The sequence below is a fragment of the Triticum urartu genome, chromosome 6A, assembly GCF_056163025.1.
Source record: "Triticum urartu cultivar PI428250 chromosome 6A, HENAU_Tu73, whole genome shotgun sequence".
Lineage (NCBI taxonomy): Eukaryota > Viridiplantae > Streptophyta > Magnoliopsida > Poales > Poaceae > Triticum > Triticum urartu.
Genome location: NC_141878.1, coordinates 242266982 through 242339070, shown reverse-complemented (window position 1 = coordinate 242339070; position 72089 = coordinate 242266982). Strand labels below are relative to the sequence as shown.

The following is a 72089-nucleotide window of genomic DNA, read 5'->3' as shown; positions in this document are numbered from 1 at the left end:
AGCAATCTCTACATCACCAATTCTCTACAATATGGTGGTTGAAGACAAGGAAGCATTAAACCCTTCAACATATCCTTTGACCATTTCTATATATCAAATTTCATTTGGTATCAAATTCATGACTGCCATTTTGGATACACAAGCGCTCTTCCTTGCTAGACTAACCCATGTAGGTAGATGAACTCAAACTACAAGTGGTGCTCCCAATTATTGATGAGCTACGTCAACCTTGAGCATCCCACACAAGTTCAACTACATGATCAATTTCAACACCACCACCCAAGGTATGTTATTCCATCTTAGAGAAGCTTTACCCCAAGTCATGGGTCAAAGCAACTCAACAAGATGTGAATACATCAAATGCTTAAACTAAAAATGGTAACCCCATTTTGAGCTTAAACAATGAGTATTACCTATGATCAAGTGTTATCACTTAACTCCTAAGTCAATATACTCTAACATAGGTGACTTTGTCGCCGACCAATTCTAGATGAAGTTCACTAGTGTTTCTCTGTGTTCTTGCACTTGTCTCTTGCATATTCATTTCCCTTCTTTTATAAAAAAACTTCATCTAGATTTCATCTCTTTTCCTTGTTCTGCATCTAATTCCTTGCAAATCTTTGTGAGATCTTATTTTCCTAGTGATCTGAGGTGACAAATGTTCTCTTTGTGTTGAACTCAGTCACACCAGTCTGTCGCTTTCGGTCAAACCGAACCATTTCGCTGCCACCGAAGAATACAACCCGCTGTTACTGATTTCATTGCAGAGAAGACAATTTGCCACTTGCATCCTGCATTTCTACTCCAGATCCACTCAATGATTCTTGTCCTCTACCAGCATCACACTCTATATGCTGCTTTACTCTGTGACTCAAGGACCAAACCTATTTTGACTCACAATCCAGAAGATCCCTTCTTGGAAATTGATGTCAAAGGGGGAGGGAGAGATCACATCAAAGCTTAATCACTTCAGAAGGGGAGAGTACTTCAAAGGGGGAGAATGCTTAATCGCATCAAAGGGAGAGAGAGAGAGACTCCAGAGACCCCAGATGCTTGGTGTTCAAGAGGAGAGAAGTCACATGTCTTTAGAGGGGAAATACATGTTAGTTTATTGTGTTTTTGTGCTCTGATTTGTTCTGCTCTGATTCTCTTTTCCCTATTTTCTCCCATTATCCTATATTCAGGGGGAGAAAGACCTCTAGGGAAGGAAATCTTTCAATTCATTGCATATCTTTACCTTTGGGGACATGTCTATATCCAATAGGAGTACCTAGTACTCATTCTCTACATGTCATCCCAATCTTGGTACTCTTGTGGTTTGCTGTTCTTGCTATGTTTAGTAGATGTATCTGTGTTATCTAACCTTGTTTACTCAGGTTCATCTCTTCCTAAGCCAGCTTAAGACCACAAGGTAAGTATATGCATCACATTCATGTGCATGACAATCTCTTACTGATGTACATATTGTTTGCAAGAAGGAATCATGAACATGAAGCTACAATTACTATATTCACATCATTTTCTCTGATGCATATAGCCAAGATACATGTAACTCATTGCTTGCTCTATTATGATTATGCATTCACATGCTCTTATACTCTATATTTACATGATTGCATACATGTAGGGGGAGCCTATGCATGTAACACGTTTTTCCAAAGCTTTACTTGCTATCCTCTATATCTTTACCTAAAGCTTTGATGTATGTTGTCATCAATTACCAAAAAGGGGGAGATTGAAAGAACAAGTGCTCCTTGGGTGGTTTCGGTAATCAATGTCAACATATCTCTTGTTGGACTAATACTTTTATCTAGTATATTTCAGATGAGTTCAACAATAGAGTGGCTTGGACAAGAGGATGTTGAGGGAGTCCTGTATTAGGGGGTCCTCAGACAGCCAGACTATATACCTTGGCCGGACTGTTGGACTATGAAGATACAAGATTGAAGACTGCATCCCGTGTCCAGATGGAACTCTCCTTTGCGTGGAAGGCAAGCTTGCCGATTCGGATATGTAGATCTCCTCCCTTGTAACCGACTCTGTGTAACCCTAGCTCCCTCCGGTGTCTATATAAACCGGAGGGTTTAGTCCGTAGGACAACAACAATCATACCATAGGCTAGCTTCTAGGGTTTAGCCTCTCCGATCTCGTGGTAGATCAACTCTTGTAATACTCATATCATCAAGATCAATCAAGCAGGAAGTATGGTATTACCTCCATCGAGATGGCCCGAACCTGGGTAAACATTGTGTCCCCCGTCTCCTGTTACCATCCGCCTTAGACGCATAGTTGGGACCCCCTACCCGAGATCCGCCGGTTTTGACACCGACATTGGTGCTTTCATTGAGAGTTCCGTTGTGCCGTCACGGTAAGGCCTGATGGATCGCCTTGTTGTCAGGGACAACGTTACCTCTGGGGGAGACCTGGCTGTAGGCCAAACTCTCCGATTAGGCGGCTTTGTCGTCACCGCCCCATCGGCCATTGCGCCGATGATGACTTCTCGGGTCATCAAAAACAACCTCCATGTTGGCTTGGGATTCACCGAGCAGATGGATCCAATGGAGCTCTCTTCTTTGAACGAGCTCTTGGATCGCATCGCCACCTTGGGAGTCGCTATGGACTATGATCGGATCGGGCTTAAACCCGACCAAAGGGAGATTAACTCTCCGCCGGTTACCCAACAGGTAGCGGTGGTGGAGGAGCGATGCAGCGATTCTTCCTCTGTTTTTAGGACAATGTATGTCCGGATTCCCGAGCTCTCCAAGCCGGATACCCGTTTACGGGGGGCATGGCCCAAGCTTCGAACCTGGAATCGAACAGCGGGCTAGTACCGTTGGGCAACGTCCCAAAGCCTGAACTACCAAGCTCGGAAACTCCTTTGGGTCTCAGACCGGGTCAGGGTTTTGACTTAAATCTACCCACCCACCCTCACATAAGTGATCTTTCCCATATTAGACAAGAGCCCCAAGAGACACTACATCACTATTGGGCCAGATTCCTCCTTGCAATAAGCAAGGTGAAGGACTGTCGGGAGGAAGACGCAATTTCATTCTTTTGCAAAAATTGCACGGACAAGGGAATCCTCAACGCCATAAGTCGCCGTGATATAACACAGTTCGCTGACTTGGCGTCCATAGTACGGAAGTACTGTCCGATGGAAAGCACCTGGAAAACCCAAAAACAATTTTGGGATCTTCCGGCTCTAACTAAACCCTCTGTCCGAACTAAAAGGGTGTACTCTCGTAAGTCACCCAATCCAATTACAAAGAAGCCAAAACCCACTACAGGGCGCGGAACCGTATTGGAGGGATGGCTCAATGGGCCATGCAAAATTCACAGTACATCGGATACCATGCCAACACACAGCCTTAGAGCATGTTGGATACTCCGGCAGGTGGCCAGGAGCGGCGAGGACATCCTCATCATTAATACCGCAGAGCACCCTCCCGCGGAAAATAACAATACAGTACTAACAGTCTTCGAGACTTTCGCCTCAAACAATAGGCGCAAGCGGGCACTTCGCAGCCTCGCCGAAGTTTGCCACGTTGCAACAATAAATCCATGGAATGACACGGCCATAACCTTCAATGCCGATGACGAACCTCAATTCCGCACAGCCCGAGCTCCAGCCGCTTTGGTCCTTAGTCCAATTGTGGACGGCTTCCAGCTTACTAAAGTACTCATGGACGGTGGCAGTGGATTAAACCTCATCTATGAGGAGACTCTTCGAAAAATGGAAATAGACAAGAGCCGCATTGAGCAAAGTAGCACGACTGAGGGAGTCCTGGATTAGGGGTGTTCGGGTAGCCGGACTATACCTTCAGCCGGACTCCTGGACTATGAAGATACAAGATTGAAGACTTCGTCCCGTGTACGGATGGGACTTTCCTTGGCGTGGAAGGCAAGTTTGGCGATGTGGATATTCAAGATCTCCTACCATTGTAACCGACTCTATGTAACCCTAACCCTATCCGGTGTTTATATAAACCGGAGGGTTGTAGTCCGTAGGCAATCAACTCCATATACAACAATCATACCATAGGCTAGCTTCTAGGGTTTAGCCTCCTTGATCTCGTGGTAGATCTACTCTTGTACTACCCATATCATCAATATTAATCAAGCAGTAGTAGGGTATTACCTCCATCGAGAGGGCCCGAACCTGGGTAAAAACATCGTGTTCCCTGCCTCCTGTTACCATCCGGCCTAGACGCACAGTTCGGGACCCACTACCCGAGATCCACCGGTTTTGACACCGACAACGACCTTCGGAGGAATCATCCCTAGTCGGGAGGCACGATGTGCGGGAAAAATCACACTAGATGTGGTATTAAGGACGCCGGAGAATTACAGGTTCGAAGAAATCACATTCCAAGTGGCCCGTTTAGTAGCGGATACCATGCCCTTTTAGGGCGAGATGCATTCACGATCTTCCAAGCTATACCCCATTACGGGTACATGAAGCTCAAGATGCCCGGGCCCAACGGAATCATCACTCTAGCTAGTGATCCGGACATAGCACTCCGCGCCGAAAACAAAACCGCCGCACTGGCTCTCAAAGCATTATCCGAAGCCCTCACGGCTGAAGAACTAACTACCCTGCACTCTAAAGTAGACATGGACGACATGATACTCGACAAAAGACCCAAGTCCACCTCTTTTAAACCAGCGGACGAAATACTCAAATTCCAGGTCCACCCAACGGATCCTTCAAAAACAGCATCCATTGGGGCATAGCTGAACCCCACAACAGATGCCGCACTGCGGGAGTTCTTACACGAGAATTGGGACATCTTCGCCTGGCATCCTTCAGATATGCCAGGCATCCCATGCAGGCTGGCCGAGCATAGCCTAAACATTCTAAAGGGATACAAGCCGGTCAAGCAAACTCTTTGGCGTTTCTTCGAACCCAAGCGACATGCCATGGGAGAAGAACTATCCAAGTTACTCGAGGCCGGATTCATTAGAGAAATAAAACATCCAGACTGGCTAGCAAATCTGGTGATGGTACCAAAGAAGGACAAATCCTGGTGCCTATGTGTCGATTTTAATGACCTTAACAAGGCTTGCCCCAAGGATCCCTTCCCCCTCCCCGCCATCGATCAAATTATCGATGCTACCGCGGGACACGACTCGTTGTGTTTCCTCGACGCATACTCCGAATACCATCAAATCAAGATGGCGGAGCCTGATCAAGCCGCAACGGCATTCATTACTCCATACGGCCCCTTCTGTTTCAACACCATGCCTTTCGGGCTCAAAAACGCCGGTGCGACCTATCAACGCATGATTCAGACATGCCTAGAAGCACAAATCGGCAAAACAGTCGAGGCATACGTAGACGATGTGGTAATTAAAACCAGACACGTAGAATCTTTGATAGACGAGTTGAGGCTCACGTTCGACAATCTCCGAGCATATAACATTAAGCTCAATCCGGAAAAATGCGTTTTCGGCGTACCCGCCGGAAATATCTTGGGCTTCATCGTCTCCAACAGAGGAATTGAAGCGAATCCGGCTAAAATCCAAGCTCTGTCACAGTTGGCTATCCCAACAAACCTCGAGCAAATCCAGAAATTAACTGGATGCGTGGCTGCCTTAAGCCGCTTTATCTCCCGATTGGGAGAAAAGGCATTACCTCTTTATCGCCTTCTTCGGCACACCGAACACTTCAAGTGGACGGACGCGGCTACGGCCGGATTGGAAGAAATAAAAGCTGCCTTGGCCAGCAACCCAATCTTGGCCACGCCAAATATTGGCAAACCAATGTTGTTATATATAGCGGCAACGCACCAGGTTGTAAGCGCAGTACTCGTCGTCGAACGAGAAACGGACGGACATAAGTTCCCGCTTCAAAAGCCGATATACTACGTATCTACTGTCCTCACTCCATGCAAATCCCGGTACCCACATTATCAAAAGATAGCATACGTGGTCTTCATGGCATCCCGAAAACTATGACACTACTTTCAAGAGTGTTCAATTACGGTGGCCTCTGAGGTTCCACTCAACGACATTATAAACAACCGCGATGCCACGGGCCGGATTGCTAAATGGGCTATTGAGCTCCTCCCGTTCGACATATCATACAAACCACGGCGAGCCATTAAGTCACAAGTACTGGCTGATTTCGTCGCCGAATGGACGGAAGCCAAATTCCCTAAAGAATACGACGCATACTCCAATTGGATCATGCAGTTCGACGGCTCTAAAATGCTGGCGGGTCTGGGGGCAGGCGTCGTCCTAACATCCCCAACCGGAGATACAATCCAATACGTACTCCAAATATTATACACAGACTCCAACAACGCAGCCGAATATGAGGCCATGTTGCATGGTCTCCGGATGGTAGTCTCCATGGGCATTCAACGCCTAGAGGTGCGTGGGGATTCGAACCTCGCAATATCTCAGATAAATGGAGATTTTGATGCCAAGGACCCAAAAATGGCGTCTTATCGCAATGCCATCCTCAAAATGTCAGCTCGATTTGAGGGGCTCGAATTCCACCATGTGGTCCGAGAAAACAGTCAAGCGGCGGATATCCTCGCCCAAATTGGCGCTAAGCGCGACCCTATCCCACCTAATATCTTCCTGGAAAGGCTATTTAAGCCATCCATGGTGTGGGAAGGGGAGACCGGCAACAACAGTCCGAATCCGACCACAACACCAGCCCCCGAACACCTTGACGTAATCGGAGGCCCCGCCACTGAGATAACACCTTCGGCCCACGTGATTATGGCTGTCATCGCCCCGTGGATAGAACCCTTCTTGGCTTACCTAAATAGGCAAGAACTCCTTGAGGACCAAAACGAGGCACGTTGCATTGTGCGGCAGTCTAAAGCCTACAAGGTCCATGAGGGAGAGCTTTATAAGAAAAGCGCTACCGGAGTACTGCAAAGGTGCATCTCCGAGGAGGAAGAACGGAAACTTTTGGTAGAAATTCATGCTGGACTCGGCGACCATCACGCTGCAGCTCGGGCCCTTGTAAGTTAGGCCTTCCGTACAGGTTTCTACTGGCCGACAGCTCGAGCAGACGCACAGGACCTCGTTCAACATTGCATCGGTTTCCAGCTCTTTGCAAACCAAAGCCATACGCCACCTACCGCTCTCCAAACAATCCCCATTACATGGCCCTTTGCGGTCTGGGGGTAGATACGTCTCCAACGTATCTATAATTTTTGATTGATCCATGCTATATTATCTACTGTTTTGGATGTTTAAGGGCTTTATTATACACTTTTATATCATTTTTGGGACTAACCTATTAACCCAGAGCCCAGTGCCAGTTTCTGTTTTTACCTTGTTTAAGAATATCGCAGAAAAGGAAAACCAAATGGAGTCCAATTGACCTGAAACTTGACGTAACTTTTTTTTGGATCAGAAGAAGCCCGGGAGACTTGGAGTCTACGTCAAGGAAGCTTCGAGGAGGCCACGAGGTAGAGGGGCGTGCCCACCCCCCCTTGGCGCGCCCTCCACCCTCGTGGCCCCCCTGACGTACTTCTTCCGCCTATATATCTCCATATACCCTAAAAACATCCGGGAGCACAATAGATCAGGAGTTCCGCCGCCAGAAGCCTCCGTAGTCACCGAAAGCCAATCTAGACCCGTTCTGGCACCCTGGCGGAGGGGGAATCCCTCTCTGGTGGCCATCTTCATCATCCCGGTGCTCTCCATGACGAGGAGGGAGTAGTTCTCCCTCGGGGCTGAGGGTATGTACCAGTAACTATGTGTTTGATCTCTCTCTCTCTCTTGTGTTCTTGAGGTGATACGATATTGATGTATCGCGAGCTTTGCTATTATAGTTGGATCTTATGATGTTTTCTCCCCCCTCTACTCTCTTGTAATGGATTGAGTTTCCCCTTTGAAGTTATCTTATCGGATTGAGTCTTTAAAGATTTGAGAACACTTGATGTATGTCTTGTCGTGCGTATCTGTGGTGACAATGGGATACCACGTGATTCACTTGATGTATGTTTTGGTGATCAACTTGCGGGTTCCGCCCATGAACCTATGCACAGGGGTTGGCACACGTTTTCGTCGTGATTCTCCGGTAGGAACTTTGGGGCACTCTTTGAGGTTCTATGTGTTGGTTGAATAGATGAATCTGAGATTGTGTGATGCATATCGTATAATCATACCCACGGATACTTGAGGTGACATTGGAGTATCTAGGTGACATTAGGGTTTTGGTTGATTTGTGTCTTAAGGTGTTATTCTAGTACGAACTCTAGGGCTGTTTGTGACACTTATAGGAATAGCCCATCGGATTGATTGGAAAGAATAACTTTGAGGTGGTCTCGTACCCTACCATAATCTCTTCATTTGCTCTCCGCTATTAGTGACTTTGGAGTGACTCTTTGTTGCATGTTGAGGGATAGTTATGTGATCCAATTATTTTATTATTGTTGAGGGAACTTGCAGTAGCGAAAGTATGAACCCTAGGCCTTGTTTCAACACATTGCAATACCGTTCACGCTCACTTTTATCATTAGTTACCTTGCTGTTTTTATATTTTCAGATTACAAAAACCTTTATCTACTATCCATATACCACTTGTATCACCATCTCTTCACTGAACTAGTGCACCTGTACAATTTACCATTGTATTGGGTGTGTTGGGGACACAAGAGACTCTTTGTTATTTGGTTGCAGGGTTGCTTGAGAGAGACCATCTTCATCCTACGCCTCCTACGGATTGATAAACCTTAGGTCATCCACTTGAGGGAAATTTGCTACTATCCTACAAACCTCTGCACTTGGAGGCCCAACAACGTCTACAAGAAGAAGGTTGTGTAGTAGATCAAGCTCTTTTCTGGCACCGTTGCGGGGGAGGTGAGTGCTTGAAGGTATATCTTCAGATCTTGCAATCGAGTCTTTTAGTTTCTTGTTTTATCACTAATTTAGTTTATAAAAGAAAACTACAAAAAATGGAATTGAGTTTGTCTCATACGCTTCATCTTTTTAATATCTTTCGTGAGTATGATGGGAAGGAAAATTGTGCCAAAGTGTTAGAAGAAGAATGCATTAAAATGTTTGGCACTAAATCTTTGAATGATGAGCATGATTGCAATGTTGTTAGTATGAATTTCTTGAACATCCATGATGCTAATGATATGCAAAGCCACAAGCTTGGGGGAGCTATGTTTGATGAAGATGATATTTTTTGTCCCCCAAGTTTTGATGAGCAAATTTATTATGATGAAAGCATGCCTCCTATTTATGATGATTATATTGATGAAAGTGGATTTGGAGAGGTCATGACTTTATTTTGTGATGAATCCACTATTCCGGAAGAGGTTCCAATTGATTATGAGAACAAAGTTGCTATCTATGATGATTATTGCGATGACTTGTATGCTATCCATGAAACTTGTCATCATGATTTTAGTTTTAAATTGGATTATGCCTCACATGATAATTATTTTGTTGAGTTTGCTCCCACTATTATTCATGAGAAGGATTTTGCTTGTGTGGAGAGTAGTAAATTTTCTATGCTTGTAGATCATGAAAAGAATGCTTTAGGTGCTGGTTATATTGTTTAATTCATTCATTATGCTACTGAAAATTATTATGAGGGAGGATTATATGCTTGTAGGAATTGCAATAATATCAAGTTTCCTCTCTATGTGCTTAAAATTTTGAACTTATGCTTGCTTTACCTTCCTATGCAAGTTGATTCTTGTTCCCATAAATTGTTTGCTCACAAATCCCTATGCATAGGAAGTGGGTTACACTTAAATGTGCTAGTCATATTCTTCAAGATGCTCTCTTTATGTTACAATTCTTATCTTTTATGTGAGCATCATTGAAATCATCATGCCTAGCTAGGGGCGTTAAACGATAGCGCTTGTTGGGAGGCAACCCAACTTTATTTTTGTTCCTTGCTTTTTGCTCCTGTTTAGTAATAAATAATTTATATAGCCTCTGTTATGATTGAGTTTTTATGTTTTAATTAATGTTTGTGCCAAGTAGAACCGTTGGGAAGACTTGGGGAAAGTCTTGTTGATCCCGCTGTAAAAAACAGAAACTTTAGTGCTCACGAGAATTGCTGCCATTTTTTATTGGAGAGTTATATTTAGTTAATTATTTTTTTCAGATCATTAATAGGTAAATTCCTCACGTCCAGAAATTTATTTTAGAATTTTTGGGGTTCCATATCTTGAGTTAGCCACAGATTACTACAGACTGTTCTGTTTATGGCAGATTCTGTTTTTCGTGTGTTGTTTGCTTATTTTGATGAATCTATGGCTAGTAAAATAGTTTATAAACCATAGAGAAGTTGGAATACAGTAGGTTTAACACCAATATAAATAAAGAATGAGTTCATTACAGTACCTTGAAGTGGTGATTTATTTTCTTATACTAACGGAGCTTACGAGTTTTCTTCTTTAAGTTTTGTGTTGTGAAGTTTTCAAGTTTTGGGTAAAGATTTGATGGACTATGGAATAAGGAGTGGCAAGAGCCTAAGCTTGGGGATTCCCAAGGCACCAAGGACAACCAAAAGCCTAAGCTTGGGGATGCCCCGGAAGGCATCCCCTCTTTCGTCCTCGTTCATCGGTAATTTTACTTGGAGCTATATTTTTATTCGCCACATGATATGTGTTTTGCTTGGAGCGTCATGTCATTTTATTTAGCTTTGCTTGCTGTTTGAATAAAATACCAAGATCTGAAATTATTAAATGTTAGAGAGTCTTCACATAGTTGTATAATTATTCAACTACTCATTGATCTTCACTTATATCTTTCGGAGTAGTTTGTTGTTTGCTCTAGTACTTCACTTATATCTTTTAGAGCATGGTGGTAGTTTTATTTTGAATAAATAGATGAACTCTCATGCTTCACTTATATTAGTTTGAGAGTCTTTAGAATAGCATGGTAATTTGCTTAAAATCCTAATATGCTAGGTATCCAAGAATAGTAAAAACTTTCATATAGAGTATTGAATACTGAGAGAAGTTTAATGCTTGATGATTGTTTTGAGATATGGAGGTAATAATATCAAAGTCGTGCTAGTTGAGTAGTTGTGAATTTGAGAAATTCTTGTGTTGAAGTTTGCAAGTCCCGTAGCATGCACGTATGGTAAACATTATGTAACAAATTTGAAACATGAGGTGTTATTTGATTGTCTTCCTTATGAGTGGCGGTCGGGGACGAGCGATGGTCTTTTCCTACCAATCTATCCCCTAGGAGCACGCGCGTAGTGCTAAGGTTTTTGATGACTTGTAGATTTTTGCAATAAGTATGTGAGTTCTTTATGACTAATGTTGAGTCCATGGATTATACGCACTCTCACCCTTCCATCCTTGCTAGCCTCTTCGGTACCATGCATTGCCTTTCTCACATTGAGAGTTGGTGCAAACTTCACCGGTGCATCCAAACCCCGTGATATGATACGCTCTATCACACATAAACCTCCTTATATCTTCCTCAAAACAGCCACCATACCTACCTATTATGGCATTTCCATAGCTATTCCGAGATATATTGCCATGCAACTTTCCACCGTTCCGTTTATCATGACACATTCATTATTGACATATTGCATAGCATGATCATGTAGTTGACATAGTATTTGTGGCAAAGCCACCGTTCATAATTCTTTCATACATATCACTCTTGATTCATTGCATATCTCAGTACACCGCCGGAGGCATTCATATAGAGTCATCTTTTGTTCTAGTATCGAGTTATAATCATTGAGTTGTAAATAAATAGAAGTGCGATGATCATCATTTTCTAGAGCATTGTCCCAAGTGAGAAAAAAAAGAGAAAGGCCATAAAAAAGAGAATGCCTAAAAAAGAGAAAGGCCATAAAGAAGAGAAGGCCCAAAAAAATAAAATGAGAGAAAAAGAGAGAAGGGACAATGTTACTATCCTTTGCCACACTTGTGCTTCAAAGTAGCACCATAATCTTCATGATAGAGAGTCTTTTGTTTTGTCACTTTCATATACTAGTGCGAATTTTCACTATAGAACTTGGCTTGTATATTCCAACAATGGGCCTCCTCAAGTGACCTAGGTCTTCTTGAGCAAGCAAGTTGGATGCACACCCACTTAGTTTCTTTTGTTGAGCTTTCATACATTTATAGCTCTAGTGCATCCATTGCATGGCAATCCCTACTCCTTGCATTGACATCAATTGATGGGCATCTCCCTAGCCCATTGATTAGCCGCGTCGATGTTAGACTTTCTCCCTTTTGTCTTCTCCACATAACCCCCTCATTATATTCTATTCCACCCATAGTGCTATGTCCATGGCTCGCGCTCATGTATTGCGTGAAAGTTTATAGGTTCGGGTTTACTAAGGTATGAAACAATTGCTTGGCTTGTCATCGGGGTTGTGCATGATGAGAGCATTCTTGTGGACGAAAATGGAGCATGACTAAACTAAATGATTTTGTAGGGATGAACTTTCTTTGGCCATGTTATTTTGAGAAGACATGATTGCTTAGTTAGTATGCTTGAAGTATTATTATTTTTATGTCAATATGAACTTTTATCTTGAATCTTTCAGATCTGAATATTCATACCACAATTAAGAAGAATTACATTGAAATTATGCCAAGTAGCACTCCGCATCAAAAATTTTGTTTTTATCATTTACCTACTCGAGGACGAGCAAGAATTAAGCTTGGGGATGCTGATACGTCTCCAACGTATCTATAATTTTTGATTGCTCCATGCTATATTATCTACTGTTTTGGATGTTTAAGGGCTTTATTATACACTTTTATATCATTTTTGGGACTAACCTATTAACCCAGAGCCCAGTGCCAGTTTCTGTTTTTACCTTGTTTCAGAATATCGCAGAAAAGGAAAACCAAACGGAGTCCAATTGACCTGAAACTTCACGGAACTTTTTTTTGGATCAGAAGAAGCCCGGGAGACTTGGAGTCGACGTCAAGGAAGCTTCGAGGAGGCCACGAGGTAGAGGGGCGCGCCCACCCCCCCTTGGCGCGCCCTCCACCCTCGTGGCCCCCTTGACGTACTTCTTCCGCCTATATATCTCCATATACCCTAAAAACATCCGGGAGCACAATAGATCGGGAGTTCCGCCGCCAGAAGCCTCCGTAGCCACTGAAAGCCAATCTAGACCCGTTCCGGCACACTGCCAGAGGGGGAATCCCTCTCCGGTGGCCATCTTCATCATCCCAGTGCTCTCCATGACGAGGAGGGAGTAGTTCTCCCTCGGGGCTGAGTGTATGTACCAGTAGCTATGTGTATGATCTCTCTCTCTCTCGTGTTCTTGAGGTGATACGATCTTGATGTATCGCGAGCTTTGCTATTATAGTTGGATCTTATGATGTTTTCTCCCCCCCCCCCTCTACTCTCTTGTAATGGATTGAGTTTCCCCTTTGAAGTTATATTATTGGATTGAGTCTTTAAATATTTGAGAACACTTGATGTATGTCTTGCCGTGCGTATCTGTGGTGACAATGGGATACCACGTGATTCACTTGATGTATGTTTTGGTGATCAACTTGCGGGTTCCGCCCATGAACCTATGCATAGGGGTTGGCACACGTTTTCGTCGTGATTCTCCGGTAGGAACTTTGGGGCACTCTTTGAGGTTCTATGTGTTGGTTGAATAGATGAATCTGAGATTGTGTGATGCATATCGTATAATCATACTCACGGATACCTGAGGTGACATTGGAGTATCTAGGTGACATTAGGGTTTTGGTTGATTTGTGTCTTAAGGTGTTATTCTAGTACGAACTCTAGGGTTGTTTGTGACACTTATAGGAATAGCCCATCGGATTGATTGGAAAGAATAACTTTGAGGTGGTCTCGTACCCTACCATAATCTCTTCGTTTGCTCTCCACTATTAGTGACTTTGGAGTGACTCTTTGTTGCATGTTGAGGGATAGTTATGTGATCCAATTATGTTATTATTGTTGAGGGAACTTGCAGTAGCGAAAGTATGAACCCTAGGGCTTGTTTCAACACATTGCAATACCATTCACGCTCACTTTTATCATTGGTTACCTTGCTGTTTTTATATTTTCAGATTACAAAAACCTTTATCTACTATCCATATACCACTTGTATCACCATCTCTTCACCGAACTAGTGCACCTATACAATTTACCATTGTATTGGGTGTGTTGGGGACACAAGAGACTCTTTTGTTATTTGGTTGTAGGGTTGCTTGAGAGAGACCATCTTCATCCTACGCCTCCTACGGATTGATAAAACTTAGGTCATCTACTTGAGGGAAATTTGCTACTGTCCTACAAACCTCTGCACTTGGAGGACCAACAACGTCTACAAGAAGAAGGTTGTGTAGTAGACATCAGGGGCTTGATATGGTCGGACCCCTTAAAGGAGGAAGCCATAAGAAAAAGTACCTATTGGTCATGGTGGATAAATTCACCAAATGGATAGAGGCCAAAACAGTTAAAACGGCCGAATCCGCACTAGTGATAGATTTCATATCCGGGGTTGTACACCGCTATGGTGTTCCCACAGTATCATCACCGATAACGGCTCAAACTTTATAGCCGATGAGGTAAAAACTTGGTGCAGCAAAATGGGCATTAAGCTCGATTATGCATCCGTCTATCACCCTCAAACTAACGGTCAAGTCGAACGAGCAAATGGTCTTATAATGAGCGGCATTAAACCCAGACTAGTGTGGTCCTTGAAGGAATCAAATACGCACTGGGTCGAGTAGCTCGAATCCGTACTATGGGGCTGCGGACCACGCCAAATCGCACTACCGGATACACACCTTTCTTTATGGTGTACGGCGCAGAGGCGGTACTGCCCTGTGACATCATTCATGACTCACCTCACGTGCGCATGTACAAAGAGAAAGAAGCCGAGCTAGATTGGCGGGACAGTTTGGATGCCCTGGAGGAGGAGCGTGATGTGGAAAAAGCCCGATCTGCATTCTATCAACAACAGGCTCGACGATATCAAAGCAGAGAAGTACGGGCCAAAACTTATAATGTCGGCGAACTCGTTCTACGCCTACCAGAGAAGAAAAAGGACAAGCTCAAACCCAAATGGGAAGGTCCCTTTGTTATTGACAAAGTTTTGACCGGTGGAGCGTACCGTCTGCGGGATGCATCGGACAATCGACTCGAGCCAAACCCATGGAACGCGGCCAGGCTCCGAAGGTTCTACACCTAGCGCCGGACTCTGTGTTCGTCTCCTTACCTCCTTCAATTTTTTATATATTCGTTACCTATATTTTTCTGTCTTTTTTCCTTTCCTTCGCGGCCTTCAAAGGTTAATATGTGTCTTGACTGCATAATTTGTACGCGCTGAGCGCGCTCATTATACCTGGGGGCTTCTTATACAAAAGCTTAATATAATCATGATTTGTGCTCTATGCCTGTCGCACATGTGTTATTTTTACACATGCACCTTTTCTTTGGCATTATATGCATCGATATGACTTAAGTTTTGGCCAAGCTAAGTTGCCTAGCTCTTGTGTTTATGCCCTACGTTCCCGTTAATTCGGCTAGGGCATAAGGGGAGCACCTCTGTGATTGTTACTGCCGGGTCAACCGGACGTGTACCTCAGACTGGGTGAAGCCGAAAGCTAGCGTTCTTAAGGGAATATTCGGTCGGCGAACAAAGGATGACTTTTTTACTTATTAGAATACATACCCCCAGATGTTTATATCCCGCATCTCTTGTCACAGTTTGGACATGCACATTAATGCATGCGTACCCAGGGAAAGGAACCCTTAACAAAACTATTCTCCCTGGAAGATGTTTCTTACTATCCATGTAATATAACATAACTAGTTGGTTACTTGTCTGTTCAAGCACTTATGACCCCTATGCCTGGTTTCCGCACGTACCCTGGTTTTTACATAACTGAGCGGGTATTTGGATACACTCCGGACTGTCGGGTCCGGAGGTCGAAGCGAAAAGGTCCGCCATGACAAGTGATTTACAATCGGGCTAGGGACAATATATGTCACTCGAAGTACACAGTCACTTAGACTGACTAAATTCTTCCTCTATACCATCCAACAGGTTGTCTAGCCTACAATCCTGTTGGGAATACTTTGCGGCTAATTTCACCTGGTCATACACCAAGCTAACAGGGATCTCTTTCCCGTCAGGCCCTACAGGTCCGACCCCGGCCATATGGTTCGGGTCAGCCTTGGTATATCGAGTCTTCACCATGGCCCAGGCTTCCCTTGCACCTTGTCAGCAGGCAGATATCTTCCATAACCGGAAGTATCTCTACAAGCTCTCCCATGCCTCTTAGCAGGGAGGCGGACGGCCACAAGGCCTGGGCAAGGTCCTGCATCACCCGCTGAACTTATTTGTGCAGTTGTGAGAGCTCTGGCAGAAGATCTCCCGCAGACCCGGGCATCTCCTCTCCGGGACGGCCCGTCAGCATACCTACAGATATAGCTCTGTTAGATGGTTTCTTCGCCGAACTCTATAGGAGTTTGCTCAAGCACTTACTGAAAATGCCGCGTCGAAGCCTTTTATTCTCCTTTACAGAGTCAGCCAGCTGGGCCCGAACATCTTTCAGTTCAACATCCACCCGGGTATTGGCATCTTGGAGATCGTTTTTCTCCTGCCTTACTTGTGTAAGCACGCGCTCGCCAGCCTTCAGCTGTCGTTGAGCATGCTGCTCCTCCGGATTCACTTCGAGATCATCTGCAGAATCTATTGATTAGATTAGCATGCAAGCCAAATATTAATTGGTACATTTCGTTCTTTTTGATAGGAACAAGTGTTACCAGATGGGGCCTTCTGGGACTCCTCCATTTTGGCAACTGCGGCCCGTAGCTGGGCTTTGCACTCCTCCAGCTCTTGAGACAACTGGATATTCTTCTCAGTAAGAACCTATGCAAATAATGATCCTTAAATCAGTTGTGCCAACTGTTTCAAGTCTCAGGGGCTACTGGTATATATATATATATATATAATTATCAGATTTTCTTACCTGTATATCCTTTACATACTGTTTCGTGGCTCTGGCAAGACCATTTTGAGCAGCACGGATGTACGCGTCCCCTGAGTTGAAGGCATCAAACGCCTCTTCAGAAAAACCGGGGTCGCAGAGTATGGCCCGACGACGCCTGGCTTCATGGCACTCTCCACTTCAGAATTTGTGGCAGACAGCCTATCCGCATCCTCAGTAGGAGGAATATCCGGCGTTGTCCCCACGTTAGCATCTGCCTCCAAGTCTGGCTCGGGAGCCCGGCTGGTGGAGGCATGTCCGGCAGGCCCTCCGGATACGGTCCGGCGAGCGTTTTTCCTGGTTTTAACCACGGACGTTATTATACTTTAAAGACAATAACCACGGAGCAGGGTTCTTTTTCATACCTCTGCGACGACATCTCAGTCCTGACCGCCTTCCTTTTAAGCCTACCCGGTTTCGGTGCCCCTTATTGGTGAGTCACTGCGGGTTCGGCATGGCATCCCGAGGGCCTTCCCTGCAAAACACCATACGTGTGCGGTGGGTGAAGTGCGAAAAAGGGGATCCTTCTTGGAAGTTGGGACTCCGGTTTTACTTACATGCGATGCAGGGAGCAGTCCAGGGTAATCGGTGGTGATGGCCACCAAGGCACCGTCGCGGCTTAACTGATAAAACGTCTTGTTGATGAGCTCCACGAATATGTCCGGATCTTCTTCGAGTCCCCTTCCCTTCCCTCTTGGCACATGTACCCTCTTGGCACATGTACCGGACTAGATGCACAGACGTATGTGCCAAGAGGGAACGTTCATGTGGCCCGACGAGGACGTCGGTTCCTCTGAGTGGGGGTGTATGTGATAGCCCGACTTATTAGTATTGATCTGTGGGGGTGTGTGATAGCCTGACTCCCGGCGCACACGAGTGAGGACAAAGTGCGCATAAAAGACTAGTATTGATCTATGGGGCCAGTCTAGATCCCTACAGGAGTAACGACCACCGGCGGGTGTGTCTGGGACGTTACAAGTTGGTATCAGAGCCGACCCTCGTGGTTACATGGATGTTTGCGGACAGGTGTGCGGTCATGTTGTTCATGACATTTGTGACCCGTCGTGGCACACGACATGGCACATGTACCAGACTAGATGCACAGACGTATGTGCCAAGAGGGAATGTTCATGTGGCCCGACGAGGACGTCGGTTCCTCTGAGTGGGGTGTATGTGATAGCCTGACTTATTAGGGATGATAGACTACTCATATCAATAAGGATTTTCTTCTTTTTCGGGAGCCCATTCAGAAAAAACTCCAAAGTTAAGAGTGCTCAGCTTGGAGTAATTTCAGGATGGGTGACCGACCGGGAAGTTGCTCCCGGATGTGTAGGAGTGAGGACAAAGTGCATAGAAAAGACTAGTATTGATCTACGGGGCCAGTCTAGATCTCACCAGGAGTAACGACCACCGGCGGGTGTGTCCGGGGCGTTACATTTAACCCCTGGCTGAACAATCTAGGAGCAACATCGTATCTCCGATCTGGACAATCACCCGTCGACAGCACACAACGCGACAAGCTAGGGTTAAAATCAGGGACGCGTGATGATGAACTATGGGGGGGAGGGGGAGGGGAGAGTTGGGAGAGAGGCGGGAGGAGGACAACTCAAATCTTACGATGTTGAAAACCAGATCGGGCGGCTATGAGGATCACCAATCAGGCGCCCATGCCGGTTGACCGACGCCAAGCACTGGCCTAAACATTATGCCTCTAAATCTTTTTTATCGGGGTAACGTACAACATTCAACTAGGTGTAAAAATGGTAGTTCTATATCTAGGTAATATGAGAAAATCGGATATTTGCCACTTTCAATACCGGGCTTCGCAAAACTGCCACTCTCAACATTGGCTTTGTAAAAATGCCACCTAGTTCCTGTACACTTTGATTACCATGCCATTTTTCCCTTTTCAATTACTTTTCTTTTTCTTTTCAATTTTCTGGCACCTGAAAGGACCAAAGTACCCCTGATGCTATCTTCACGTACTTTGGCATCAGATCAGCACTTGAAGCGGACGAGTGCGTGCTGCCCGCCGTGAATACCGTGTTTGCCGCATCCCTGGTCGCCAGGACTTCTTGGGTCAATCGCTGGACGCTGCCCCCATCTCCTGGACGTCGCAACGCTGCTGATTGCCTCAACGCCGTGTGCCGCCAATCTCCTCGGCGTCGCGTGCCGCCGATCTCCACGGCGTCGCGTGCTGCCCGTCACCCAGTACCGCAGTGGCGACATGGAACCCAATCTTTCTGTATGGTATTATGTTTTACCTTTCCCTTGGTTTGTTCATTTGATTCTAGTTCAACAAAGCTCCTCATGTGACGTATGGAATCTGTGGGCAACAGTGTCATCATCCCTCATCTATTACCTGTTGATAACCATTGATGTATAAATCAGAATGATGATATACCATCTTATTGAGAAGAATTTACAACAGAAGTAGCGCTCATAATGTAAGCATTAATTAAACATAGTTATTTTTTTCATTGTTATCCTGGTGGCAGTGATAGGTGCTGGGGAACGTAGCAGAATTTTCAAATTTTCTACGCATCACCAAGATCAATCTATGGAGTCATCTAGCAACGAGGGAGAGAGGAGTGCATCTACATACCCTTGTAGATCACGAGCGGAAGCGTTCAGAGAACGGGGATGATGGAGTCGTACTCGCCGTGATCCAAATCACCGATGACCAAGTGCCGAACGGACGGCACCTCCGCGTTCAACACACGTACGGAGCGGATGACGTCTCCTCCTCCTTGATCCAGCAAGGGGGAAGGAGAGGTTGATGAAGATCCAGCAGCACGACGGCGTGGTGGTGGATGCAGCAGTGATCGCAGCAGGGCTTCGCCGAGCTTCTGCGAGAGGAAGAGGTGTAGCAGGGGAGAGGGAGGCGCCAAGGCTTGGGGTGCTGCTGCCCTCCCTCCCCCCTCCTTTATATAGGCCCCCTGGGGGGCGCCGGCCCTGGAGATGGGATCTCCCAAGGGGGCGGCAGCCAAGGGGGGTGGAGTGCCCCCCAAGGCAAGTGGAGGCGCCCCCACCCTAGGGTTTCCAACCCTAGGCGCAGGGGGGGCCCAAGGGGGGGCGCACCAGCCCACTATGGGCTGGTTCCCCTCCCCACTTCAGCCCATGGGGTCCTCCGGGATGGGTGGCCCCACCCGGTGGACCCCCGGGACCCATCCGGTGGTCCCGGTACAATACCGGTGACCCCGAATCTTTCCCGATGGCCGAAACTACACTTCCTATATATAATTCTTCACCTCCGGACCATTCCGGAACTCCTCGTGACGTCCAGGATCTCATCCGGGACTCCGGACAACTTTCGGATTACTGCATACTCATATCTCCACAACCCTAGCGTCACCGAACCTTAAGTGTGTAGACCCTACGGGTTCGGGAGACAAGCAGACATGACCGAGATGACTCTCCAGTCAATAACCAACAGCGGGATCTGGATACCCTTGTTGTCTCCCACATGCTCCTCGATGATCTCATCGGATGAACCACGATGTCGAGGACTTAATCAATCTCGTATTCAATTCCCTTTGTCAATCGGTACGTTACTTGCCCGAGACTCGATCGTCGGTATCCCAATACCTTGTTCAGTCTCGTTACCGGCAAGTCACTTTACTCATACCGTAATTCATGATCCCGTGATCAACCACTTGATTACATTGAGCTCATTATGATGATGCATTACCGAGTGGGCCCAGAGATACATCTCCGTCATACGGAGTGACAAATCCCAGTCTCGATTCGTGCCAACCCAACAGACACTTTCAGAGATACCTGTAATGTACCTTTATAGTCACCCAGTTACGTTGTGACGTTTGGCACACCCAAGGCACTCATACGGTATCCGGGAGTTGCACAATCTCATGGTCTAAGGAAATGATACTTGACATTCAGAAAAGCTACAGCCAACGAACTATGCGATCTTTGTGCTATGCTTAGGTTTGGGTCTTGTCCATCACATCATTCTCCTAATGATGTGATCCCGTTATCAATGACATCCCCATGTCCATAGCCAGGAAACCATGACTATCTGTTGATCAACGAGCTAGTCAACTAGAGGCTCACTAGGGACATATTGTGGTCTATGTATTCACACATGTATTATGATTTCCAGATAATACAATTATAGCATGAATAATAGACAATTATCATGAACAAGGAAATATAATAATCATTTTATTATTGCCTCTAGGGCATATTTCCAACAGTCTCCCACTTGCACTAGAGTCAATCATCTAGTTACATTGTGATGAATCGAACACCCATGGAATTCTGGTGTTGATCATGTTTTGCTCTAGGGAGAGGTTTAGTCAACAGATCGGCTACATTCAGGTCCGTATGTACTTTACAAATTTCTATGTCTCCATTTTGAACACTTTCACGAATGGTGTTGAAGCGACGCTTGATATGCCTGGTCTTCCTGTGAAACCTGGGCTCCTTGGCAAGGGCAATTGCTCCAGTGTTGTCACAGAAGAGAGTCATCGGCCCTGACGCATTGGGTATGACTCCTAGGTCGGTGATGAACTCCTTCACCCAGATTGCTTCTTGTGCTGCCTCCGAGGCTTCCATGTACTCCGCTTCACATGTAGATCCTGCCACCACGCTTTGCTTGCAACTGCACCAGCTTACTGCCCCACCATTCAAAATATACATGTATCCGGTTTGTGACTTAGAGTCATCCAGATCTGTGTCGAAGCTAGCATCGACGTAACCCTTTACGACGAGCTCTTCGTCACCTCCATAAACGAGAAACATTTCCTTAGTCCTTTTCAGGTACTTCAGGATATTCTTGACCGCTGTCCAGTGTTCCATGCCGGGATTACTTTGGTACCTTCCTACCAAACTTACGACAAGGTTTACATCAGGTCTGGTACACAGCATAGCATACATGATAGACCCTATGGCTGAGGCATAGGGGACGATACTCATCTTTTCTCTATCTTCTGTCGCGGTCGGGCTTTGAGCCGTGCTCAATCTCGTACCTTGCAATACAGGCAAGAACCCCTTCTTTGACTGATCCATTTTGAACTTCTTCAATATCTTGTCAAGGTACGTACTCTGTGAAAGACCAATGAGGCATCTCGATCTATCTCTATAGATCTTGATGCCTAATATATAAGCAGCTTCTCCAAGGTCCTTCATTGAAAAACACTTGTTCAAGTAGGCCTTTATGCTTTCCAAGAATTCTATATCATTTCCCATCAACAGTATGTCATCCACATACAATATGAGAAATGCTACAGAGCTCCCACTCACTTTCTTGTAAATGCAGGCTTCTCCATAAGTCTGCATAAACCCAAATGCTTTGATCATCTCATCAAAGCGAATGTTCCAACTCCGAGATGCTTGAACCAGCCCATAAATCGAGCGTTGGAGCTTGCACACCTTGTCAGCATTCCTAGGATCGACAAAACCTTCCGGCTGCATCATATACAATTCTTCCTTAAGGAAACCATTAAGGAATGCCGTTTTGACGTCCATTTGCCATATTTCATAATCATAGAATGCGGAAATTGCTAACATGATTCGGACGGAATTCAGCTTCGCTACAGGTGAGAAAGTCTCATCGTAGTCAACCCCTTGAACTTGTCGATAACCCTTAGCGACAAGCCGAGCTTTATAGATGGTCACATTACCATCCGCGTCTGTCTTCTTCTTAAAGATCCATTTATTTTCTATGGCTCGCCGATCATTGGGCAAGTCAGTCAAAGTCCATACTTCGTTTTCATACATGGATCCTATCTCGGATTTCATGGCTTCCAGCCATTTGTCGGAATCCGGGCCCGCCATCGCTTCTTCATAGTTCGAAGGTTCACCGTTGTCTAACAACATGATTTCCAAGACAGGGTTGCCGTACCACTCTGGTGCGGAACGTGTCCTTGTGGACCTACGAAGTTCAGTAGCAACTTGATCTGACGTTTCATGATCATCATCATTAACTTCCTCTCTAGTCAGTGCAGGCACCTCAGGAACATTTTCCTGTGTTGCGCCACTTTCCGGTTCAAGAGGTAATACTTCATCAAGTTCTACTTTCCTCCCACTTACTTCTTTCGAGAGAAACTCTTTCTCTAGAAAGGATCCATTCTTGGCAACAAAGATCTTGCCTTCGGATCTGAGGTAGAAGGTATACCCAATAGTTTCTTTAGGGTATCCTATGAAGACGCATTTTTCCGACTTGGATTCGAGCTTTTCAGGTTGAAGTTTCTTGACATAAGCAACGCATCCCCAAACTTTTAGAAACGACAGCTTAGGTTTCTTCCCAAACCATAATTCATACGGTGTCGTCTCAACGGATTTCGACGGAGCCCTATTTAAAGTGAATGCGGCAGTCTCTAAAGCATAGCCCCAAAATGACAGCGGTAAATCGGTAAGAGACATCATAGATCACACCATATCCAATAGAGTGCGATTACGACGTTCGGACACACCATTACGCTGAGGTGTTCCAGGCGGCGTGAGTTGTGAAACTATTCCACATTTTCTTAAGTGTGTGCCAAATTCGTGACTCAAGTATTCTCCCCCACGATCTGATCGCAAGAACTTGATTTTCCTGTCATGTTGATTCTCAACCTCACTCTGAAATTCCTTGAACTTTTCAAAGGTCTCAGACTTGTGTTTCATTAAGTAGACATACCCATATCTACTCAAGTCATCAGTGAGGGTGAGAACATAATGATAACCACCGCGAGCCTCAACACTCATTGGACCGCACACATATGTATGTATGATTTCCAATAAGTTGGTTGCTCGCTCCATTGTTCCTGAGAACGGAGTCTTGGTCATCTTACCCATGAGGCATGGTTCGCACGTGTCAAATGATTCGTAATCAAGAGACTCTAAAAGTCCATCTGCATGGAGCTTCTTCATGCGTTTGACACCTATGTGACCAAGGCGGCAGTGCCACAAGTATGTGGGACTATCATTATAAACCTTACATCTTTTGGTATTCACACTATGAATATGTGTAGCATTACGCTCGAGATTCATTAAGAATAAACCATTCACAATCAGAGCATGACCATAAAACATATCTCTCATATAAATAGAACAACCATTATTCTCGGATTTAAATGAGTAGCCATCTCATATTAAACGAGATCCTGATACAATGCTCATGCTCAAAGCTGGCACTAAATAACAATTATTGAGGTTTAAAACTAATCCCGTAGGTAAATGTAGAGGTAGCGTGCCGATGGCGATCACATCGACCTTGGAACCATTCCCGACGCGCATCGTCACCTCGTCCTTCGCCAGTCTCTGCTTATTCCGCAGCTCCTGCTTTGAGTTACAAATGTGAGCAACCACACCGGTATCAAATACCCAGGAGCTACTACGAGTATTGGTAAGGTACACATCAATTACATGTATATCACATATACCTTTCGTGTTGCCGGCCTTCTTGTCCGCTAAGTATTTGGGGCAGTTCCGCTTCCAGTGACCACTTCCCTTGCAATAAAAGCACTCAGTCTCGGGCTTGGGTCCATTCTTTGGCTTCTTCCCAGCAGCTTGCTTACCGGGCGCGGCAACTCCCTTGCCGCCCTTCTTGAAGTTCTTCTTACCCTTGCCTTTCTTGAACTTAGTGGTTTTATTCACCATCAACACTTGATGTTCCTTTTTGATTTCTACCTCCGCTGATTTCAACATTGAATATACCTCAGGAATGGTCTTTTCCATCCCCTGCATTGAAGTTCATCACAAAGCTCTTATAGCTCGGTGGAAGCGACTGGAGGATTCTGTCAATGACCGCGTCATCTGGGAGATTAACTCCCAGCTGAGTCAAGCGGTTATGTAACCCAGACATTGTGAGTATGTGCTCACTGACAGAACTATTTTCCTCCATTTTACAGCTGAAGAACTTGTCGGGTACTTCATATCTCTCGACCCGGGCATGAGCTTGAAAAACCATTTTCAGCTCTTCGAACATCTCATATGCTCCATGTTTCTCAAAACGCTTTTGGAGCCCCGGTTCTAAGCTGTAAAGCATGCCGCACTGAACGAGGGAGTAATCATCAGCACGCTGCTGCCAAGCGTTCATAACGTCTTGGTTCTCTGGGATGGGTGCATCACCTAGCGGTGCTTCTAGGACATAATCTTTCTTGGCAGCTATGAGGATGATCCTCAGGTTCTGGACCTAGTCCTTATAGTTGCTGCCATCATCTTTCAGCTTGGTTTTCTCTAGGAACACATTGAAGTTGAGGACAACGTGGGCCATTTGATCTACAAGACATATTGTAAAGATTTTAGACTAAGTTCATGATAATTGAGTTCATCTAATCAAATTATTCAATGAACTCCCACTCAGATAGACATCCCTCTAGTCATCTAAGTATAACATGATCCGAGTTAACTAGGCCGTGTCCGATCATCACGTGAGACGGACTAGTCAACCTCGGTGAACATCTTCATGTTGATCGTATCTTCTATACGACTCATGCTCGACCTTTCGGTCTTCTGTGTTCCGAGGCCATGTCTGTACATGCTAGGCTCGTCAAGTCAACCTAAGTGTATCGTGTGTGTAAATCTGGCTTACACCCGTTGTATTCGAATGTTAGAATCTATCACACCCGATCATCACGTGGTGCTTCGAAACAACGAACCTTCACAACAGTGCACAGTTAGGGGGAACACTTTCTTGAAATTATTTCGAGGGACCACCTTATTTAAGCTACCGTCTTTCTAAGCAAATAAGATGTAGAACATGATAAACATCACATGCAATCAAACAGTGAAATGATATGGCCAATATCATTTGCTCCTTTGATCTCCATCTTCGGGGCTCCATGATCATCGTTGTCACCGGCATGACACCATGATCTCCATCATCATGATCTCCATCATTGTGTCTTCTTGAAGTTGTCTCGTCATCTATTACTTCTACTACTATGGCTAACGCTTTAGCAATAAAGTAAAGTAATTATATGATGTTTATGTTGACATGCAGGTCATAAATAAATAAAGACAACTCCTATGGCTCCTGCCGGTTGTCATACTCATCAACATGCAAGTCGTGATTCCTATTACAAGAACATGATCAATCTCATACATCACATATATCATTCATCATTCATCACAACCTTTGGCCATATCACATCACAAAACACTTGCTGCAAAAACAAGTTAGACGTCCTCTAATTGTTGTTGCAAGTTTTTACGTGGCTGCTATAGGTTTCTAGAAAGAATGTTTCTTACCTACGCCAAAACCACAACGTGAATTCCCAATTTCTATTTACCCTTCATAAGGACCCTGTTCATCAAATTTGATCCGACTAAAGTGGGAGAGACAGACACCCGCCAGCCACCTTATGCAACTAGTGCATGTTAGTCGGTGGAACCGGTCTCACGTAAGCGTACGTGTAAGGTTGGTCCGGGCCGCTTCATCCCACGATGTCGCTGAATCAAGATAAGACTAGTAACGGCAAGAAAATTGACAATATCGACGCCCACAACTACTTTGTGTTCTACTCGTGCATAGTAACTACGCATAGACCTAGCTCTGATACCACTGCTGGGGAACGTAGCAGAATTTTAAAATTTTCTACGCATCACCAAGATCAATCTATGGAGTCATCTAGCAACGAGGGAGAGAGGAGTGCATCTACATACCCTTGTAGATCACGAGCGGAAGCGTTCAGAGAACGGGGATGATGGAGTCGTACTCGCTGTGATCCAAATCACCGATGACCAAGTGCCGAACGGACGGCACCTCCGCGTTCAACACATGTATGGAGCGGATGACGTCTCCTCCTTCTTGATCTAGCAAGGGGGAAGGAGAGGTTGATGAAGATCCAGCAGCACGACGGCATGGTGGTGGATGCAGCAGTGATCGCAGCAGGGCTTCGCCGAGCTTCTGCGAGAGGGAGAGGTGTAGCAGGGGAGAGGGAGGCGCCAAGGCTGGGGGTGCTGCTGCCCTCCCTCCCCCCTCCTTTATATAGGCCCCCTGGGGGGGCCGGCCCTGGAGATGGGATCTCCCAAGGGGGCGGCGGCCAAGGGGGTGGAGTGCCCCCCAAGGCAAGTGGAGGCGCCCCCACCCTAGGGTTTCCAACCCTAGGCGCAGGGGGGCCCAAGGGGGGGGCGCACCAGCCCACTATGGGCTGGTTCCCCTCCCCACTTCAGCCCATGGGGCCCTCCGGGATGGGTGGCCCCACCCGGTGGACCCCCGGGACCCATCCGGTGGTCCCGGTACAATACCGGTGACCCCGAATCTTTCCCGATGGCCGAAACTACACTTCCTATATATAATTCTTCACCTCCGGACCATTCCGGAACTCCTCGTGACATCCAGGATCTCATCCGGGACTCCGAACAACTTTCGGATTACTGCATACTCATATCTCTACAACCCTAGCGTCACCGAACGTTAAGTGTGCAGACCCTACGGGTTCGGGAGACAAGCAGACATGTCCGAGACGACTCTCCGGTCAATAACCAAGAGCGGGATCTGGATACCCATGTTGGCTCCCACATTCTCCTCGATGATCTCATCGGATGAACCACGATGTCGAGGACTTAATCAATCCCGTATTCAACTCCCTTTGTCAATCGGTACGTTACTTGCCCGAGACTCAATCGTCGGTATCCCAATACCTTGTTCAGTCTCGTTACCGGCAAGTCACTTTACTCGTACCGTAATGCATGATCCCGTGATCAACCACTTGATTACATTGAGCTCATTATGATGACGCATTACCGAGTGGGCCCAGAGATACCTCTCCGTCATACGGAGTGACAAATCCCAGTCTCGATTCGTGCCAACCCAACAAACACTTTCGGAGATACCTGTAATGTACCTTTATAGTCACCCAGTTACGTTGTGACGTTTGGCACACCCAAGGCACTCATACGGTACCCGGGAGTTGCACAATCTCATGGTCTAAGGAAATGATACTTGACATTCAGAAAAGCTACAGCCAACGAACTACACGATCTTTGTGCTATGCTTAGGTTTGGGTCTTGTCCATCACGTCATTCTTCTAATGATGTGATCCCGTTATCAATGACATCCCCATGTCCATAGCTAGGAAACCATGACTATCTGTTGATCAACGAGCTAGTCAACTAGAGGCTCACTAGGGACACATTGTGGTCTATGTATTCACACATGTATTACGATTTTCGGATAATACAATTGTAGCATGAATAATAGACAATTATCATGAACAAGGAAATATAATAATCATTTTATTATTGCCTCTAGGGCATATTTCCAACAATAGGCTGTCAATTTACAACAGAAGCAATGTTCATAATGTAAACTTAATTACGAAGGGAAGTACTAAATTATGTTGAGGAACTAGAGGATGATTACACATATTCTTTGCATTGAATGTCATAATTTAAGTTGAGCTAGATACATGCATTGTAGAAATCTGATCACTAACTCAGTCTTGTGTTCATGTTTTCCTAATTGTCTGGAGTAGGCATGATTGAGAGGTCGCGCTTGGTAGCAATACTAGTACTGATAATCCATATTAATTGGTTGAGGCTTCTTCAAATGTAAAACCAACACCACCTATCATAGAAGTTGACTGGGATAACTTACAAATAGTAGAGACACATGATGATGAAGGTATAATTGAACTAGTGAGTGAGGATCAGCTATGTGAGATTTTGGGCTTGATGGATGACGTGGAAGAGAAAAAAAAACAAAGACCGAACCAAAGCGTCGTAGAATGGTTGAGCAGGGGATCGATAATGAAGGTGCTGCCATTCCTGTTAGTGATGCCATACCAAATGAAGTAGTGATTACATATGATAAGGACCAGCCAAAGATGGACCTTGGCACTATGTATCCATCAATGAAGGAATTTAGGTTAGCAGTAAGACAATTTGCCATCAATGAAGAGTTTGATCTAGGCACAGAGAAGTCAGATAAGAAGAGATTTAGAGGGTTCTGCAAGTCAAGTGAAGATTGCCCTTGGAGAATTGTTGGCAACCTACAGGATGATAAATGTACTATAAAGGTGAAATATGGATAATAACTATCTAACCTCCATTTATTAATTACAAATTACGTATGTGTGTATGGCTGTCCTATTTTACTATCTAACATCCATTCCTTCTAAAACTGTATATGTGCAGGTCACGGTCTTAGTTGATCAACATGATTGTATTTCAAGCAGCAGAGTGAAGACCATAACACCATCTCAGAACTGGGTTGCTAGTAAGGCTGTGAGTATCCTTAGAGATTCACCCAGTATGGGTGCTAAAGAATTACAGAAAAAGTTGCATGAAGAACACTCTGTCACAATTTCATATGACATGGTTTGGAGGGGGGAAAGAAAAAACTCTCGCTGAGGTTTATGGTAAATGGGAAGAGAGTTTTGAGATGTTATACAGATGGAAGGCTGAGGTACTCAAGAGGTCACCTGGAAGTGTTGTGGAGATTGAAGTACTAGAAATAGATGGTAATGTGTACTTTCATCGGGTTTTTTGTGCACTTAAACCATGCATTGATGGTTTTCTGGAAGGATGTAGGCCACATCTAAGTATAGATTCTACTGCATTGAATGGAAGGTGGAATGGCCATTTAGCCTCGGCTACAGCAGTTGATGGTCACAATTGGATGTATCCACTTGCTTTTGGGTTCATAGCATCTGAGACGGAAAACAATTGGACTTGGTTTATGAATCAACCTAAGAAGGCAATATGAGATCCTCCACTTCTTGCAGTGTGCACAGATGCTTGCAAAGGATTAGAGAATGCGGTGAAGAATGTGTTTCCCAATGCTGAACAAAGGGAGTGTTTTTACCATCTTATGAAGAATTTTGTAAAAAGGTTCCATGGGTTTGGAAGGATGTATCCTGCAGCAAGGGCTTATAGGGAAGATGTGTTCATAGACCATATGGCAAAAATTATTAAAGAATCAAGTGAGGTATGGAACTGGTTAAGTCAGTACCATACTCTCAAGTGGATGAGGTGTGTCTTCAATCCAGATATTAAGTGCGACTACATCACTGATAATGTAGCAAAGGTTTTTAACAATTGGATCCGAGACATTAAGGACTTACCTGTTGTTGAACTAGCTGACAAGGTTAGAGAGATGATCATGCTTTTGTGGAGGAAGAGGAGAAGGATCGGAGAAAGACTACCATCTGGACGGATACTACCAGCAATTATGGCACAGCTGAGAGCAAATACTAGAGGTTTGGGGCACTTGAAAGTAGTGGAATCTGCTAATTGGAGTGCAGAGGTGTGGGACAATAGCAAGAATTGTGAAAGACATATTGTGAAGCTAAATCAAAAGACGTGTACTTGCCTTGAATGGCAGCACACTGGTAAGCCATGTCAGCATGTCTTGGCCTTTGTGACCTCACATAAGAGTGTTGGAAATATGCCCTAGAGGCAATAATAAATTGATTATTATTATATTTCCTTGTTCATGATAATCGTTTATTATCCATGCTAGAATTGTATTGATAGGAAACTCAGATACATGTGTGGATACATAGACGACACCATGTCCCTAGTAAGCCTGTAGTTAACTAGCTCGTTGATCAATGGATGGTTACGGTTTCCTGACCATGGACATTGGATGTCGTTGATAACGGGATCACATCATTAGGAGAATGATGTGATGGACAAGACCCAATCCTAAGCATAGCACAAGATCGTGTAGTTCGTATGCTAAAGCTTTTCTAATGTCAAGTATCATTTCCTTAGACCATGAGATTGTGCAACTCCCGGATACCGTAGGAGTGCTTTGGGTGTACCAAACGTCACAACGTAACTGGGTGACTATAAAGGTGCACTACGGGTATCTCCGAAAGTGTCTGTTGGGTTGGCACGAATCGAGACTGAGATTTGTCACTCCGTGTGATGGAGAGGTATCTCTGGGCCCACTCGGTAGGACATCATCATAATGTGCGCAATGTGATCAAGGAGTTGACCACAGGATGATGTGTTACGGAACGAGTAAAGAGACTTGCCGGTAACGAGATTAAACAAGGTATCGAGATACCGACGATCGAATCTCGGGCAAGTATCGTACCGCTAGACAAAGGGAATTGTATACGGGATTGATTAAGTCCTTGACATCGTGGTTCATCCGATGAGATCATCGTGGAACATGTGGGAGCCAACATGGGTATCCAGATCCCACTGTTGGTTATTGACCGGAGAGTCATCTCGGTCATGTGTGCATGTCTCCCGAACCCGTAGGGTCTACACACTTAAGGTTCGGTGACTCTAGGGTTATAGAGATATTAGTATGCGGTAACCCGAAAGTTGTTTGGAGTCCCAGATGAGATCCCGGACGTCACGAGGAGTTCCGGAATGGTCCGGAGGTAAAGAATTATATATAGGAAGTGCTATTTCGGCCATCGGGACAAGTTTCGGGGTCACCGGTATTGTACCGGGACCACCGGAAGGGTCCCGGGGGTCCACCGGGTGGGGCCACCTGCCCTGGGGGGCCACATGGGCTGAAGGGGGTGTGCCTTGGCCTATATGGGCCAAGGGCACCAGCCCCAAGAGGCCCATGCGCCAAGAGATAAGGGAAAGGAAGAGTCCTAAAGGGGGAAGGCACCTCCGAGGTGCCTTGGGGAGGAGGGACTCCTCCCTTGGCCGCACCCTTCCTTAGAGGAAGGGCCAAAGGCTGCGCCCCCCTCTCCCTTGGCCCTATATATAGTGGGGGAAAGGGAGGGCAAGAAAACCTAAGGCCTGGCACCTCCCTCTCCCTCCCGTGACACATCTACCTCCTCCCGCAGCGCTTAGCGAAGCCCTGTTGGAATCCCGCTACTTCCACCACCACGCCGTTGTGCTGCTGGATCTCCATTAACCTCTCCTCCCCCCTTGCTGGATCAAGAAGGAGGAGACGTCGCTGCTCCGTACGTGTGTTGAACGCGGAGGTGCCATCCGTTCGGCGCTAGGATCATCGGTGATTTGGATCACGACGAGTACGACTCCATCAACCCCGTTCTCTTGAACGCTTCCGCACGCGATCTACAAGGGTATGTAGATCCACTCCTCCCTCGTTGCTAGATAACTCCATAGATTGATCTTGGTGACACGTAGGAAAATTTTGAATTATTGCTACGTTCCCCAACAGTGGCATCATGAGCTAGGTCTATGCGTAGTTTCTATGCACGAGTAGAACACAAAGTAGTTGTGGGCGTTGATTTTGTTCGATATGCTTGCCGTTACTAGTCTTATCTTGATTCGGTGGCATCGTGGGATGAAGCGGCCCGGACCGACCTTACACGTACTCTTACGTGAGACTGGTTCCACCGACTGACATGCACTAGTTGCATAAAGGTGGCTAGCGGGTGTCTGTCTCTCCCACTTTAGTCGGATCGGATTCGATGAAAAGGGTCCTTATGAAGGGTAAATAGGAATTGGCATATCACGTTGTGGTTTTTGCGTAGGTAAGAAACGTTCTTGCTAGAAACCCATAGCAGCCACGTAAAACATGCAAACAACAATTAGAGGACGTCTAACTTGTTTTTGCAGGGTATGCTATGTGATGTGATATGGCCAAAAGGATGTGATGAATGATATATGTGATGTATGAGATTGATCATGTTCTTGTAATAGGAATCACGACTTGCATGTCGATGTGTATGACAACCGGCAGGAGCCATAGGAGTTGTCTTAATTTATTTATGACCTGCGTGTCAACATAAACGTCATGTAATTACTTTACTTTATTGCTAACCGTTAGCTGTAGTAGTAGAAGTAATAGTTGACGAGACAACTTCAAGAAGACACGATGATGGAGATCATGATGATGGAGATCATGGTGTCATGCCGGTGACAAGATGATCATGGAGCCCCAAGATGGAGATCAAAGGAGCTATATGATATTGGCCATATCATGTCACTATTATTTGATTGCATGTGATGTTTATCATGTTTTTGCATCTTGTTTACTTAGAACGACGGTAGTAAATAAGATGATCCCTCATTAAAATTTCAAGAAAGTGTTCCCCCTAACTGTGCACCGTTGCGAAAGTTCGTCGTTTCGAAGCACCACGTGATGATCGGGTGTGATAGATTCTTACGTTCACATACAACGGGTGTAAGCCAGATTTACACACGCGAAACACTTAGGTTGACTTGACGAGCCTAGCATGTGCAGACATGGCCTCGGAACACAAGAGACCGAAAGGTCGAGCATGAGTCGTATGGTAGATACGATCAACATGAAGATGTTCACCGATGATGACTAGTCCGTCTCACGTGATGATCGGACACGGCCTAGTCGACTCGGATCATGTAATCACTTAGATGACTAGAGGGATGTCTATCTGAGTGGGAGTTCATAAGATGAACTTAATTATCCTGAACATAGTCAAAAGATCTTCGCAAATTATGTCATAGCTCGCGCTTCAGTTCTACTGTTTAGATATGTTCCTAGAGAAAATTTAGTTGAAAGATGATAGTAGCAATTATGCGGACTAGATACGTAAACTGAGGATTGTCCTCATTGCTTCATAGAAGGCTTATGTCCTTAATGCACCGCTCAGTGTGCTGAACCTCGAACGTCGTCTGTGGATGTTGCGAACATCTGACATACATGTTTTGATGACTACATGATAGTTCAGTGCGTAATGCTAAATGGTTTAGAATTGAGGCACCAAAGACATTTTGAAACGTCATGAAACATATGAGATGTTTCGAGGGCTGAAATTGGAATTTCAGGCTCGTGCTCACGTCAAGAGGTATAAGACCTCTGACGATTTTCTTAGCCTGCAGACTAAGGGAGAAAAGCTCAATTGTTGAGCTTGTGCTCAGATTGTCTGAGTACAACAATCGCTTGAATCAAGTGGGAGTTGATCTTCCAAATGAAATAGTGATAGTTCTCCGAAGTCATTACCACCAAGCTGCTAGAGCTTCGTGATGAACTATAATATATCAGGGACATATATGATGATCCTTGAGATATTCGCGATGTTTGACACCGCGAAAGTAGAAATCAAGAAGGAGCATCAATTGTTGATGGTTGGTGAAACCACTAGTTTCAAGAAGGGCAAGGGAACAAAGGGATACTTCATGAAACGGCAATTCAGCTGCTGCTCTAGAAACCCAAGGTTGAACCCAAACCCGAGACTGAGTGCTTCTGTAATAAGGGGAACAGCCACTGGAGCAGAATTACCCTAGATACTTGGTAGATGAGAAGGCTGGCAAGGTCGAAAGAAGTATATTGGATATACATTGTGTTAATGTGTACTTTACTAGTACTCCTAGTAGCACCAGGGTATTAGATACCGGTTCGGTTGCTAAGTGTTAGTAACTCGAAATAAAAGCTACGGAATAAACGGAGACTAGCTAAAGGTGAGCTGACGATATGTGTTGGAAGTGTTTCCAATGTTGATATGATCAAGCATCGCACGCTCCCTCTACCATCGAGATTGGTGTTTGCGTTGAGCATAGACATGATTGGATTATGTCTATCGCAATACGGTTATTCATTTAAAGAGAATAATGGTTACTCTGTTTATTTGAATAATATCTTCAATGGTCTTGCACCTAAAATGAATGGTTCATTGAATCTCGATCATAGTGATACACATGTTCATGCCAAAAGATATAAGATAGTAACGATAGTACCACCTACTTGTGGCACTGCCACTTAAGTCATATCGGTATAAAACGCATGAAGAAGCTCCATCTTGATGGATCTTTGGGCTCACTCATTTTTGAAAGGTTTGAGACATGCGAATCATGTCTATTGGTGTATATGCATGAAGAAACTCTATACAGATGGATCGTTTGGACTCACTTGATTTTGAATCACTTGAGACATGCAAATCATACCACATGGGCAAGATGACTGAAAGCCTCGTTTTCAGTAAAATGGAACTAGAAAGCAACTTGTTGGAAGTAATACATTTTGATGTGTGCAGTCCAATGAGTGATGAGGCATGTAGTGGATATCGTCATGTTCTTACTTCACAGATGATTTGAGTAGATGTTGAGTATATTTACTTGATGAATCACGAGTCTGAATTATTGAAAGGTTCAAGTAATTTCAGGGTGAAGTTGAAAGATCGTCGTGACAAGAGGATAAAATATCTATGATATGATCATAGAGATGAATATCTGAATTACGAGTTTGGCACAGAATTAAGACATTGTGGAAATTGTTTCACAACTAATACAGCCTGGAACACCATAGTGTGATGGTGTGTCGAACATCATAACTGCACCCTATTGGATATGATGCATACCATGATGTCTCTTATCGAATTACCACGATAGTTTATGGGTTAGGCATTGGAGACAACCACATTCACTTTAAATAGGGCACCACGTAATTCCGATGAGATGACACCGTATGAACTATGGTTTAGAGAAACCTAAGCTGTCATTTCTTAAAAGTTTGGGGCTGCGACGCTTATGTGAAAAAGTTTTAGGTTGATAAGCTCGAACCCAAAGTGGATAAATGCATCTTCATAGGACACCCAAAACAGTTGGGTATACCTCCTATCTCAGATCTGAAAGCAATAAGGGATTGTTTCTAGAATCGGGTCCTTTCTCGAGGAAAAGTTTCTCTCTAAAGAATTGAGTGGGAGGGTGGTGGAGACTTGATGAGGTTATTGAACCGTCTCTTCAACTAGTGTGTGGCAGGGCACAGGAAGTTGTTCCTGTGGCACCTACACCAATTGAAGTGGAAGCTTATGATAGTGATCATGAAACTTCAGATCAAGTCACTACCAAACCTCGTGGGATGACAAGGATGCGTACTACTTCAGAGTGGTACGTAATCCTGTCTTGGAAGTCATGTTGCTAGACAACAATGAACCTACGAGCTATGGAGAAGCGATGGTGGGCCCAGATTCCGATAAATGGCTCAAGGCCATAAAATCCGAGAGAGGATCCATGTATGAAAACAAAGTGTAGACTTTGGCAGAACGGCTCGATGGTCGTAAGGCTATTGAGTGCAGATGGATTTTAAAAGGAAGACGGACAATGATGGTAAATGTCACCATTAAGAAAGCTCGACTTGTCGTTAAGATGTTTTCTGACAAGTTCAAGGAGTTGACTACGATAAGACTTTCTCACTCGTAGCGATGCTAAGAGTCTGTTGGAATTATATTAGCGATTATTGCATTATTTATGAAATCTTGCAGATAGGATGTCAAACATTGTTTCCTCGACGTTTTTCTTGAGGAAAGGTTGTATGTGATACAACCGGAAGGTTTTGTCAATCCTGAAAGATGCTAATAAGTATGCAAAGCTCCAGCAATCCTTCTGAGGACTGGAGTAAGCATCTCGGAGTTGGAATGTATGCTTTGATGATGATCAAAGATTTTGGGTTTATACAAAGTTTATGAGAAACTTGTATTTCCAAAGAAGTGAGTGGGAGCACTATAGAATTTCTGATGAATATATGTTGTTGACATATTGTTGATCAGAAATGACGTAGAATTTCTGGAAAGCATATAGGGTTATTTGGAAAGTGTTTTTCAATGGAAAGCCTGGATTAAGCTACTTGAACATTGAGCATCAAGATCTATAAGGATAGATCAAAACGCTTAATGGTACTTTCAAATGAGCACATACCTTGACATGATCTTGAAGGTGTTCAAGATGGATCAGTCAAAGAAGGAGTTCTTGCCTGAGTTGTAAGGTATGAAGTTAAGACTTAAAGCTCGACCACGACAGAATAGAGAGAAAGGACGAAGGTCGTCCCCTATGCTTTTGTAATAGGCTCTACAGTATGCTATGCTGTGTACCGCACCTGAAGTGTGCCTTTCCATGAGTCAGTCAAGGGGTACAAGAGTGATCCAAAAATGGATCACAGGACAGCGGTCAAAGTTATCCTTAGTAACTAGTGGACTAAGGAATTTTCTCGATTATGGAGGTGGTAAAAGAGTTCGTCGTAAAGGGTTACGTCGATGCAAGCTTAACACCTATCCGGATAGCTCTGAGTAGAGATACCGGATACGTATAATGGAGCAACAATTTAGAATAGCTCCAAGTAGAACAGTTATTTGAAATGGCTCCAAATGTAGCGTAGTAGTTGCATCTACAAGATGACATCGAAATTTGCGAAGTACATACGGATCTGAAAGATTCAGACCCGTTGACTATAACATCTCTCACAAGCATAACATGATCAAACCCAGAACTCATTGAGTCTTAATCACATGATGATGTGAACTAGTTTAGTGACACTAGTAAACTCTTTGGATGTTGGTCACATGGCGATGTGACATGTGAGTGTTAATCACATGACGATATGAACTAGATTATTGACTCTAGTGAAAGTGGGAGACTGTTGGAAATATGCCCTAGAGGCAATAATAAATTGATTATTATTATATTTCCTTGTTCATGATAATCGTTTATTATCCATGCTAGAATTGTATTGATAGGAAACTCAGATACATGTGTGGATACATAGACAACACCATGTCCCTAGTAAGCCTCTAGTTAACTAGCTCGTTGATCAATGGATGGTTACGGTTTCCTGACCATGGACATTGGATGTCGTTGATAACGGGATCACATCATTAGGAGAATGATGTGATGGACAAGACCCAATCCTAAGCATAGCACAAGATCGTGTAGTTCATATGCTAAAGCTTTTCTAATGTCAAGTATCATTTCCTTAGACCATGAGATTGTGCAACTCCCGGATACCCTAGGAGTGCTTTGGGTGTACCAAACGTCACAACGTAACTGGGTGACTATAAAGGTGCACTACGGGTATCTCCGAAAGTGTCTGTTGGGTTGGCACGAATCGAGACTGGGATTTGTCACTCCGTGTGACGGAGAGGTATCTCTGGGCCCACTCGGTAGGACATCATCATAATGTGCACAATGTGATCAAGGAGTTGATCATGGGATGATGTGTTACGGAACGAGTAAAGAGACTTGCCGGTAATGAGATTAAACAAGGTATCGAGATACCGACGATCGAATCTCGGGCAAGTATCGTACCGCTAGACAAAGGGAATTGTATACGGGATTGATTAAGTCCTTGACATCGTGGTTCATCCGATGAGATCATCATGGAACATGTGGGAGCCAACATGGGTATCCAGATCCCGCTATTGGTTATTGACCGGAGAGTCATCTCGGTCATGTCTGCATGTCTCCCGAACCCGTAGGGTCTACACACTTAAGGTTCGGTGACGCTAGGGTTATAGAGATATTAGTATGCGGTAACCCGAAAGTTGTTCGGAGTCCCGGATGAGATCCCGAACGTCACGAGGAGTTCCGGAATGGTCCGAAGGTAAAGAATTATATATAGGAAGTGCTATTTCGGCCATCGGGACAAGTTTCGGAGTCACCGGTATTGTACCGGGACCACCGGAAGGGTCCCGGGGGTCCACCGGGTGGGGCCACCTGCCCTGGGGGGCCACATGGGCTGAAGGGGGTGTGCCTTGGCCTATATGGGCCAAGGGCACCAGCCCCAAGAGGCCCATGCGCCAAGAGATAAGGGAAAGGAAGAGTCCTAAAGGGGGAAGGCACCTCGGAGGTGCCTTGGGGAGGAGGGACTCCTCCCTTGGCCGCACCCTTCCTTGGAGGAAGGGCCAAAGGCTGCGCCCCCCCTCTCCCTTGGCCCTATATATAGTGGGGGAAAGGGAGGGCAAGAAAACCTAAGGCCTGGCGCCTCCCTCTCCCTCCCGTGACACATCTCCCTCCTCCCACAGCGCTTAGCGAAGCCCTGTTGGAATCCCGCTACTTCCACCACCACGTCGTTGTGCTGCTGGATCTCCATTAACCTCTCCTCCCCCCTTGCTGGATCAAGAAGGAGGAGACGTCGCTGCTCCGTACGTGTGTTGAACGCGGAGGTGCCGTCCGTTCGGCGCTAGGATCATCGGTGATTTGGATCACGACGAGTACAACTCCATCAACCCCGTTCTCTTGAACGCTTCCGCGCGCGATCTACAAGGGTATGTAGATCCACTCCTCCCTCGTTGCTAGATAACTCCATAGATTGATCTTGGTGACACGTAGGAAAATTTTGAATTATTGCTACGTTCCCCAACAAAGAGAGTAGACCTTGAACAATTTGTGCATGAGTACTACTCAGTGGACAGATTCATAGCTGCGTATGGGAGAGAGATTGAACCAATGACAGATAAATCACAGTGGCCGCGAGTGGAGCTGCCATTTGTCGTGGGGGCACCACTTGCGAAAAGAAATAAAGGAAGAAATAGGAAATTGAGGATCAAAGGATGTCTTGAAGGTGGCCACAAGAAGAAAGGTGTCAATCATGGTGTCAATGACGGTTCCAATGATGGTAGCACCGCTCCAACCAATGCTAAGGGCAAGAAAATGATTAGAGGCCCAGTGACTTGCAAGAAATGTGGTGAAAAAGGCCATAGGCAAGCTAGTTACAAGTGTCCACTAAATGAAACAAAAAAAAGGCAAGTGTTATTCTTTCAACCAAATCTCAAATTATCAACACATGCCAAAAATAAACTTTTTTGTTCAATTTCAGGAAGAGGAAGCCTAGAAAGAATGTTATGAAAGCTAGGCCAGCTGAACCTAGCACCACAAAGGCTAACTAGAGAACAAATACTACAAGACAGCCCAGGCATGGTCACTAGAAGGTAATCAGCAATGAAAAGTAATTATTCGTTCTACAATGCAAAAATGAGAAGAAAACTATTAATCTCAATGTGATAACATATATACGTGCAGCCGCCTTGCTTTCTTGCTGGGAGAGGGTACTTCACAAACCACAACTACTCCAGAGAACATGCCCACTGGAGCTCCAGCAAAGAAGCTAACTCCGGAGAGGATGCCCACTGCAGCTCCAGCAAAGAAGCTTACTCCAAAGAGGAGGATGCCTACTGCAGTTCCAGCAAAGAAGCTGACTCCAAAAAGGAAGTTACAAATTGAATGAATGATCTCTATGAAATTAATGTTACAATTATGTCAGCTGTGAACTCCACAAGTAGTTTTTTCTATGTGAAATCAATTTCTCCAATTTATCTGAGCTGTTAGCTCATATATTTTTTGAGCTGTGAACTTATTATGTGAACTCATCACTTTATTTTGTGAGAAGTGAACACATTCCGTATTCATCTATCAATCATGGTTGAAGTGTCTATATGTCTCTCCCTTGCCAATGTACTAAAATTTGAGGTCTGCATACTTTTTCTAGTCACAATTCCATTTCTTGTCTCTGAATAAGCTACAGTAAGTGCAAAAGAAGACATTGTGGCAAGTAGCTTATGGACTGAAATTTGCGGCATTATTTATTTGTCGTATTGTCGCTCAATTGATTCTGGACATGAACTTAAACATGACATGCTATTCTTGATGTAATTACCAAGTTGCAATCCAACATCAACTAAAGGTTACAGCAAACGTCACTTACAGGTTGCTTGCATTCAACATCTTCAGAACTTGACACGCATCCATCTCCTTCAGCGGCTGCTGCCATCATGCCACTGATGCTGATGTTCAGCGCCACCCACTTCTCAGGCATGTCGCGGGGCGAGCTGCGCCAACACACGCAGGGGAGGGCGAGTTGTGCTATCACGTGGAGGCATGGGTGAGCACCCGCAGCGAGCTATGTTGGCACGCGCAAGCATCCGCAAGGGGGCAAGCACCCACGGCGAACTGCACTGGCACGCGTAAGCATCCGCGACGTGAGGGCGAACTGCGCCGGCGTGTGCAGACATGGATGAGCGCCGGCGGAGAGCTGCAGTGACGAGGGCGAGTTGCCACGGCGCGCGCAGCCATGGGCGAGCACCGGCGGTGACTTGCGGTCTCTCGCTCAGGCGTGGTCAAGCTAGGGCAACGAGTTGGGTAGCTCGTGCGGGCATCAACGAGGTACGGCGGCGAGCGACCATGACGACACGAACAAGCTAGCCTCAGAGCAATCCGATACAGAGCAGACTACAAGCAGATTGGATAAGGTAGAAAAACACAAGGGTACTTTGGTCCTTTCAGGTGCCAGAAAATTGAAAAGAAAAAGGAAAGTAATTGAAAAAGGAAAAATGGCATGATAATCAAAGTGTACAGGAATTAGGTGGCATTTTTACGAAGCCAATGTTGAGAGTGGCATTTTTGCGAAGCCCGATATTGAAAGTGGCAAATAGCCGATTTTCTCAGGTAATATCTAGGTAGTACATCATAAGGTACAAACTTCCTATATACCTACTTATAATTACTACTGGACTCCCCATATCTATCTATCTATATCTTCTTTTGGTTTGACGGTAACACATATGGCGGAGAACAACCAGCCCAACCCCCGGCCCTTTCTCTCTACCGATCTATAGCGGTATTTTATTATCGCTAACCTCACAGTAATCCATCCGGCGAAAACCTAAAGCAAAAGTAGGAGCAAAATATTCGTCCTAGTTTAAGGTATGCGAGGTGAGTGCGCGTGATAGTGCTTGTACATGGTGGGCAGGGCCGGCAGAGGCGTTTGCTTTCCAACGGAAAATTAACAGGAGATGCAGCTAGCGGCCGCCTCCTCTGCCTCTGCCCTCCCTTTCGTTCGTTAACGTGCGTGCGCCGCGGCGGACGGGCGCGTGGCGGGGGCACGGCTGGGTTGCGGAGACGACCGGAGATGGTGATGATGATTATGGCTTGGTCGTTTGTGCGCAGGGGATACCAGGGCAGCGGCGGAGATGTCCGTTGCGGATGTTGCCGCTGCGGCGGACAAAGGTAAGGAGAAGGTGGAGGAGCCTGTGCCCGCGGCGAGGGCAGCGGGGGGCGGAAATGGGAGGTTCATGGCGTACCCGGCGCGGATGGCGGAGCACAAAAGCGTGGTGGCGGACGCCGCCCTCTTCAGGGCTGAGCTCGAGAAGCTGCACGCGCACATGGGCACAAAACTCAAGTAAGGGATCGGTGGCAACCTTCCTTCCCCTCTATGCATCACCGTTTCACCATTCATGCGCCTGCAATATAATTTCGAGCTGTTCTATATGATGTTTTAATTATCGCTGTTGTTGTTGCATTTATTTTTGTTTTCCTTCAAGTTGGAGATAAATATGGGAGGGGAGAAAGGGAGGTTTGGTGAGACGCGGCAATCTTGATAACGAATTGTGCAAATGCCTGCATTTTTCTTTTTGGACCCGCGTTCGTTTAGTTTACTAATCTGTACTCCCTCCCTTTATATTATGTGGCCCAAATCTGCCAACATGTCTCAAGCCATAAATCTTTTGGTACCGATTACGTAGCTACTTTGTTATCTGCTTTGGTCTGTCTGATAGCTGGCTACGCCTCTGAATATGGGACTATTGTTTCATTCAAATTGGATATTGTCCTTCAGAATAATTATTTTACCAGTTTACCAAGTGGTCTTTGATACACACCAGCTTGTGTTCCTTTCGGGCCTGTCATTTAGCATCACCTCGGCTCATATCATTTTCTGGGTATTCCCCCCTCTTTTATTTCTGTCACATAGGACACCAACCTATTTGGCAGCTTTGCTTATAATTCTGCACTAGCATCACTGAGCATAGTTTGTTTGGTGTATCTCTAACTCTTTTTCACTGTAAGGGTGCCAATTATTGGTGGAAAAGACCTGGATCTTCATCAACTATTTAAGGAAGTTACCTCACGAGGTGGCATTGATAAGGCAAGAAATTAATGGAATTACTTATGTTTAGTGGTTTAAAGTTCCTTTCGGAAGTAGTTTGTCTGGCCATATTTGTTACATTGTGCTGCAACTGTTCTACCCCAGAAAGGTAATATTTAGGATTGTCAGGTGTCATTCAATAGCTGAACTCTGCAGCTAATTATTTAGCCATGTTATGTCACTCGACAAATAACTGACCTACAAATTCTTGAAATAAAAATTTGGCCTACATGAATTGCTGCTACATTAGGGATAAATCAAACTTTGCGTCCATGTAGCAATCACTTAACTAAAATTTTCGTTAGAAACGGAAACTGGGCATGCAATTTTAGTTCATATGAATTCCATTGTTATTACATTGGTAGGTCTTCATCTTATTTTCTCCCAATTTATCCTACGAGGTAACGAAATTCTCACGCATGATTTCTCACTGCTACCTTTCTCTTGCCGCAGTCCAGATATAGTTATCGCATTTTTCATTTAGATGCTTCAAACTTATGCAAGATGCCAATTATTGGGAAAAACAACAGTGCTCATCATACGAGTAGCCCACAAGCAATTCCATTTAGACGAGTAAATTTCATAAAAATCCTTCAAAAACATCAATGATATAAATGTGTTAAAACATGTGGACTGGCTAATGTACCATGTGATTCTAGAACTTGTATAGCATAGAACATGTTTTACAAGAAAAAAAATCTGAATTATGAACACTTGAGCTGGAGCCTGGATTCAGCTAATTGCAAACCGACCTTGCTTGGTGCGTCTGCCTAGGACTTGATTGGTATAAATACCGTATCTGAATCTTTACTACATTTTTGTGTAAGCAGAGATTGTTGTCAAGGAAAAGCAAGTTAAAGCCACGACACTTCAAAATTTGTGGTGTTTTTTTGAATGTATTGTTAGTCATCACTTCATCTGTAAATATGCAAATCAGAAGGTCAGATTGATAACTGTTTGTGTTGCTGCCTCGCACAGGTCAAGGCAGAAAACAGATGGAGAGAAGTAACCGCGTCATTTATTTTCCCTGTGACTGCGACAAATGCTTCTTTTATGTTGAAAAAATACTATATGTCGCTGTTATACCATTTTGAACAGCTCTACTTCTTTGGAGCACAGGGCTGGTATCAACAAGAAAGTGGTGTGTGCAATCTACAGAATTCCGTGTTCTAGTTCTGACTGTCGCTTTCTTGCCATTACTCAGACCATGTTTTTACCGCAGATCCCAGATCACTGCCTTGCATAGAAGTGAGAGCTGAAACACAAAACACTGACAAAAGAAAAAGGGCCACCAATGCCTCTTCAGGTTAGTTTCAGTCAACTCATCTTCTTTAGGCCTCTCCCTCTCCAGTGTGGCGTTATCTCTTCACCCTCCATCTCAGATTTTTGTCCGTGGCATAGAGTTTGAGGAGGATGAAACCATATCTTATGCTGGATACCATCTCTTCACAAAATCCAACACATCCGTCATTAAATTTTGTACTCACTATTCGATTAGATTCTCTTAACAAAAGTGGGTTCTCATGTACTCCCTCCGTTTTTATTTACTCTGCATATTAGCTTTGTAAACTTTGACCAAGTTTATAGAAAACTTTTAGCTTAGACAATAATAAATCAATACTATTAGATTCATCATTGAATATATTTTCACAATATACATGTGATTGTAAATGTTCATATTGTTTTCTATAAACTCGGTCAAACATTATAAAGTTGGACTTAGGACAAAGCTAATATGCAGAGTAAATAAAAACAGAGGGAGTATTAAATAGTTGGCCTATATGATTCAACGCATTGAGATGGTGAGTAAATTGACATGGCAAGCTTATATACAGCTAATAAGAGACGATCACTGGGACTGGATGTAGCACTCATCAGATACGGATGGGTATGCACGTTTCTGTTAGTTTTTAGAAACCTTGTATCATCATGAGTTCATGATATTGTTACTTACATGATTCACTAATCTTTATTCTAGTTTAGCATGGTTGGTTTGGCATTAATTAGATCTATATATCACTCAGTAGAAGTTCAGTACAAACAGCCACATACATATATTGTGTTCAAATTATATGGAGCTTTCTGAACGACAAACATAGCTAACAAATTGAACGACTTGGAGGTGATTTAAGACTCGAGGAAAGATATTAATATTCATGTGACTAATTTATTTTTCCTTGAACTATTTTAGACCCAGCTTTGGCTTCTGATAATGTCGATGTGGATGTAATAATTGATGGCAAGTTTGAACATGGTTACATTGTAACTGTTATTACGGGATCAAAATCCACAAAAGCAGTCCTTTATAATTACAGTGAGGAACCTGCTCTTACAACTCTGGCACCTACTATGCCCGTAAACAACACTGGTTCGAAGGGTGGACGTAGGCGGAGGCAACGCAGGAAGAAGCTAAGTACAACAGACCCCAGACATCCCAAACCAAACAGGAGCGGCTATAATTTCTTTTTCCAAGACCAGCACAGAAAGCTAAAGCCAGATTATCCTGGCCAGGACAGGCTGATCAGTAAAATGATTGGTGAACGGTGGAACAATCTAAGCCCTGAAGACAAAGCTGTAAGATAGAAAAAATCTATTAAAATCTCAGCTCTACAAATCATCAGCTATTTTGTCATGTGATATGTCCCTTCTGTGATTTTTAATAGGTGTACCAAGAAAGAGGTGTACAGGACAAGGAGAGATACCAGTCTCAGTTGGCTGCTTATAGAGAAGAACTGAGAACAGGCCAGCCTATGAGCAATCCTATGCCTATTATCGGCAATGCACCTATCCAGCAGACATTTCCCCAGACAGAAGTAACTATTGATGAAGTGGACTGCAAGGTCAGTAAAGGAGATATGCTGCTGTCCAATCAAAGGTACAACAACAGTGACGAAGGTGTTGATTCAGGTGGAAAACTTGTTGAAGATGAAGAGTTCAACACGGATACATCTCGTGAGCCTAGCATTGATACCACTGATTCGCCTGGGCTGCTTGATCCTTCTGCTGATGGCGACCGGTTTGAACTTCGCAGGAGGGAGAACCCCAACAAAAATGAGAAACAGAGCACTGCACCTAAATAATGATTGAAAAATGACTTAATGGTACAAGATTGGAAGTAATAAGTTGAAGCGAGCGGCAGGTTATGCCTACTACCTTGGATGTAGGATCAGGTCGATGTCTCATTTTTATTCCTTTTAAATATCAGCATTGTTGTAGAGACTGCTACGGGCTAATTTATGTGGGTAACACTCTATTAGCGCATGAAATGCTGTGGGTTTTTTCTTCAGTTTGGAACAAAGTTGATATGTTGAATTGGCTGGATGGACGATATATGGTTTTGTGTCATTTTGATTTCTTGCTGACATTAGTTTCGGCCTGTAGTATCATCGTAACGCGTTGTAACATGCCTTGACGAACTTGAATTCAGAGGAAATGAACACGAGAGAACTGGATGTACGGTTTTATCTCGCTCAGATGAAGGCTTAGGCACAACCACCTAGAGGGAAACTTGGTGGTACTTGGATTTATCATCATTACAAGATGAAAGCAAAAAAAAAAGGGTAGACGAAAGCAATTGACAAAGCAAATTGCCTATAGACTTTTGCAAACAAGAGAAAAACTATGTCTCATCAACCTGTCTGATTAGAAAAAACAAATGGTGTGTCATTTGAAGTCCTGGGTCGAAGGATATGAGAGTTCCGGTGCAAGCCGTCAAGAGCATTAATTGTTGCATGATGCTCCATGTGTTTGCTCTCTTTCCTAGCTAGTTAGCATGAATTTGAGCTCCTCTTTTAGGCTGCTTTCACACCTAAGCTAGGAGGGATGTTTCTGGTATAAATACCTCTTCCCCCACTTCAGCCACCACTCTTTGGCAATTTGATTTCAGCATAGGTTAGCTAATGTGAACTTGCCTGGTGAGAGGGTAAACTCACGGATTTACAACAACAACCCTTGAGGTTGCTCTTTGGCAATTTGATTTTAGCATAGGTTAGCTAATGTAAACTCGTCTTGTGAGAGGGTAAACTCACTCATTTACAACAGCAGCCCTTGAGGTGGTGACCAGTTCGTGCTTCCAACTTCGTGTGTGGTTGTGTGGATTAAAAACTTGAGTGTGGTTGGGCGAATACTTGTTATTTGTCATTGCATATGTGATAGCTTGCTCCTGTCTCGTCAGGTTGCACTAGTTATTCATTACCTGACAATGTTGTTGGCCGGGATCGAGGGCTTCCTTCCTCCCCTTCAGGTGGTGTTGATTCGTTCGATCAAGCAAATCCTCCGTTAAGATTGGGCAACCCCTGATCATCTTGGCATCATAGTTTCGTTTGACATGGTAGGATCTTGTACCCCTAGTTCAATTCATGTTCTTGTTCATCCTAAAGTCCAAAAATAGCCCCACAAAAAGTTCCTTTACTTAGCCCTTTGTCGTCTTTAATCCGTTATTTAGTGAGTTTTATCAAGTTCTTATCCATTAGATCTTTGTTTTTAGTTGTTGAGAGTTCCCCCATCTATAATTCTTCATTTGCCTCCATTTTTGTGCTCAAATTTCATATCTCATCCTCCACCAATTCTTGCGTATCTTTGTATGGAGTTCATTTTGGATATTGTTGTGCATTTTGGAGAGCCCACACCGTGTCCTTTCCATCCATTATTGTTATATTTCATTCCCACTGTGTGTTCCGGCCACAAAAGTCAGATCTATTCACGTGTCTTTGCTGGAAAGTTTTAACTGCATGTTCTTGTTGTTTAAGCTCACCCTTTATAATTCTCGTGAGACCCACAAAGTGTGTGTCTAGATCCAAGTCACTTGTTGAAAGTTTTTCAGAAAAAGCAAAAAAAAGACAAAAAAGGAAAGAACGATTTGTCCAAAGGAAAGAAAGTGTGCGCTAGAATCAAAAGAAGATACAGATTTGGCACTGTTCTTCACTAATATCTTGAGAAATCCCTGGTTGTGTTGTGAGCTGAAATGTGCCAAGTGTGCAAATTCTTTAATCTGTGTTTTCTAGCAAATCCGATTCCTTGGTGTGAGTTGCATGTTCTACACTTGTATCACATTGAGCAACTAAGGCATTAGATTCTTTTGTGTATGTTTAATTGGTTCAACAAGACCTAGATGGCATATTAGTGTATATTTGCTACATATATAACCCACCTAAGATCCACAAAACTATCCCGCATGTGCAACCCTTGACTTGTATTCGCTTGATTACCACTCTTTGTCTACCAACCACTGGCACCACGGTTGAGCATGATTTTGCTCTCACTTGGAAGGTACAAGAGCTTTGGTTGGTAAGTGATAGTGAGTTCGAGTTGTTACACACATATATTCTTGTAGAAAGGGCTTTGCACAACTAACCATGGCAGATCGTGAGTATGTGGAACTTCCTTTCTATGGAAGTGCTGACCCAGAGGAGTTCCTTGAATGGGTACAATTCATGGATTTGGAGTTGAGGAAATTTCCAGAATCAAAACGAATGCTTCGAGTAATAATGGAATTTGAAGATTATGCTTGCAAGTGGTGGAAGTACCACCGCAAAAGCAGATTTGTAAGAACATGGGTGGAGTTGAAGGAGATCATGAGGAAAGGAGTTTGTACCAACACGATATGAAGAATATTTATTTCGTCACAAGAAAAACATTAAGCAAGGTTTCTGATATGTCCAAGCCTACTATGATGAGTTGAAAGTTGCAATGTATGTTGCAAATGTTTTGGATACATCTGCAACACACGCATATTTTTAAAAAATGGTGTGAACCGTGATGTGGCTGCTATAGATTGAAATATGTTGGACGCATGCAAGACCTTGTGACTTATGCCATAGTTGAAGAACGGAGAATTCGGGAAGAACGTGCATGTCCATTCAACATGAGTATCCAGTCCCCTTCATGAATCAGTCGTGTGAAGAAGCTAAGCTGTGAAGAGAACAAGATGGAGTATGGGTCATTCACTGCAAGTAAGCAGATTTGTGATGAGAAAAAGGTGCTTGCATCACAAGAAAAGAGCATCACTATTTGTCAAAATTCTATAGTGACCAATGCACACCAAATCCCAAGCAAGCATGAGAGCCACATAGCCAAAATGTGTGAGAGTGATATTATAAAAAGTGAGTTGTCTGATTCCACTAAAAGTGAGAATGAGATCCCCACAATAAGGAGTTTGAAAGATACATCAAAGGATATCAGGCTATTTTCTGATATAAAATGTGAGGATTTTGAAACTAACATAACCCTTTCTATTCCTTGCATTATTCCATGCAATGTACAGGCTTGCGTTGACGAAGGGCAATCTGGTGCTAATTCACTTTCCCAGTATATGGAGGACCAAGAAGAGAAGCAAACCAGAGTTGATGATTCACCATGTGCTCGGGAGGAGCAATGGCTTGATCAAGAAAAGGAAGATGGTATTGAAGTAAGATTACAACAAGAGCAAGGGGATGATTGTAAGTATAACCCATCTGCAACAATGCATTCTATGATTGCTAGGTCTACTATGCCTGAACCATTGGATAACATGAATACCTATAATTTGGATTATCTGAAATTAGCAAGACATGTAGAAATGGATGATGGAATATCTCATGTTCATGATTTATATTGTGTCATGCTTGCTAAACCTATTCAAATGAGTTGTCATATCACAAACATTTTTGAAATCACACATTCAAACTCATTATAAAACCTACACCTACAACTTTAAGTTTAATTTGGTTGGAGATTATGGTATTGGTGGGAAGTTTGTTATGAACAAATATGCATTTCTTGCAATGGACTTCGAAAACTGAAAGATAATCATGTGGGAAACCATTCTAATGTGGATTTTTTGTCATGTGATAAGAAATTGTATGTTTGCGGTGAATGTGTCATATGTCGCCAACGTATCTATAATTTTTGATTGTTGCATGCTATTATATTATCAATCTTGGATGTATTATATGTATTATTATGCTATTTTATATCATTTTTGGGACTAACCTATTAACCTAGTGCCTAGTGCCAGTTGCTATTTTTTCCCTTGTTTTTGTCTTTACAGAAAATCAATACCAAACGGAACGAAACTTTTTGATGACTTTTCTTGGACCACAAGATACCCTAGAAGCTTCGGGAGGAGGCCAGGAGAGCCACATGATGGCCACAAGCTCGGAGGGCGCGCTAGGGGGCGCCCCCAAGCTTGTGGGCCCCACGTGGCACTTCCAGCCCTATTTTTTCTTCTATAAACACCCAAATATTCTCCGTAGACCAGATGGCACACAAAAAAGACGTTTCCGCCACCGCAAGTTTTTGTCTTCGTGAGATCCCATCTGGAGACCTTCTTGCTACTATACCGGAGGGGGATTCGACCGCGGAGACTTCTACATCAACCTTGCTGCCCTTCCGATGATGTGTGAGTAGTTTACCACAGACCTACGGGTCCATAGCTAGTAGCTAGATGTATTCTTCTCTCTCTTTGGTCTTCAATACAATATTCTCCTCGATGATCTTGGAGATCTATTTGATGTAATCTTCTTTTGCGGTGCGTTTGTCGAGATCCGATGAATTGTGGGTTTATGATCAGATTCTCTATGAATATTATTTGAGTCTTCTCTGAACTCTCTTATCCATGAATTATATAGCTTATTATTTCTCTCCGATCTATTGATTTGGTTTGGTCAACTAGATTGATTTTTCTTGCAACGGGAGAGGTGCTTTGTAATGGGTTCAATCTTGCGGTGCCTATTCCCAATGACAGAAAGGGACATGACACATATTTGTACTGTTACCATTAAGGATGAAAATATGGGGTTTGTTCATATTGATTGGATCTATCCCTTTACATCATGTCATCTTGCTTAAGGCGTTACTCCGTTCTTGTTAACTTAATACACTAGATGCACGCTGGATAGCGGTCGATGTGTGGAGTAATAGTAGTAGATGCAGGCAGGAGCCGGTCTACTTTTCAAGGACGTGATGCCTATATACATGATCATTGCCTTAGATATCGTCATAACTATGCGCTTTTCTATCAATTGCTCAACAGTAATTTGTTTACCCACCGCATGTGTTTTTTCAAGAGAGAAGCCTCTAGTGAAAACTATGGCCCCCGGGTCTATCTTTTATCATATTATTTTTAGATCTATAAAATCAAAGACAAAAAATACCTTGCTGCAATTTATTTACTTTTATTTTATTTCACACTTTACTTATCTTCTATATATATCACTATCAGATCTCATCCTTGCAAGTAACCATGAAGTGATTAACAACCCCTTCATCGCGTTGGGTGCAAGTATTTGTTTGTTTGTGTAGGTGCAATTGTTGGAGACTTGTGTGTTCCTCCTACTGGATTGATACCTTGGTTCTCAACTAAGGGAAATACTTATCTCTACTTTGTTGCATCACCCTTTCCTCTTCAAGGGAAAAATCAACGCAAGCTCAAGAAGTAGCAGGGAGAATTTCTAGCACCGTTGCCGAGGGGGGGGGGGAGGTCTACATCAATCCTACCAAGTACCCATCATAAACTTTCATCTCTTGAATTTACATTATTCACCATTTGCCTCTCTTTTTCCTCTCCCCTACTTCTAAAACATTTTCAGAAAAACACAAAAATATTTTCCTTTTTATTTTCCCTTTTTGTTTGCCTTTATGTCTTACTTGGTTTGTTTGCTCGTTTGCTTGGCATAATTGTATGTTTATTCCAAATCAGAAAGAAAAAAGTTTATGGATCCCCATCCACTTGCAAATCTTTTTAAAAGATCCAATTATGATGAACCAATTGCTAGTGAGTTGAGTGCACTAGATTATCTTTATGAAGTTTTGCTTGAAATTCATGAATCTAAAAATTATGAAGTGTTAAAAGAAGAAATTTATGAAGTGATTCACAATAGCTCCTTGAGTGAAAATCATGATTGCAATCGTGTTATTATAAATTCTATTAATGTCAATTGTGATAATAATATGCAAAACCCCAACCTTGGGGATGCTAATTTTGATATACCCACTACTTATTGCAATGATCATGATTGGGGTGATTCTTCCTATGATCATGAAAATTTAATGAAGCCTCATGATGAATTTGTCTGCGATAATAGTGAAAGTGGGTTTATAGGAGTTCCAACTTTAGGTAATAATGATCCCACTACTTTGGAGAATGATCAATCTTATGATTTTTTTGATAAAAGTGGGCTTGAAGAGGTCATGACTTTATTTGATGACAATCCCACTATTTTGGAAGAGTGTCAACTTTATATGTAGGTGGAACAATTAGAGAATATGTTATGTGATAGCTATATTGTTGAGTTTGAATATGATCCCACATGCAATTATTATGAGAGAGGAAAATATGGTTGTAGAAATCCTCATGTTACTAAATTACCTCTCTTCATGTTGAGATTGCTATCGTTTCCTTTTTCTTCCTTGCACATACTAGATATTGCTTATCTTGATAATTTGTTTGGTTATAAAATGTGTATGAATAGGAAGTATGTTAGACTTAAATGTGATTTTCACATGCTATATGATGCTCTTTTTGTGCTTCAACTCTTGTCTTCCATGTGAGCATCTTTAAAATTATCAATGCATAGCTAAAAGGCTTTAAAGAAAAGCACTTGTTGGGAGACAACCCAATATTTTTTCTTTCTATTTTTATGTGTATATACCATTATACTTATGTTATGATGGTGTTCTTCTGTTTAAATTAGTGTTTGTGCCAAGACCTTTGGGATGGTTTGGGATATTGTTGATTTGATTCTGTGAAAAAACATAAACTTTTACGTCCAGTAGAAGATTTGTTAAAAATCACTAGAGCGATGAAAACTTATGAATTTTTACACTTTATTAACATACAATTTTCCCATGTTTCCATAATTTTTTCGAATTTTTGGAGTTACAGAAGTTTGGCTAAAGTCCAGATTACTACAGAATGTTCTGTTTTTGACAGATTCTGTTTTCATTGTGTTGTTCACCTGTTTTGATGAATCTATGGGTTGTATCGGGGAGTATGAACCATGGTGAAGTTAGAGTACATTAGATATATTGCAAATATGAAATTGTAATGAGTTTACAACAATACCTAAAAGTGGTGATTTGCTTTATTTCACTAACGTATCTCACGAGTTTTCTGTTGAGTTTTGTGTTGTGAAGTTTTCAAGTTTTGTGTGAAGTTTCGATGGGCTAAGGAATAAGGAGTGGAAAGAGCCTACGCTTGGGGATGCCCAAGGGACCCCAAGGTAATATTCAAGGACAAACAAGCGTCTAAGCTTGGGGATGCCCCGGATGGCATCCCCACTTTTGTCTACAATCCATCGGTAAATTACTTGAGGCTATATTTTTATTCACCACATGATATGTGTTTTGCTTGGAGCGTCTTGCATTATATGAGTCTTTTTTTGATTTTTAGTTTGCCACAATCATCCTTGTTGGACACACCTTTTGAGAGGGACACAGATTAATTGTGATTTTTTTAGAATACTCTATGTTCTTCACTTATATTTTTTGAGCTAGGTAGTTGCTCCAGTGCTTCACTTATATGTTTTAGAGCACGATGGTGGTTATATTTTAAAGAAATTGATGAAGTCTCATGCTTCACTTATATTATTTTGAGAGTCTTATAAATTGTATGGAATTTTCTTAGGTTATGAATTTAGTCCTAATATGATGGGTATTCAAGAGAGATATAATAAAAACTTTCATTAAGATCATTGCATGAGAAGTTTGATTCCTCGATATAAAGATGGTGATATTAGAGTCATGATAGTGAGTAATTGTGGTTTAGTAAGAATATTTGTGTTAAGATTTGTGATTCCCGAAGCATGCATGTATGGTCTCTCGTTATGCTATGAAATTGTAACATGATTTATTATTAATTGTCTTCCTTATGAGTGGCGGTCGGGGACGAGCAATGGTCTTTTCCTACCAATCTATTGAAGGAAATATGCCCTAGAGGCAACAATAAAGTTGTTATTTATATTTCCTTATATCATGATAAATGTTTATTATTCATGCTAGAATTGTATTAACCAGAAACTTAGTACATGTGTGAATACATAGACAAAACAGAGTGTCCCTAGTATGCCTCTACTTGACTAGCTCGTTAATCAAAGATGGTTAAGTTTCCTGACCATAGACATGTGTTGTCATTTGATGAACGAGATCACATCATTAGGAGAATGATGTGATGGACAAGACCCATCCGTTAGCTTAGCATTATGATAGTTGAGTTTTATTGCTATTGCTTTCTTCATGACTTATACATGATCCTCTATCTACGAGATTATGGAACTCCCGAATACCGGAGGAACACCTTGTGTGCTATCAAACGTCACAACGTAACTGGCTGATTATGAAGATGCTCTACAGGTGTCTCCGATGGTGTTTGTTGAGTTGGCATAGATCAATATTAGGATTTGTCACCCCGTGTATCAGAGAGGTATCTTTGGGCCCTCTCGGTAATGCTCATCACTATAAGCCTTACAAGCAATGTGACTAATGAGTTAGTTGCAGGATGATGCATTACGGAACGAGTAAAGAGACTTGCCGGTAACGATATTGAACTAGGTATGATGATACCGTCGATCGAATCTCAGGCAAGTAACATACCGATGACAAAGGGAATGACACATGTTGTTATGCGGTTTGACCGATAAAGATCTTCGTAGAATATGTAGGAGCCAATATGATCATCTAGGTTCCGCTATTGGTTATTGACCGGAGATGTGTCTCAGTCATGTCTACATAGTTCTCGAACCCGTAGGGTCCGCACGCTTAACGTTCGATGACGATTTGTATTATGAGTTATGTCATTTGATGACCAAAGTTTGTTCGGAGTCCCGGATGAGATCACGGGCATGACGAGGAGTCTCAAAATGCTCGAGAGGTAAAGATTCATATATAGGACGATGGTATTTGGACACCGGAAGTGTTTCGGGTGATACCGGGTCACCGAAAGGGGTTCCGGGCAACCACCGGCGACGATATGGGCTTAATTGGCCAAGTAAGGGAACACACCTGCCCACAAGGGGCTCCTGCACCCCCTATAGGGCCAGCCACGTGGGGAGAAAGGGAAAGGAGAGGAGGAAAAGGAAAGTATGAAGGACTCCTACTTCCTGCCCCTCCCCCCTCCTTCCTTTCCCCCTGTCCAAATATGGCAAGGGGGTGGCGAATTGGACTAGGGGACCAAGTAGGATTCCTCCTACTTGGTCGCTCCCTAGGCTGCCTCCCTCCCTCTCCCTCCTTTATATACGTGGGGAGGGCACCACTAGAATTCCTCCTACTTGGTAATGCTCATCACTATAAGCCTTGCAAGCAATGTGACTAATGAGTTAGTTGCGGGATGATGCATTACAGAATGAGTAAAGAGACTTGCCGGTAACGAGATTGAACTAGGTATGATGATACCGACAATCGAATCTCGGGCAAGTAACATACCAATGACAAAGGGAATGACGTATGTTGCTATGCGGTTTGACCGATAAAGATCTTCGTAGAATATGTAGGAGCCAATATGAGCATCCAGGTTCCGATATTGGTTATTGACCGGAGATGTGTCTCGGTCATGTCTACATAGTTCTTGAATCCGTAGGGTCCGCACGCTTAACGTTCGATGACGATTTGTATTATGAGTTATGTGATTTGATGATTGAAGTTTGTTAGGATTCCCAAATGAGATCACGGACATGACGAGGAGTCTCGAAATGGTTGATAGGTAAAGATTCATATATAGGACGATGGTATTTGGACATCGGAAGTGTTTCAGGTGATACCGGGTCACCGGAAGGGGTTCCGGGCAACCACCGGCAAAGATATGGGCTTAATGGGCAAAGTAAGGGAACACACGAGCCCACAAGGGGCTGCTGCGCTCCCTATAGGGCCATCCACGTGGGGAGAAAGGGAAAGGAGAGGAGGAAAAGGAAAGTATGAAGTAGGACTCCTACTTCCTTCCCCCCCCTCCTTCCTTTCCCCCTATCCAAATATGGTAAGGGGTGCCGAATTGGACTAGGGGCCCAAGTAGGATTCCTCCTACTTGGGAGCGCCCTAGGCTGCCTCCCTCCCTATCCCTCCTTTACATACATGGGGAGGGCGCCCCTAGAACACACATCAATTGTTCCTAGCCGTGTGCGGTGCCCCCCTCCAAAGTTAACACCTCGGTCATATCGTCGTAGTGCTTAGGCAAAGCCCTGCACCGGTAACTTCATCATCATTGTCGGCACGCCGTCGTGCTGATGGAACTTTCCCTCGTCCTCAACTGGATCAAGAGCTCGAGGGACGTCATCGTGCTGAACGTGTGCTGAACACGGAGGTGCCGTACGTTCGATACTTGGATCGGTTGGATCGTGAAGACGTTCGACTACATCAACCATGTTACTAAATGCATCTGCTTTTGGTCTACGAGGGTACGTGGACACACTCCCCCCGCTCGTTGGTATGCTTCTCCTAGATAGATCTTGCGTGATCGTAGGATTTTTTTGAAATACTACGTTCCCCAACAGTGGCATCCGAGCCAGGTCTATGCGTAGATGTTATATTCACGAGTAGAACACAAAGATTTGTGGGCGATAATAGTCATACTGCTTACCAGCAACGTCTTACTTTGATTCGGTGGTAAAACTTGCAACAACAAAGTAGAGGACGTCTAACTTATTTTTGCAGGGCATGTTGTGATGTGACATGGTCAAGACGTGATGAGATATAAATTGTTGTATGAGATGATCATGTTTTGTTAAAGTTATCGGCAACTGGCAGGAGCCTTATTGTTGTCTCTTTATTGCATGAGATGCAAGCGCCATATAATTGCTTTAATTTATCGCTATGCGATAGCAATAGTTGCAAAAGCAATAGTTGGCGAGACGACCATGTGACGACACGTTGATAGAGATCAAGATGATGGAGATCATGGTGTCATGCCGGTGACGATGGAGATCATGACAGTACTTAGGAGATGGAGATCAAAGGCACAAGATGATGATGGCCATATCATATCACATATTTTGATTGCATGTTATGTTTATCTTCTATGCATCTTATTTTTCTTAGTACGACGGTAGCATTATGAGATGACCCCTTACTAAAATTTCAAGGTATAAGTGTTCTCCCTGAGTATGCAAGATATGGGTGCAAGCCAGTTTTGCACACGCAGAATACTCATGTTAAAATTGATGAGCCTAGCATATGCAGATATGGCCTCGGAACACTGAGACCGAAAGGTCGAACGTGAATCATATAGTAGATATGATCAACATAGTGATGTTCACCATTGAAAACTACTCCATCTCACAGGATGATTGGTCATGGTTTAGTTGATATGGATTACATGATCATTTAGATGACCAAAGGGATGTCTATCTAAGTGGGAGTTCTTAAGTAATATGATTAATTGAACTTTAATTTATCATTAACTTAGTCCTGATACTATTTGCAAATTATGTTGTAGATCAATAGCTCGCGTTATAACTCCCCATTTATTTTTGATATGTTCCTAGAGAAAAATAAGTTGAAAGATGATAGTAGCAATGATGCGGACTGGATCCGTGATCTGGGGATTATCCTCATTGCTACACAGAATAATTATGTCCTTGATGCACCGCTAGGTGACGGACCTTTTGCAGGAGCAGATGCACACGTTATGAACGTTTGGCAAGCTCGGTATGATGACTACTTGATAGTTTAGTGCACCATGCTTTACGTCTTAGAACCGAGACTTCAAAAATGTTTTGAATCAAATGGAGCATATGAGATGTTCCAAGAGTTGAAATTCGTATTTCAGTCTCATGCCCGTGTCGAGAGGTATGAGACCTCTGACAAGTACTTTGCCTACAAGATGGAGGAGAATGGCTCAACCAGTGAGAACGTACTCAGAATGTCTAGGTAGTACAATCGCTTTAATCAAGTGGGAGTTAATCATCCAGATAAGATAGTGATTGACAGAGTTCTCTAGTCAGTATCACCAAGTTATTGGAACTTCGTGATGAACTATAATATGCAAGGGATGACGAAAACGATTCCCCGAGCTCTTCGCGATGCTGAAATTGGCGAAGGTAGAAATCAAGAAAAGCATCAAGTGTTGATGGTTGACAAGACCACTAGTTTGAAGTAAAAGGGCAAGGGAAAGAAAGGGAACTTCAAGAAGAATGACAAGCAAGTTGCCACTCCCATGAAGAAGCCCAAAGCTAGACCCAAGCCTAAAACTGAGTGCTTCTACTGCAAAGGAAATGGTCATTGGAAGCAGAACTGCCCCAAAACTTGGCGGATAAGAAGGATGGCAAAGTGAACAAAAGTATATATGATATACATGTTATTGATGTGTACTTTACTAGTATTCATAGTAGCCCCTCTGTATTTGATACTGGTACAGTTGCTATGATTAGTAACTTGAAATAGGAGTTACAAAATGAACAGAGACTAGTTGAGGGCATGCAAGGTGACGATGTGTGTTGGAAGTGATTCCAAGGTTGATAAGATCACCATCGCACACTCCCTTTACCTTCGGGATTAGTGTTGAACCTAAAATAGATGTTATTTGGTGTTTGCGTTGAGCATAATATGATTGGATCATGTTTATTGCAATACGGTTATTCATTTAAGTCAAAGAATAATTGTTATTTTGTTTACATGAATAAAACCTTCTATGGTCATACACCCAAGGTGAATGGTTTATTGAATCTCGATCGTAGTGATACACATATTCATAATATTGATGCCAAAAGATGCAAAGTTGATAATGATAGTGCAACATATTTGTGGCACTGCCGTTTAGGTCATATTGGTGTACAACGCATGAAGAAACTCCATGCTGATAGACTTTTGGAATCACTTGATGCTTGCGAACCATTCCTCATGGGCAAGATGACTAAGACTCCGTTCTCTGGAACAATGGAGCAAGCCACTAAATTATTGGAAATAATACATACCGATGTATGCGGTCCGATGAATGTTGAGGCTCGCAGCGGGTATCATTATTTTCTGACATTCACACATGATTTGAGCAGATATGGGTATATCTACTTAATGAAACATAAGTCTGAAACATTTGAAAACTTCAAAGAATTTCAGAGTGAAGTAGAAAATCATCGTAACAAGAAAATAATGTTTCTATGATCTAATCACAGAGGCTAATATTTGAGTTAAGAGTTTGGTCTTTATTTGAAACAATGTGAAATAGTTTCGCAACTCACGCCACCTGGAACACCACATCGTAATGGTGCGTCCGAACATTGTAACCGCACTTTATTAGATATGGTGCGATCTATGATGTCTCTTACCAATTTACCACTATCATTTTGGGGTTATGCATTAGAGACAACTGCATTCACGTTAAATAGGGCACCTTCTAAATCCGTTGAGATGACACAGTATGAATTGTGGTTTGGCAAGAAACCTAAGCTGTTGTTTCTTAAAGTTTGGGGTTGTGATGCTTATGTGAAAAAGCTTCAGCCTGATAAGCTCAAACCCAAATCAGAGAAATGCGTCTTCACAGGATACCCAAAAGAAACTGTTGGGTAACCTTTTATCACAGATCCGAAGGCAAGAATCTTTGTTGCTAAGAATGGATCCTTTCTAGAGGAGTTTCTCTCAAAAGAAGTGAGTGGGAGGAAAGTAGAACTTGATGAGGTAGTTGTACCTTCTTCCGAATTGGAAGGTAGTTCATCACAGAAATCAGTTCCAGTGATTCCTACACCAATTAGTGAGGAAGCTAACGATGATGATCATGAAACTTCAGATCAAGTTACTACCGAACCTCGTAGGTCAACCAGAGTATGGTCTGCACTAGAGTGGTACGGTAATCCTTTCTGGAAGTCATGTTACTAGACCATGACGAACCTACGAACTACGAGGAAGCGATGATGAGCCCAGATTCCACGAAATGGATTGAGGCCATGAAATCTGAGATGGGATCCATGTATGGACTTTGATTGACTTTCCCGATGATCGGCGAGCCATTGAGATTAAATGGATCTTCAAGAGGAAGACAGACGCTGATAGTAGTGTTACTATCTACAAAGCTCGAATTATCACAAAAGGTTTTCGACAAGTTCAAGGTGTTGACTACGATGAGATTTTCTCACTCATAGCGATGCTTAAGTCTGTCCGAATCATGTTAGCAATTGCCACATTTTATGAAATCTGGCAAGTGGATACCAAAACTACATTCCTTAATGGATTTCTTAAAGAAGAGTTGTATATGATGCAACGAGAAGGTTTTGTCAATCCTAAAGGTGTCAACAAAGTGTGCAAGCTCCAGTGATCCATCTATGGACTGGTGCAAGCATCAGGGAGTTGGAATATACGCTTTGATGAGTTGATCAAAGCATATAGTTTTATACAGACTTGCGGTGAAGCCTGCATTTACAAGAAAGTGAGTGGGAGCACTACAGCCTTTCAGATAAGTATATGTGAATGACATATTGTTGATCGGAAATGATGTAGAATTTTCTAGAAAGCATAAAGGAGTGTTTGAAAGGAGTTTTTCAAAGAAAGACCTCGGTGAAGCTGCTTACATGTTGGCCATCAAGATCTATAGAGATAGAACAAAACGCTTGATAAATTGTTTTTAATGAGTACATACCTTGACAAGATTTTGAAGTAGTTCAAAATGGAACAGTCAAAGAAGGAGTTCTTGCTTGTATTGCAAGGTGTAAAGTTGAGTAAGACTTAAAACCCGACCATGGCAAAAAATAGAAAGAGAATGAAAGTCCTTCCCTATGCCTCGGCCATAGGTTCAAGTATGCTATGTTGTGTACTAGACCTATTGTGTACCTTGCCATGAGTTTGGCAAGGGGGTACGATAGTGATCCAGGAGTGGATCACTGGATAGCGGTCAAAGTTATCCTTAGTTACCTAAGAGGATTAAGGAAACATTTCTCAGTTATGGAGGTAATAAAGAGTTCATCGTAAAGAGGTACGTTGATGCAAGCTTTTACACCGATCCAGATGACTCTTAGTCTCAATCTGGATACATATTGAAAGTGGGAGCAATTAGCTAGAGTATCTCCATGCAGAGCATTGTAGACATAGAATGTTTGCAAAATACATACGGCTCTGAATGTTACAGACCCGTTGACTAAAAATTCTCTCACAAGAAAAACACAATCACACCTTAGTACTCTCTAGGTGTTAATCACATAGCGATGTGAACTAGATTATTGGCTCTAGTAAACCCTTTGGGTGTTAGTCACATGGCGATGTGAACTAATCACATAAAGATGTGAACTATTGGTGTTAAATCACATGACGATGTGAACTAGATTATTGACTCTAGTGCAAGTGGGAGACTGAAGGAAATATGCCCTAGAGGCAATAATAAAGTTGTTATTTATATTTCCTTATATCATGATAAATGTTTATTATTCATGCTAGAATTGTATTAACCGGAAACTTAGTACATGTGTGAATACATAGACAAAACAGAGTGTCCCTAGTATGCCTCTACTTGACTAGCTCGTTAATCAAAGATGGTTAAGTTTCCTGACCATAGACATGTGTTGTCATTTGATGAACGGGATCACATCATTAGGAGAATGATGTGATGCACAAGACCCATCCGTTAGCTTAGCATTATGATAGTTGAGTTTTATTGCTATTGCTTTCTTCATGACTTATACATGATCCTCTATCTACGAGATTATGGAACTCCCGAATACCGGAGGAACACCTTGTGTGCTATCAAACGTCACAACGTAACTGGCTGATTATGAAGATGCTCTACAGGTGTCTCCGATGGTGTTTGTTGAGTTGGCATAGATCAATATTAGGATTTGTCACCCCGTGTATCAGAGAGGTATCTTTGGGCCCTCTCGGTAATGCTCATCACTATAAGCCTTACAAGCAATGTGACTAATGAGTTAGTTGCAGGATGATGCATTACGGAACGAGTAAAGAGACTTGCCGGTAACGATATTGAACTAGGTATGATGATACCGTCGATCGAATCTCAGGCAAGTAACATACCGATGACAAAGGGAATGACACATGTTGTTATGCGGTTTGACCGATAAAGATCTTCGTAGAATATGTAGGAGCCAATATGATCATCTAGGTTCCGCTATTGGTTATTGACCGGAGATGTGTCTCAGTCATGTCTACATAGTTCTCGAACCCGTAGGGTCCGCACGCTTAACGTTCGATGACGATTTGTATTATGAGTTATGTCATTTGATGACCAAAGTTTGTTCGGAGTCCCGGATGAGATCACGGGCATGACGAGGAGTCTCAAAATGCTCGAGAGGTAAAGATTCATATATAGGACGATGGTATTTGGACACCGGAAGTGTTTCGGGTGATACCGGGTCACCGAAAGGGGTTCCGGGCAACCACCGGCGACGATATGGGCTTAATTGGCCAAGTAAGGGAACACACCTGCCCACAAGGGGCTCCTGCACCCCCTATAGGGCCAGCCACGTGGGGAGAAAGGGAAAGGAGAGGAGGAAAAGGAAAGTATGAAGGACTCCTACTTCCTGCCCCTCCCCCCTCCTTCCTTTCCCCCTGTCCAAATATGGCAAGGGGGTGGCGAATTGGACTAGGGGACCAAGTAGGATTCCTCCTACTTGGTCGCTCCCTAGGCTGCCTCCCTCCCTCTCCCTCCTTTATATACGTGGGGAGGGCACCACTAGAATAGACATAAATTGTTCCTAGCTGTGTGCGGCGCCCCCCTCCACAGTTAACACCTCGGTCATATCGTCGTAGTGCTTAGGCGAAGCCCTGCACTGGTAACTTCATCATCACCATCGCCACGCCGTTGTGCTAACGAAACTCTCCCTCGTCCTCAACTGGATCGAGAGCTCGAGGGACGTCATCATGCTGAACGTGTGCTGAACACCGAGGTGCCGTACGTTCGGTACTTGGATCAGTTGGATCGTGAAGACGTTCGACTACATCAACCGCGTTACTAAATGCTTCCGCTTTCGGTCTACGAGGGTACGTGGACACACTCTCCCCACTCATTGGTATGCTTCTCCTAGATAGATCTTGCGTGATTGTAGGATTTTTTTGAAATACTACGTTCCCCAACATCTATCCCCCTAGGACATGCATAGTAGTACTTTTCTTAGAGGGCTAATAAAATTTTGCAATAAGTACATGAGTTCTTTATGATTATTGCGAGTCCATGGATTATACGCACTCTCACCTTTCCGCATTTTGCTAGCCTCTTCGGTACCCTGCATTGCCCTTTCTCACCTTGAGTTGTGGTGCAAACTTCGCTGGTGCATCCAAACCCCGTGATATGATACGCTCTTTCACACATAAGCCTCCTTATATCTTCCTCAAAACAGCCACCATACCTACCTATTATGGCACTTCCATAGCCATTCCAAGATATATTTCCATGCAACTTCCACCAGTCCGTTTAATTATGACACATGTCATCATTGTCATATTGCTTTGCATGATCATATAGTTGACATAGTATTTGTGGCTTGGCAACCGGTCATATTTTTTATACATCTCACGCTAGATCATTGCACATCCCGGATACCACCATAGGCATGCATATAGAGTCATATTTTTGTTCTAGTATCGAGTTGTAAGTAAATAAAACTGATCATTACTAGAGCATTGTCCAATGTGAGCAAAGGATGATCGAGACTATGATCGCCCCACAAGTCGGGATGATACTCCAGACAAAAATGAAAAAAGGGAAAAAAGAGAAAAAAGAGGTCAAAGTGCCTAATAAAAGAAAAAAGAAAAAAAGAAAAAAAAAGAGAGAAAATGAGAGAAGGGACAATGTTACTATCCTTCTCTACACTTGTCTTCAAAGTAGCACCATGTTCTTCATGATAGAGAGTCTCCTATTTTGTCACTTTCATATTGCTAGTGGGAATTTTTCATTATAGAACTTGGCTTGTATATTCCAATGACGGGCTTCGTCAAATGCCCGAGGTCTTCATGAGCAAGCAAGTTGGATGTACACACACTTAGTTTTCTTTTGAGCTTTCATACACTTATAGCTCTAGTGCATCCGTTGCATGGGAATCCCTACTCCTTGCATTGATATCAGTTGATGGGCATCTCAATAGCCCATTGATTAACCTTGTCAATGTGAGACTGATAACCCACAAGTATAGGGGATCACAACAGTTTTCGAGGGTAGAGTATTCAACCCAAAATTATAGATTCGACACAAGGAGAGCCAAAGAGTATTTGCAAGTATTAGTAGTTGTTTTCAATTCAACCACACCTGAAGATTAATTATCTGCAACAAAGTAATCAATAGCACAGTAATATGATAGTTTTGATAGTGGTAGCAATAGCAATAGCAATGGTAACAGTGATATATAGTAGCGATTTTGTAGCAGTAACGATAGTAACAACAGTAGTAGTAACTTAGCAAGATCAATATGTAGGAAACTTGTAGGCATTGGATCGACGATTTGTTGGATGATATTCATCATATAACAGTCATAACCTAGGGCGATACGGCACTAGCTCCAGTTCATAAATATAATGTAGGCATGTATTTCGTGAATAGTCATATGTGCTTACAGAAAGAACTTGCATGACATCTTTTGTCCTACCCTCCCATGGCAGCGGGGCCCTATTGGAAACTAAGGGATATTAAGGCCTCCTTTTAATAGAAAACCGGAACAAAACATTAACACACGGTGAATACATGAACTCCTCAAACTATGGTCAGCAATGGGAAGTGTCCCGACATTGTCACTCCGGGGTTGCCGGATCATAACACGTAGTAGGTGACTATAACTTGCAAGATCGGATCTAGAACATATATAATGGTGATAACATAAATGGTTTAGATCTAAAATCATGGCACACGGGCCCAAAGTGTCAAGCATTAAGCATAGAAAAGTCATAGCAACATTAATCTCAAAACATAGTGGATACTAGGGATCAAGCCCTAACAAAACTAACTCGATTACATGATGAATCTCATCCAAGTCCTCACCGACCAGCAAGCCTATGAAGGAATTACTCATTCCTAGTGGAGAGCATCATGGAATTGGCGATGGAGGAGGGTTGGTGATGACGAAGACGGAAGATGACCCTCTCTAGAGCCCCAAACGGACTCCAGATCTGGCCTCCCGATGAAGAACATGAGGTGACGGCAGCTTCGTATCGCGAAACGAGATAATTCTTCCTCCTTGATTTTTTTTCTGGAAAAATAGGATTTTATAGCGTAGGTTTCAGGGTCTGCGGGGCCACTAGGTGGGGACAACCAACCCGAGTGCGCCTGGGGGGCAGGCACTCCTTGGTGGGTTGTGCCCACCCAGGTGCCCCCCTCCGGTGGTTCCTGGCTCCAGAAATTCTCTTTTATTGTATAAAAATTCCTTGCAAAATTTCGTTTGAATCTGAGAACTTTTATTTCTACACAAAAACAACACCATGATAGTTCTGCTGAAAACATCAGTCCGGGTTAGTTTTCATTCAAATCATGCAAATTAGAGTCCAAAACAAGAGGAAAAGTGTTAGGAAAAGTAGATACGACGGATATGTATCAACTCCCCCAAGCATAAACCTTTGCTTGTCCTCAAGCAATTCAATTGATAAAGTGAAAGTGAAAAAGAAAAACTTTTACGAATTCTTTTGCTCTTGTTTGCATAAATAAGCTTAAACAGCACCCAGGTTTTCAGCTAAGATTATAACTAACCATGTCGACAATGACTCTTAGAAATTATATTAACTCATATCAATGACATAATCAGCTGGCGAGCAATAATAAGATATTTCAAACAACAACATGTTGTCAAGACAACCATGATATAATATGACAATAGTGGTATCTCGCTAGCCGTTTCTGAGACAGCAAAACATAAATGTAGAGCACCTCCAAAGTTCAAGCAGATACTAAACATTATAATTCATGGTAGAAAAGATCCAGTCATGATGCACCCAACATTAGCTACACACAATGCATAAGCATGAAAATAGTGCTCTTAGGTCATGGCGCTTATTTTAGAAGGTGATGCCACAATATATAAGTAAATAGATAGTGAGGGAGTCCTGGATAAGGGGGTCCTCGGGCATCCGGGCTATGTGATTTGGGCCAGACTGATGGGCCGTGAAGATACAAGATAGAAGACTTTCCCCCGTGTTTGGATGAGATTCTCCGTTGCGTGGACGGCAAGCTTGGCGGCCAGACATGTAGTTTACTTTCTCTGTAAACCGACTCTGTACAACCCTAGCCCCCTCTGGTGTCTATATAAACCAGAAGGTTTCCGTAGAGGCAATCACAAATCATACAGGCTAGGCATCTAGGGTTTAGCCATTATGATCTCGAGGTAGATCAACTCTTGTAACCCCTATACTCATAAAAATCAATAAAGCAGGAAGTAGGGTATTACGTCCATTAAGAGGGGCCGAACCTGGGTAAACATCGTGTCCCCCATCTCCTGGTACCTTCGATCCGCAAATGCATAGTTCGGGACCCCCTACCCGAGATCATCCAGTTTTGACACCGACATTGGTGCTTTCATTGAGAGTTCCTCTGTGTCGTCAATAGAAGGATCGATGGCTCGCCTTGTCGTCAACGACAAAATCACCTCTGGAAGGGACCTAGCTCCTGGGCGGATCCTCTAGGTCGGTAGTTTTTCCATGGGCACCCGCTCGGCCATTAAGCCAAAGCCGGTCCCCCAAATGACCAAAAATCATCTCCGCATTGGCCTCGAATACTCCGACAAGATGGATCCAGCAGATGTTTTGTCTTTGAACGAACTATTAGATTGCATGGCCACCCTGGGGGTCGCAATAGACTACGATCGGATCAGTCTTAAACTCGATCAGAGGGAAATCAGGTCCCGCCGATCACCCATATGGTTGCGGTTGTGGAGGAGCAAGCCCAGGATAACTCCCCCCTATGTTGAGAACAAGCTATGTTTGGATTTTCGAGCCCTGCGAGCCGGATACCCATCTTCAGGAAGAGACTTACTATCCTTCGAACATAGAACCAGGTGTCGAGCTTGAAAACTCCCAGGATACTCCGGATCCTGGGCTAGTGACCTCAGAAATTCGAAAAACTCCAGATCCCACAGTGGGTTAGGGTTCGGATTTAATCCCGCCCACCCACCACAAGCAATATTCCCCAAGCAATTCCGGTCCTCCGGACATATGAGACCTAATATACTTACGGCAGCAACCTCAGGAAACAATCCATCACTTTAGGGCGAGATTCCTCCTTGTTAAAAACATGATAAAGATTGATGCGACGACGACGTGGTTTCAGTATTTCACTGCAACTATACGGACGAGGGGATCCTCAATTCCCTCAACCAGCGCTGCATTCTGTACTTTGTAGATTTGGCACACATAGTATAGAAATATTGCACCATGGAAAGCGCCTGGAAAGCCCAAACAGCTTGATGGGAACCGCCAGCCTTTAAGCCACCCACTGGATGGGCAAAAAGGATGCAACCTCATGGGGCACCTGATCATCACCCCATGGACAAGAAAATTAAACCCTTAACGGGACACAGAACTGTCCTTGATGAATGGCTTGACGAGCCCTGTTGGATACACACGACGCTGAATTCCGAACCAACGCACAGCCTTCGGGCATGTTGGGTACTCCGGCAGGTGGCCAAGAGCGGTGAGGCTATCCTCACCAATACGACCTCGGAGAAATACCCTCTGGAGGACGACGGTCTCAACGTCTTCATGATCTTCGAGACCTTTTCTTCAAATAATCAGTGTAAAAGGGCACTCCACGACCACGCCGAAGTCAACCAAGTAGCCGCAGTAAACCCTTGGAACGATACAGTGATAACTTTCACCGCCAACTACGAACCAAGGGCTCGATCAGTCCGCGCACCAGCCGCTTTGGTCTTGAATCCAATCATCGACAACTTTTGGCTCGCTAAAGTGCTCATGGACAGCGGCAGCGGACCGAACCTCATCTACAAGGACATGCTCGATAAAATGCAAATAAACACGAGCCGCATCGAGCAGAGCAGTACAGCCTATCGAGGCATTATCCCCAGTCGAGAAGCGCAATGTTCGGGGAAAATTAAACTTGAGGTAGTATTCGGCATGCCAAAGAACTACAGGTTCGAAGAGTTAATCTTCCATGTGGCACCTTTCAACAGCGGATATCATGCCCTATTGGGGCGAGACGCATTCACACGCTTTGAAGCCATACCCCATTATGGGTACATGAAGCTCAAAATGCCCGGGCCCAATGGAGTTATCACTATTACCAGTGATCCGGACATAGCACTCCGCGCCGAAAAGAAAACTGCATCCCTGGCCCTCGGGCACTATCCAAGGCCCTTGCGTCCGAGGAGCTAACCGCTCTGCGTTCCACAGTGGATAGAGATGATGTAATCTCCAAGTTTTTTAGGTACTGCATCTTTAAAAGTATAATTAGCAAGCATGGTGGAGATTCTAGCTTCCGGTATTTTTCTGTTATTGGTGATGATGTCTTTCATGTACTTTGCATAAGGAGGCATTTTCAAGATATCATTCAAGTGAGTATGCAAAAAGACTGACCTTAGCATTTCAGCAAAGCGTTCAAATTCTTCATCATCTTTCTTTTTAGTTAACTTAGGTGGAAAAGGCATAGGTTTTTGAACCCATGTTTCTCTTTCCTTACCGTGTTTTCTAGCCACAAAGACTCTTTTATCATATCTTCTATTCTTGGGCTGTGGGTTATCAAGATCAACTGCCGGTTCTATCTCAACATCATTGCCTGGTTCTTTATCATTTGTTTGAATATTTTCATGATCCTCATCATTATCTTTTGCATTATCATAAGGTGAGTGTTCATTACCAGATTGAGTTTCAGCATCAGAGATAGAAACTTCATTATCATTAACATGAGGTTTTTCTACTTCAGGTTCACTAGAGGCATGCAAAGTCCTATCATTTTTCTTCTTCTTTTTCTTTTTAGAAGGACTAGATGCATCGGTTTTAATTCTTTGAGAGTCTTGTTCAATTCTCTTTGGGTGTCCCTCAGGATAAAGTAGTTCCTGAGTCACCTTAGCTCCTCTAGTGGCTACTCTAACAGCAAAGTCATTTATATTGTTGTTCTTTCATCTAACAACTCTCTTTGAGATTTAGCAACTTGTTCTAAGTGAGTTTGAACCATAGAAGCATGCTTCCCACACCTCTAACATAATTTGAAATTATAAATAACAAGTCACTCAAGTGAACAATCATATTAGAATTGTATTTCAATTGTTTCATAACTTTTGCATTGAAGTGATCTTGCTTTCTAATGTTGTTTTCAAACTCATAAAGGCATTGGCTAGGGTGCATATTGTGAGGATTATCATTATCATTGAATTTCATCAGAGAATTTACCTCTACCACCTTAGATGGTGGTCGTGTATCAAGCCCATATATTTGTTCAATAGGAGGTAAAATTTTGACATCCTCAGCTTTAATACCTTTTTCCTTCATAGATTACTTTGCCTCTTGCATATCTTCAGGATTGAGATATAAGATACCCCTCTTCTTCGGAGTGGATTTAGGCGGTGGTTCAGGAAGAGTCCAATCATCATAATTTCTCAATATGTTATTCAATAATTCTTCAGCTTGCCCAATAGTTCGTTCCTTGAAAACACAACCACCACAACTATCTAGGAAATCCCTAGAAGCATCGGTTAGTCCATTATAGAAGATATCAAGTATTTTATTTTTCTTAAGAGGATGATCAGGCAAAGCATTAAGCAATTGGAGAAGCCTCCCCCAAGCTTGTGGGAGACTCTCTTCTTCAATTTGCACAAAGTTCAATATTTCCTGTAAGGCAACTTCTTTCTTATGAGCAGATTTTTTTTCCAAAGAAGTAATAAATCATATCTTGGGGACTACGCACACAACCAGGAGCAAGAGTATTGTAGCAAGCTTTAGCATCACCCTTTAATGAGAACGGAAATAATTTGAGAATATAGTAATAGCAAATTTTCTCATCATGAGCAAAAAGGGTAGCTATATCATTCAACTTAGTAAGATGTGCCACAACAGTTTCAGTTTCATAACCATGGAAATGATCAAATTCAACCAAAGTAATCAACTCTAGGTTGATAGAGAATTCAAAATCCTTATCATCAACAAATATAGGTGAAGTAGCAAACTGAGGATCACATTTCATTTTAGCATTCAGAGTCCTTTCTTTATACTTGCATAATAGTTTTTATAGATCATCTCTATCCTTACAAGCAAGAATATCTCTAGTTGTCTCCTCATTCATAACATAACCTTCCAGTACCTTAGGCAATTCACATCTAGGAGGGCTAGTTCTAATAGGTGTTTGAGGATTCTTAGTTTCAAGTTCTTCATCAGTTTCAACAATTTCATCAGTTTCAGCATCCTCAAAAGCCTTAGTTCCAGCAATTTGTTCATCAAGAAATTCAATCAGTGGCACATTATCATCAAGCAAGGTACAAGCATCATCATGAGTAGCATTCATAAGAGAAGTAGAATCATCAATAACTTGTGACATATCCGAATTAATAGCATGTGGTGGTGTTGCAAGCTTACTTATAACAGAAGGTGAATCTAAAGCGGAGCTGGATGGCAGTTCCTTACCTCCCCTCATCTTAGAGGAAAAAAATCTTAGTCTTAGTATCCTTCAGATTCTCCATAGTGATAAATTCATAATAATCCCAAGTGACTCAAAAAATATAGCTATGCTCCCTGGCAACGACACTAGAAAAAGGTCTTGATAACCCACAAGTATAGGGGATCGCAACAGTTTTCGAGGGTAGAGTATTCAACCCAAATTTAGAGATTCGACACAAGGGGATCCAAAGAATATTTGCAAGTATTACCAGTTGAGTTGTCAATTCAACCACACCTGGAGATTAATTATTTACAGCAAAGTAATTAGTAGCACAGTAATATGATAATTTTCACAGTAGTAGCAATAGCAACAACAATGGTAACAATGATTTTGTAGCAGTAACGATAGTAACAGCAGCAGTAGTAACTTAGCAAGATCAATATGTAGGAAAATCATAGGCATTGTGATGTGGAGCATCCTATGGTCATCCCCATGTACACTGTGATGACTCCCCAAGACCCAAGAGGACATATGATGAGACCTCGAACATACACCATTGGACACAAGGTGAACTCGCTCCTCTCCGAACCATCACTTTCCACATGTGAGACATGGCTACTACCTCAAATATATGTGCTATGCATGACCAGGAACAAAGAGGAAGACCATCGGAAAGACGGCGAGGACACCAAGTACAAGGACCAAATGGAGAAGCTACCAGAAATCTACAGCCACCGAACGCCCGGTCTGGACCGGACGTCCGACGCCTGGAAGCCGCACAAGCTAGAAGGCCCAGCCCCAACTCTACAGTGACCGGACGGCCGCTAACCGCCGGACGTCCGACACCCATTAGCACCCGGACGACCGACACCGACTGGACGACCGGTGCCACCTTCACAGAACGATATTAGTGGAAGTCCGAAACCTTCCGGACGTCCGGACCGTCCCGAGCCACCGGACGTCCGGTACCTCCCTATGCGCAGTTGCGGGCCTTTGGCCTTATATCCCTCTCCCACTTACCTCTTCGTGGCCTAGACTATATATACTCCTCCACCTCCACCTAGTTAGGTTTAGCATAGGTTTAGCTCCTTTGAGATAGAGCTTTGCTCATCCATACAGATCTACTCCATCAAGAGAGACCGCGCCTCTACAGAGAAGATCCACCTTGGATTCAAGACCCCTTCATGGGATGACTCCTCAAGACCTCCTCATGGAGATGAACTAGTTACCACTTGTATCATCCTTTGTTGGATTTGGATCATGTATCTCTTTGTGTTTCGGGGATCTAGCATATGTGTGACCATATCTTGTTGGTTTGAGTGATTCTCTTGTGTTTCCCCTCGTGATTTCTCCTCGTGTTCTTCGTGTTCATCACAGGATCCACTCCTTTTGTGAAAGATCGGCCATCTAGGGTTCCACCCTACATCATCTTGGTATCAGAGCCATGTTGATCACGATTTCGGAGCCTCCGGTCTTCGTTTTCTAGCTTAATTTTGTTGTGTTCTTCCCCAATTTAAAAAATTGCCACCAAAAATAGCCCCATTTTTTTGTGATTTGTTGGTGTGATAAAGTTTTGTTGGATTTTAGCCATGGATTTGCTTTGCCACGAGTTGATCTAGCTTTTCCCCTTCGTCTCCACATTTTCCATCCACAAAATCGCCCGAATTTGACCGATTTTGCCGCCACTACCTCGAACCCTAGCTGTTCACCCCGTGCCCAAAATTGTCCAGGCACCGGACGTCCGCCAGCCACCGGACGCCCGACGACCAGACGACCACTCCACCACCGGAAGTCCGACATTTCCTGACGAAACTGAAAAATTTCAGTTCGGTCACCACCACCACTCCACCTCCACTTCCGCATACGCACTCCTATACCTACTCTTCTTCCGCATACGCAACCCAATACCATGATCGTTTTCTGCAACCACCATTGCTTACTCGCTTCGCACTCTGACATAATTTTGCCACATTTGGCTTTCAGAATTTGAGTTGTTGTTCCCGTTTCCTATCTTGTTTCAGTTACTTGGGGACGGTTCGACATCAACATCACCACTGCTCATCTTCGCCACGGATTCATCATCGACAACAACCACTCCACCATTTTGACACCATACCATAAGCAAGAACGGTAACCTCTTCTTTGTATCACGATAAACCATCATTATACACTATTGCCATTACATTGATAACCATCATAGCCCAATTTTGCATATCTTACCCATCGAGACTAG

At 43.5% G+C, this 72089-nt stretch overlaps 1 protein-coding gene and 1 pseudogene across 3 annotated transcripts; both read left to right on the top strand.

Moving 5' to 3' along the window:
- Positions 1-28365: 28365 nt before the first annotated feature.
- LOC147964883 (uncharacterized) lies at positions 28366-39747 on the top strand (annotated as a pseudogene).
- Positions 39748-41015: 1268 nt separating this feature from the next.
- On the top strand, positions 41016-45786 carry LOC125513514 (high mobility group B protein 9). Of its 3 annotated transcripts, none has more exons than XM_048678643.2 (7): positions 41016-41231; positions 41466-41697; positions 42363-42441; positions 43420-43582; positions 43664-43747; positions 44633-45015; positions 45105-45786. In XM_048678643.2, the coding sequence occupies exons 1-7, from the start codon at positions 41225-41227 to the stop codon at positions 45519-45521; spliced, it is 1365 nt and encodes a 454-aa protein (XP_048534600.2). In that variant the 5' UTR covers positions 41016-41224; the 3' UTR covers positions 45522-45786. The 3 variants fall into 3 exon arrangements, with proteins under 3 accessions (XP_048534600.2, XP_048534601.2, XP_048534602.2); XM_048678644.2 differs by having other exon boundaries at positions 41052-41222; XM_048678645.2 differs by lacking the exon at positions 41016-41231 and adding an exon at positions 41238-41363.
- Positions 45787-72089: the final 26303 nt, after the last annotated feature.

Bases quoted from the DNA above. Each gene is read 5' to 3' on its own strand.
- LOC125513514 (XM_048678643.2), top strand. The intron at 41,698-42,362 runs GTAAGGGATCGG...TTTCACTGTAAG, and splicing joins CACATGGGCACAAAACTCAA to GGTGCCAATTATTGGTGGAA. The intron at 42,442-43,419 runs GCAAGAAATTAA...TGCCTCGCACAG, and splicing joins CACGAGGTGGCATTGATAAG to GTCAAGGCAGAAAACAGATG.